The sequence below is a fragment of the Atractosteus spatula genome, chromosome 11, assembly GCF_055471065.1.
Source record: "Atractosteus spatula isolate fAtrSpa1 chromosome 11, fAtrSpa1.hap1, whole genome shotgun sequence".
Classification (NCBI taxonomy): Eukaryota; Metazoa; Chordata; class Actinopteri; order Semionotiformes; family Lepisosteidae; genus Atractosteus; species Atractosteus spatula.
In genome coordinates this window covers 28466114-28538202 of record NC_142716.1, presented here as the reverse complement: position 1 = coordinate 28538202, position 72089 = coordinate 28466114, and the positions used below count along the sequence as shown (strand labels likewise).

At 40.5% G+C, this 72089-nt stretch overlaps 2 protein-coding genes across 2 annotated transcripts; one reads left to right on the top strand and one right to left on the bottom strand.

The window, feature by feature from the left end:
• Window positions 1-23518: 23518 nt before the first annotated feature.
• LOC148823798 (deoxyribonuclease-2-alpha-like) lies at window positions 23519-33998 on the bottom strand. Its single transcript, XM_088928151.1, has 6 exons — window positions 33967-33998; window positions 33171-33336; window positions 32917-33001; window positions 26508-26672; window positions 25756-25947; window positions 23519-23856 (listed from the first exon to the last, which is right to left on the bottom strand). The coding sequence occupies exons 1-6, from the start codon at window positions 33996-33998 to the stop codon at window positions 23519-23521; spliced, it is 978 nt and encodes a 325-aa protein (XP_088784277.1).
• LOC148823797 (deoxyribonuclease-2-beta-like) lies at window positions 33997-41932 on the top strand. The gene is made up of 4 exons (XM_088928150.1): window positions 33997-34024; window positions 38934-39095; window positions 39279-39476; window positions 41580-41932. Exons 1-4 carry the CDS (start codon window positions 33997-33999, stop codon window positions 41930-41932), a joined length of 741 nt encoding a protein of 246 aa, XP_088784276.1.
• Window positions 41933-72089: the final 30157 nt, after the last annotated feature.

Sequence of the window (72089 nt, the reverse complement as noted above, 5' to 3'; positions counted from 1 at the left end):
TAAACAGGCGCCATCCTTCGGATGAAACGTAAAACTGAGGTCCTGACTCTCTGTGGTCATTAAAAATCCCAGGGCATTTCTCGAAAAGAGTAGGGGTGTAACCCCGGTGTCCTGGCCAAATTTCCCATTGGCCCTTACCAATCATGGCCTCCTAATAACCCCCATCTATGAATTGGCTTCATTACTCTGCTCTCCTCCCCACTGATAGCTGGTGTGTGGTGAGTGTTCTGGCGCACTATGGCTGCTGTCGCATCATCCAGGTGGGGCTGCACATTGGTGGTGCTGGAGGGGAGTCCCCATTACCTGTAAAGCGCTTTGAGTGGAGTGTCCAGAAGAGCGCTATATAAGTGTAAGCAATTATTATTATTATTATTTTAATACCCTGAATGTATGAAATGAGCACATGCTTGTTTTTAGCCTAGTCTTACTGACAATCACATTGCTGGTCTGATCACCTGCAGGATACGAGAACTCCGTTTCTATAATATTTTGTCTTTGAAGAACTGGCATCTGATTCATTTCCAGTAGTCTCTCTCATTACTTGACTGTCTGTTGGGAACTGTTAGTCCTGCTTGTGTTTATTCTGCAGTCTGGTGAACAACAGGTCATGAAATTAAGATCTATTTGATTAATTGTCTTTTATCCACCCTTTATCAGAAGGCTACTTATTCCTGTTTAAGGGTTTGCTGACCAGGAGTCTATCCCAGAATATCAGAGGTGTAACTCGGCATTAGTAGTATACTTGTCCCCTTGTAGGGTACATACACAAACACACAGGGCGATGTAGACATTCCAGTGAACCGAACAAGCATGTGTTGAAGATGGAAGATGGAGGGAATCACCCAAAGGAAGATTATGTGAAAGCAGGGAGAAGACGCAAACCCCCTACATAAGGTGCACACGTCTGGAATCAAATTCAATGACCCCCAAACATGTTCACCAATTTTATTTCTAAAAAGATAACTTTCTGCATTATGATAAATGATGAATGCACCCTCGTGTTTATTAAAATTTAATTCTAAATGATTTTAAAAAATTGTGTTATTTTTATGTAAGAACTATTTCAATCAAACGCACTAGAAAAAGAAAAACAATATTTTAGGAAATGCAAGATGGTTGAAAAGCCTGGAATGCAAGTGTAATCCTCACTTAAGGGGAGCCGGGTTTTAGAACTGGCTATAGTTGCTCACGGACGTCGCGTTGTCTTTATGAACTACAACTCCCATAACGCACTGCTCAAGTTTACGTCACAGTCCCTATTCTGCCTGGCTGTGGTGACCTCTAGCGGGGCCCTCTCAGTTCTGGCAGCTTTACCGTTGATCGTGTGCACTCACCGGCGCGCGCAAGAGGAACTCACACACGGCTCCCTTTTTTAAAGTTTATTTTCTAAAAAAATAGAAAAAAACACGGGAGGGTTTCCAGAGATATGTACAAGTCAGGTTTACAGCAGGCTGGAAGCGAGAGTCTGACTCCTACCCTCATACATGTTGTTTTCCCCTGTTTAAGACGTTTACTATAACACCATTTAAACGCGACACAACATAACAACTCAACTCACAACACACAGACAGTTTTCATCTAGCGACTTCACACAGTTAGCTAACGAAGTTCAATTTCGTCTCTGATAACCCGCAGAGCCCGAATACACTTTTGATACTCTTAAAACAAATATAAACGCGTAAACCTTAAACCGAAACTATGACATCAGTAAACATAAATTTACTTTTAAAAAAACCTTATTACTTCAGATCTTACCTAAAAAATTAGAAAGAGCCATGGGAGAGTTTCCAGAGATACGTACAAGTCAGGCGTACAGCAGGCTGGTAGCGAGGGTCTACCAGCCTGCACGAGGCGCTGTTCCCGATTCCCGGGCCCAGCTGCTCATCACCTGGTTGCACAAGCTTTGACTTTTCATTTTCATTACTATATTTTCACGTTGTGTTTTTCATACCACTACCGAAAAAAAAAACATATTTTAGAGGAAGATGTCAGCTTGATTAAAAAAATATTACTCCTTAAGCCTAGTTCCTTACTGTGCTAATTCTGCCACCTACTGGACAAGGTAATAAATAAAACAAGGAGAAAATCATAGAATATAACACCCACATTACAGGCCAGCCAAGTAAAGGGTGTAAGATGACCAGGGGAAGGGTCATTCATAACAGGTATTTTCGGAATAACCTACTTAAAATACTAGATATGGACCTCAGTAAAATGGCTGCCAAAAAGAACCAGCTGACCCGTATATGGAAAGGGTCTACCCTGAGAAACAATGAGACACAGCTGAGCCGCATCAGGAACCGAAATATAAGTGGCCCGGAGGCAGTGGACAAGGCGGAAGTCGATCAGGTGAATGCGGTTTGGAGGAAGAGAGAAGAGAGAAGAGAGAAGAGAGAAGAGAGAAGAGAGAAGAGAGAAGAGAGAAGAGAGAAGAGAGAAGAGAGAAGAGAGAAGAGAGAAGAGAGAAGAGAGAAGAGAGAAGAGAGAAGAGAGAAGAGAGGTTTATGTTAAAGATCGGACTAAGGAATAACGGACTACTGAAAGGAGAAAAGGTTTATGGTTTTTGGATCGCGGATTGGCTTTATTACGGACTTTTGTAACTCGGATCGGAACAGGATTAAGAGAGCGGATTACGGACTGGATTTGGAAGATAATTGGAGGAAGAAACGCCACGAAACTCAGGAAAGAAAAGTGTGGTGTGAGTACTTCTCTCATTTACATAAACTTTCCCCCGGAGGCACCACAAGGGATATCTGAAGGACTGAAAAGAAGTGCACTGATTGTCACATTATCTAAGGTTGTCTTTAAAATGTACTTGTATTCCATTAACAGCATCTATTGCATTGCCTGAGAAAATCAGAAATTACTGTATGTAATTTGTTCGAATTGGGTTTCTATGAAAAAGACTTGTGAAGAAACCCAGCTGGGACTCAAAACCCTTGGTATCTTCTCAGAAGAAGAGAATGCAATGTGCCCCAAAGCAGTATGATTTTCAAAACACAGATTTAGTACCAGAAACAAATAATTTGTAGCTATTTTATAAGAACCTTTCATCTCGTGTTTTAATTGTAATACAGTGTATTAAAATGCACAATGGTTTGGTTTTGGGAGAGAGAAGGAATAGGAGGGAGAGAGGTAAGAAGGGAAAGCAAATGAAAGAAAAGTCCAGAATAGGCTGTAGGCTGTAGAAAAAATGTGAATAGAATATGACATATTCCAAGGAGAAGTCGAAACAAAATAAGACCTTAAAAAGAAATCAGCCTATCACTGTTTGCTGGGAGAATGGATGAATCCTGTCTAATGCTCAGCTGACACCCTGTTAAAAGCAATAAAAGACAATGTTAGTCCTCCGTGGTTAACAACATTTATGCTGTTGCTTTAAAACAGATAACAATGGAAGAACTGAATGACATGGCGGAGAATATAGTGGCGTGGGTGGCAGTGTCCATTATCGGAGTGCTGCTCCCAGCCATCTCCCTGTACAATGAAAAGAGGAGCCGGAGAAGAGTCTCTTAATCACCTGCTGCAGATCTAATAACCTTGCCTCTGAATTGTGGATGGTGTTCTTGAATGTGTCAACTCTCCCTTGTCAGCAAATACGAAAGAATTCCCACCCCAAAGACTGTGCGTCTTAATCAATCTGCAGACTCGGAGACTGACAGTGAGATTTTACAGGTTGTCTCTAAAAGCTTGAACCACTTTCACTGTATGTATTGAGTCAGTGTCAGTCTACGGTCTCCATATTAAATGAGATGTAAAGTCTCAAATTGCACTTAATGAGCATGTTTTCTTTAGTGTTTCAATGAGACTTTTGGGCAGCAGAATGTACTGTATGTGGTGTTTTTTGCAATGGAATGCACAGCAGCACTGTTTCAGAAGGATATACAGTACAAAAGGTAAAATGTAATATTGTGGTAAAATAGTTGATAGCTGAATGGATATGATTTAAAATTACAGTGGTTTCCAGTAGTAAAATTAGTGTTAAAAGGAAAGAATTCTCTAAAGGTTATGAAGGTTTTAATCCATCCATTTTCTAACTGCTTTATCCAACACAGGGGAGCCAGAAGCAGGATTCACTCACACCAGGGACAATTTTCACAAAAGCCAATTAGCTGAAGACAACCCAAGCAAACACATGTAGAACATACAAACCCCAGGTCTGAGGACGAACTCATGGCCCCAGTGCTCTGAGCCATACACATACCAATAGAAAGTCTTATACTACTGTTTCTGCAACAGTACATGAGTATAGTTATTAATTTATTTAGATACGTGAATCCATATTATATTCCCTATTAATCAAATTCTGAAAGTATGCTTTTGTTTACTCCGATAGCGAGCGTATTCGCAGAAAAGGTTAAAATATCACTTTTCTCACAAAGTATATAAACAATATGGTCAGAAGGAGCACGTAAAAACGTTTCCGAAATAACCACATGTAAGACTTTGATGCTTAAAATGTTTAGGGAGAAATGGAATACTGGTGTGTATTTTTTCTTTAAACTACCAGTACCAGCAATATACACTTTACATAATGTTTATGTTACTAAATTAATATCTTTTATGACCTATAACCAGATGCATTATGCTCCTATTTTTTTTATGCTCAGCTACTAAAATTTCCCTTTAGTGGTTAAATTCCATATAAATATTCAATACTAAGCGGATTAAAACGTGCACAGTAAAGAGATGAAATGATTACATTTTTTCACTACCGATCAATGCCCCACGAGTGCCCCTGTTGGGCATTTTGGCCAGCCAATCACGTACCGCGCTACGGCGCGGGGGCTTGTGCATAGTTGCGTGCGGTATGGGGTTTGTACCGTGAACTTTGAATGGCTGCATCTGTATTCAATTAGTTTTTCATTTTGAAATGTAAAATTGTTACTTTGAAATTAAGACTGTCTCCGATTGATTTATTCTGATTTTCCAGCCTCACGATGACCCACTTTAATGGCATTAACACTTCTTTGGTCCTCATGTTGAGAGACAGCAGCAACAGACTCGATGCAAATGCTACATCTAGAACCAGCTCTAGACGTTTTGTTAGCTCTCTTGCGCATGAACTAATGATGCAAATACACACAGCTGGCCAAGAAACAACTGAGCAGCCAAATGTCCAAATACTTTTGGTCCCCTAAAATGGGAGGACTATGTATAAAAAGGGCTGTGATTCCTATATGGTTCACCCAATATAGACGTAAATATCCTCGAATTAAAGCTGACATCCTGCACTTTAACCTCATATCCATTGTTTCATTTCAAACCCAATGTGCTGGAGTACAGAGCCAAAACAAGAAAAATTGTCACTGTCCAAATACTTACGGACTGTATTATATATAAAATAAATGTACAGTGCGTTATCTAAATTAAGCAGGTAGATAACTGTGTGAATAAAAGATGACTTAGTTCTATTGGTCTAGAATCTGGGCCATCTAAATCAACATCCAGATGGAAGGAAGTGAAATTCACTGTTCAAGGGGTGGTCATGACAATCAATGATTATATTGGCCTTTAGCGCTATTTGCTTGATGTAGTTGTCTGAAAGCTGTAGTTGTACACCAATAATTTTGTTAGCTAGCTTCACAATCCTGCTCAGTTTGGTTTTATTACACCTGTATGAATGAATGTTAAGACGGATTCAAAGAAAGTTCTAAAGAACAAAGTCATTGTTGTAGTACACGCATTAAAAGAGCAGATTTTTCTTAGGAGGAACTATCACTGTTGTTTTTTTTTACATATGGAATCTGTGTTTTCCTCAAAGGTTAGTTTGTAATTAACAACAGTGCCAAGATATTTGTAACTGTTGACAACTTCAATTTCTTGCTCTTCAATAACTGTTGGTTTTGCAGCTGGTGGTTGCTTTCTCTAATTGATGATCATGTCTTTGGTTTTTGACACACTATGCTGAAGGAAGGAGCTGTTACACCAATCAACAAAATAACCCACGACAGGCCAATGATCAGTGTCTGTGTCTTGGAGGAGACTGAAATTGACAAGTCATCAGCAAACCTAATGATGTGCCTGTCCACTAAAGGGCTTCTACAGCTGTCTGTATACAGAAAGTTCAGGATAGGGGACAGCACACAGCCCTGAGGAGACCCCGTGGAAGAACAAAGCTGCCCTGATACAAGACCACTTACCCTCACTCTTTGTGATCTGTTGGTCAAAAAGTCTAAGATCCAGACTACAATATTAAAGTCCAGATTAAAATTTGAGAGTAATCGCTCCACTAACAAGCATGGTTGAATGGTGCTAAAGGCTGATCCGAAATCTACTGTATAAATCAATCTCTGGCATGTGTCTTGGGACCTTTCAAATGTGAATTAATTCATAAGAGATTCAGTAATGTTAGGGTAGCATCTTTGACCAGCAGGTGCTCTAAGTGGTGGGGAACATGCCTTTTTACAATTTACTCAAATCATTTTATAACTAAAAAGGACAATGCCACTGCTCTGAAATCATTTAATCTTGGGGCATTTGTGTTTTGCAAGTGGCATGACTGTTACCTGTTTCCCCAATTCTGGGTAATTTCTGCTGATTCATACACATATTGAAAACATAATGAAATACAGTACAGAACTGCTCAGCATGTAACCTCAGTACCTCAAGTTCAAGTTCAAGTTTATTGTCATTATACTCATATACAGGTATATGGTATAACGAAATGCTATTTAGCTAGCTCTCAGACATAAGTAGTACAAAGAAAAAACAACAACAACAACAACAATACAATTGTATAACAAAAGAAAGACAGAGACAACAGGCAGTGTGCAAAAAAACAACAACAGGCAATGTGCAAAACAGCAAAAAGGTAACCGGTTATGTGCAAAAACATGCATCAACAGAATGAAATAAAGGGATAGAAATTATGGGGAGTGAGCTTTTGAGATGTATGGTAGAGGTAGATTTTCAATGTGTGTTTGTGGTTTTTGGTAAGAAAGAAAGAAGGCACTGTGAGGTTCAGATCATGGGTGAGAGGTAAGGTGAGAGTGAGAGAGGCTGGGAGTTTAATAGTTTGATAGTGCGGGAGTAAAAACTGTCTCTGGTAGTCCGGGCCCGAATGCTCCAGTACCGTTTTCCAGATGGTAGCAGATCATAAAGTCTGTAGCTGGGGTGTGTGGGGTCTTTGATGATGCTTAGAGCTTTCCTCAAGCACGGTCTCTCATAAATGTCCTGTATAGATGGGAGGGCAGCCCCAGTGATGGACTGGGCAGTTCTCACCACCCGCTGTAGGGCTTTGCGGTCAGCAGCACTGCAGTTGCCATACCACACTGTGATGCAGCCTGTCAGTGTGCTTTCTGTAGTGCATCTGTAAAAGTTAGTGAGGATCTGGGGACATATCTTAGCTTTCTTCAACCGTCTTAGGAAGTACAGGCGCTGTTGCGCTTTCTTGATCAGGCAGGTGGCATTGAGAGACCATGTGAGGTCCTCGGTGATATGGACGCCAAGGAATTTCAAGTTACTGACCCTTTCCACTTCAGTCCCGTTGATGTGGATAGGGGCATGTCCGGTTTGCAGTTTCCTGAAATCAACGATCAGCTCCTTGGTTTTGCTGACGTTGAGGGTGAGGTTGTTGTCATCACACCACGTTGTAAGGAGATTGACCTCCTCCCTGTAGGCCCTCTCATCATTGTCTGTGATCAGACCTACAACTGTGGCGTCATCGGCAAACTTGATGATGGAGTTGGTGTTGTGTTTGGCCTTACAGTCGTGGGTGTAGAGGGAGTAGAGCAATGGACTAAGCACACACCCCTGGGGGACCCCAGTGTTCAGAGTTAGTGTGCCGGAGGTGTGGTTTCCAAGCCTGACAGCCTGAGGTCTGCCTGTCAGAAAGTCCCGAATCCAGTTGGAGAGGGTGGTGTTGAGACCCAGTGCACTGAGTTTCTTGACTAGTTTCTCTGGGATGATAGTGTAAAAAGCTGAACTGAAGTCGATGAATAGTAGTCTTGTGTATGAGTTCTTCTTGTCCAGATGGGATAGGGCACCTGCTCACTGAGGTTATGAGGTCTGAGACTTTTCCTGACTTTTCTTGAAAATGTCTCGTTGAGTATCACCTTGAGTTACATTGAGTATCAAATTCAACCTTGGTGTTGGCAGCGAGCTTCTCTTTAATACTAAAGCAATGTTTGTCAAATGTATGTTAAAAATGCAAGAGGCAGAACAGACAAATCTTAACAGCATAGAACTTAAAAGTCACCACTACATTTGTTTCACATTATAAGCATTAAAAGATGCTACCATGGGACATGTAAAAGTCAAACTGAAGAGACAATGGCAATAAAGCTCTAGCAAGTAAACATACGGTATAGTAATTACCTTCTGGAGAAGGATCAAGTCACCCTTGATAAGAGTATCTCCTAAGCTTCAAATTACAGTGTTCTGGAGAAGTTATAATACAGAGAACTTCATAACAATATCAGCTCTAATATCCATATGGCTGTCACTTAATCTTTTCTTGCTCTGCATTAATTAATTACTATTACTGCAATTATTACTTGATAAATAATGTCTTTGTTAGTGCTTTTCATCCAAGAGATCCCAAAATGGTTTACATACAGAAAGGGCTGCTCTTCATCTGCCACCTAGGTCCCCCCTAGGTTTTAAAATAAAATAAAGGTTTTATTTACTTATAGGAATGTTACTTAGAAACGTGGACGTTTCTTTTTCCACGGTGGGTCTAATGTGAGACATATTTGGTTTAACATGTTCAGTGTTCAGTGTGTGGTAGTTTGTTTGGTGCGAGTGAAGTCTTATTTAATCTCTGACCCAGGGAAAAGTGTGGTGTGGACGGCTGAGGACAGAATGCAGGCTCGCGCTGTGTCCGTTATTTTGATTCTCTTTGTCTTCTTGCTTGATCGGCTAGTTTACTTTTTTTGTTTTACCAATAAAGTTTGATAATCGGCCAGTAAAAGCTCTGTTGTCCTTCACCTGAATGCCCGAAACATTTTACCGAACCCAGGATTTTACATATTTGGTGGCAGCGGCGGGTTTATTTTATTTGTGTGTGTGTGGTCTTCACGGACAAAAACTTCAGCACCGTGCCTTGCCGTTTGGACATGATTGGATGATTCGCTGTTCGCAAAAGGACTACACGTGAGTTTACTACACTGCTTTGGCATTTCATGGATTCAGTAGGATGAGCATCATTATCTGACTGATTATTTTAATGACTTTAGGATATATGTTTTTATCAATATTACCTTGAAACGAAACGTACTGCAATTCGTTACTTGTTCGCCTCAAGTAAAATCTTCAAGTTAAGAACTTTTAACTTTAATACTGCCATCTCCGATCGCATTTTGGATATTTTTTTTGGCTTTGTGTTATTCTGTACTTTGCATACGGATTTGTTGGTTTTTTTTTTCGTCCGGCCAAAATCACTATAATATTTCTGAAGATTCTTTGAGTGAATCCGTTAGGAGAAAGTCACAGTTTTGAAACTGAGGATGTCTACAGACATGTCTGACGATGACACATTCACTGCTGTGGTGCACTTCAAAGCCGTTTTGCCGGCGGGTTTCACTGGTGAAGGAACCGAAAGTTTTTCACAGTGGGTTAGACGTTTTCAAGTGTGCTGTGAGACTTCAGGTATGGATAAAACACAAATAGCTCAAATTCTTCCATCGAAATTGGCGGGTGCTGCATTTAGTTATTGGGACAATCTCCCAGATAGGTGAAATGTGATTATGATAACACTTGCAAGCACATGCAATCCGTTTTCGGACAAAAACAGGAACTCAGGACATTTCAAACATATCTGAATGCACGGCCGCGTCAGCCTAATGAACCTTTGGAGGTGTATGCAGCAGAGTTGTGTCGCCTTGTACTGCAAGCTTTCTCAGATTATGGGCAAACTGCCATTACAGGAGAAATCCTGAGGCGTTTCATTGCTGGACTTGACCTTGAGTTACAAGCAAAATTGTACGAGTTTGGCGTTACCACTCTTGATGAAGCTCTTAAGGTAGCTGGCCAGTGTGAGAGAGCGTGTTCCACATTCCATGGCATCTTCCCAGCAGCAGTGTCAATGACTACTCCACCGCCTGCTCTCTCCACCCCAGTCCATAGCTTGACTAATACCAGTGCTGACAAGCTAGCAGCCCAGCTAGACAAACTTACACTTCAAGTGGACAGATTGCAGTCAGCTGTAACATCACTGACTCGCACCCAGGCATGTACCCATTCTCATTTCCCGGAGGTCCAGTCTTCATCTGCTGCACGTAGGAGACCACAGTCCCCAGACCACAGCAGAGGCAGATCTCCTTCACACAGCTGCATCAGTCAAAGCCGACCTTTTCGCAAGCCCCAGTCCTGGTGCCAGGTCATACCAACAACACCACGGTTATCATGAGCCTTTACACTGGGACCGGCAGGTGTCAGGCCATCATCAGACACATGAAGCTTGGGACACGTTGCTGAGATCCATTCAGTTTGCCTACAATACAAGTGTACATGCTAGCACTGGGTATACACCATTCTATCTGGTGCATGGTCGTGAGGCTCGGTTGCCAGTTCATCTGTTATTTTTGCCTAAGGCTGAACTATCATCTGCATCTCCAGGAACACCAGCTGAATATGCTGCATTTGTTTGTCGTAAACTCCAGCATGCTTATCAGTCCAGCCAGGAACATTGTGAAGCTGCACATCTACAACAAAAGACCCAGTATGACAAAAAAGTAAAGTACTCACCTTACCACAAGGGAGACTTAGTTTGGTTGAACGATCCAGCTCATTTACGGTGTAAACTGGCGCCACGTTGGAAAGGGCCATACTGTATCATACAGTTAATACGTCCTGCTGATGGAGATGGGGTGCTGTATGTCATTAGACAGAAAGACTCCCCTGATGGACCTACCCAAGTTGTTCATCACAACCGTCTGAAAGCTTATTTGACACCTGGTTTTCCACAGACAGAATGTCTCCCTCCAACTGCACCTGTCGAGCTTCAGCAGACTCAAAGGGTGCCACCCCAGGACAACCCAGATGTACAGGTACCTAGTGCTACCCCTGAGTTGCCTTCCATCATTTTCTCTGGTGTGAAGCAGTGCCACCATCCTGCCAGACATACAATTAATGAACAGTCAACTGCACAACGCGTCCAACACCTGAGGCTGAAGACTCAGCTGTTGAAAAGTAGAGCTTTGAGAGCTCTTTAACCAAAGATACAATAATGGCATTGGACACTTCCTGATTTTTGGACATTACTGCTTTGTATAATGCAATAAGGGAGCCATTTTCTTGCAGCAAGTCATTGTACACTTTTTCAATCATTTGGTCTGCATCCGAAGGCTGAAGAAAGATGCATCTGTCATGCTCAGCTGTGCCTATATTAATTCCTGGGACAGCTGATAACTGCATGATCACAGATTCAGTAATATAACCATTTCACTCAAGGTTTGCAGAGGTCTCTTCAGATCTTCAGTACTGGACTCAGGGCTGGAACAGTTTAGCTGAATTTTCTTTAGCAGATTATCTGTGACTCCATGTACTATTTCAGAAGAAACAAGAGAAACTTCAGAAGACTGAGCACTGGGTATTGCCTCTTTGTTGTGCTCACTAGTGATTCTAATATCACTCATCAGCTCATCAACCTTCACATCATGCGAAGAGGACTCCAGAGGTTGTGTTTTCATACAGTCTGGCCTCAAGGAGCTCTTCTTAGTCTTCTTTACTGTCTTCTCTGAAGCCTTACACTGCTGTACTCCTTCTACATCCTGAACTCTTTGAACCAGATAATCTCCAGGCTTGTCTGGGGTCTCAGAAGCTAAGCAATCTTTTTTCTTATTAGAACAAGGTATCACACCAACAGCTTCTCCTAGGGAACGTGATGAGCAGGGCTTATCCATAGTGTCTTCTGGCTGGAAACTGTTTTCAAAACCACTTGGGACTGTTGGAGAAAAGCCTTTTGGAGACTTTGTCATAGAAGACTGCAGTTTTTTACTTCTGACTGTTCGACCAATAACAGGTGAAGGTTCTAACTGGTCCGTTTTGGTGCACATGAGCTGCTCAGTGCTCCAGGTTTCCATATCAATGGCAACTTGAGGAGTACTGGACTCAGGGCTGGAACAGTTTAGCTGAATTTCCTTTAGCAGATTATCTGTGACTCCATGTACTATTTCAGAAGAAACAAGAGAAACTTCAGAAGACTGAGCACTGGGTGTTGCCTCTTTGTTGTGTTCACTAGTTATTTTAATATCACCCATCACCTCATCAACGATCTCACTTGCTTCTCTACTAATACTGGTCTCTGGTGAAAGGGATGAACATCGGGAAGCTGAATGTGTCAGCTTGGAAATGTTGGTCACCATAGAACTGATTATGGTTTTGACCACTGTCTCATTTCTGGAGGCTACAGCTTTCTGTAGAACCTGTTGGGATCCAGTTTGACAGCAATTCATTGTGAACAGAGCTGGCAACCTGCTGAATCTTGTGTGGTTCATGAAACACATCATTATCCTGTTTCACAACTGTTATCTCCTGGTTTTCGGACAAGTCCTGCAACACACTGTCAAAGAGGTCCACAGCTAGCTGACTCAGCAAAGACACAGACATCTTCCCTGGGATTTCTGTAGAAGTTTCCTCTTTTATCAAAGTAGGGTATATCTGCAATAGCAGCTGTGTTATGATGTTTTCCACAGTCTCAGTACACACTAAAGTCATATTAAGTGATTCTGTTGATTTAGCCATAGAACTTTCCTGGAGCCCAACTGAGGAAACCAGTTCAATATTCAACGGTTCTACAGGGACACTGAGTGGTTTGATTTCAGAACTGTTTTCAAGGTGGGAGTCTCTTTTCAGTTCTTCAGAAGAACTCTTCTCAATTTCTGATGTCATCCTGGCTGCTGGTATATTACCTATGGTAACAAAGAGCTTTTCATTTAATGATAGTAAAACAAAATATCAGAAAGTATGTACAATTGAAACAAAAACTAAATTATATTGAGAAGTAACGAATGACAGGCATCACAAAATATTTGAGTATAAAGCTTCATGTTCCTGTAAAACTATTACATCTTGGAGCTCAGGTAACTACATACAAAGAAGCAGCCATATTCACAGATATTGTATATATGGCTACTGAATATATGGCTATATTCACTCATTCTCTCATTCATAGTCATGGCCTACACTATCTTGGTCTAAATACATCAAAAACATTTAAAAGATACAACAGATAGAAAATAAAGGTACTGTATATTTATTACAGTCACTACATTTTTTAAATTGTACTTCATAACAACTAAAAGGTTAATACACTATTAAATGATTTGATTTGATTTCCTTCTTACCTTGATTTTCACTGTCTTCAGGCTCCATTGATAAATCACATGCAGCAGACAAAACATCCATGACAGACTTTACAAGCAAGCTGGAAAGCTGATTAATTGCATCATGGTAGATCTGTGAACTGGGCACTGATGGTTCAGTACTTTTCTGTGGTCTGTGATCCTTGGCAGTCAGAGACACTTTCTCTGAAATCCTTTGGGAAGACTTAAATTCCGTATTTGTATCACAATCTTGAAAAAGTGAAACATTCTCATTTTCGTCAAAAGTTGGAGAATCAGGAAAACTGAGGCACTGCTTCAACAGCTTTTTTCTCAGTACATGAATACAACAACTGCATAGAAAGCTCTGAGGACTTTGGATGGGATAAATCCTGAACTACTAGAGGGCTCTTTAAAGTTGGATCTGAATTAGATTTGTGAGCTGTGCCCAATTGTACTGCAATTCCTGATTTCAAAATTAAATGGAAAACATTTTAAAAAATTGGAAATGCTTTATTCTCAGTGACGAGACCAGCAGCACACTCTGATTTCTTTTGGCTTGCTCTAGACTTGCTTTTTGTATCTGAGGCCTCCGTTACATCAAGTTCGCCCATAATAATGTCAACAATACCCATGGCAACAATTTCAATGTCAGACACTGCAGACTCTGCACATGCTATGTGTTCTGCTGAGAAGTCAATCTTTGGTGAAATGAGAGGGCTTCGCTGGTCTCCTTCCTCAACATTGTCAAGTGTTGTTTTCTCTAAACCTCTCTTTTGTTCTGCAGCATTTAAGCTGTTTTGATCTGTAAATGAATATTCTATCACATTGCTTCTGCAAGGAAGTTCCATGAACTCTTGTTCACCCAGTCCCATGTCATTTGAAGTAGAGGGTTTCTTCCAAACCCAGGACCGGGGAACTCGATTGCTTTTACATGTCAATTCATTTTCTTGTTCTGCTGTTGGAGTAGGTTGATCCTGAAGTTTTGATGAAGCATCAGCCAGGGCTCTATAGGGAGTGTCCTGACTCATGACTTCTGTGTCATCTGTATAAGAATCAATCACCATCCCAGGCACATTTATGGGTGGGAAACGTTGAACAGAATATTCTCTGCGGTTACTTTTAGTGTACTTTTTAGTGTACTCGTCTTGGTGGCCATGGACTATTTTATGAAGTGGCCAGAGGCCTACGCCCTCCCGGACCAGAGTGCCCCCACGGTGGCCGATGCACTACTGGAGGGGATGTTTGCCAGGCTGGGGGTGCCGGAGGAGTTACACAGTGACCAGGGGTGTAACTTCGAGTCCCAGGTCTTCGCCAGAGTGTGCCAGCGCCTGGGGATCACTAAGACACGGACCACCCCGCTGCATCCCCAGAGCGACGGGTTGGTGGAGCGGTTTAATCGGACGCTCGCCACCCAGCTGGCCACCCTGGTGTCCCGGAACCAACGGGACTGGGACCGCCACCTCCCCCTTGCGGTCTGGGCGTATCGGACCGCGGTCCAGGAATACACCGGGTGCACCCCGGCCTCGCTCATGCTGGGCCGGGAAATGCAAACCTCAGTGGACCTGGTCTTTGGCCCGCCGCCAGGAGACGGGTCGGCACCGCGGGCTGGACTGGACTACGAGTGGGGCCTGCGGCAGCGGATGCGGCGGGTGCACAGCTTTGCACAGACCCACCTGACTCAGATGGGGTCCGGCAGAAGCGGCACTACGACCTGCGCTGCAGGGGGCCTGCCTTCCAGCCCGGGGACTCAGCCCTAAGCTGGCGCCGTCGTGGGAGGGGCCCGCTGAGGTACTCGGGGTGGTGGGCGAGGTCTGCTACCGTGTCCGGTTGCGAAGAGTGGTGGGAGAGTGGTGGTCCTGCACCGAGGCTGCCTGGCCCCCTACCGGGCCCGGGAGGAGGAGCCGTGTGGGGAGGCTCCAGACTTATAAATGTATAGCGTGTTGTTAACTAATTACCACCCTAAAGATGTGTACGTGTTCCGTCAGTCTCCTCATGTGCATGTATATCCTGTGTTTGGTTTTGTGGTTGTTAATGAATAAAGCTATCGCTTGGTTTGTTAATCGCGTCTCCACTGGTCCTTTGTTCTGAGAAGAACCTGTAAACGCTACAGTATATTGTATATACAGTAGGTTTTATAGTCTTATAAAACACTTTTTTTCGAAGCGTTTTATAATGCTAATCTTGCACTCTGCTGTCTCCTAGTTCCTTTCAGTTGGGCTTCACTGGTGAAATAAGGATGAAAACATCCTCTCTCTGCCCAGTCTTGCTTTTTGGCGGTTGATGTGTCTGTATGTGTCTTTTCTAGATATGTCTAAAACGGCACCTAATATGCAGGATGAAGCTGTTAAATTGGTAAACTGGTATCTGTAGCTGGGTAGCTGCAGAAAGGGATTAAAAACGCACAGACAAACTTTTTAAAAACAAATCTGGGTGCGACGGTAGGATGACGTCAGAACGGAACGGCCATTTCACGAGGTTCCTAATTCCTCAGCCTCGAGATGTGTTCTGGTTGTTTTCGGTTTGGCTGAAGGTATTTGTACCGTAGCAATGCCGTGCTTTAAATTTCATACTTGGTTATTTAAGATCCCTGTTTATAAGAATAGGTGTGTTAACCCCTCTGTATTCTGGCTAGATTTCACTCTGGAATTCTTAATCTGGCCTTCTAAAGTTTTTCCGTAAAACAATTGGTGAAGAAATTTCTCACTTTTCAACCACTTTTCATCTGTAGCTCCGAGGAACTGCTGGTATAGTGGTGGACAATGCGTGACGGACTTTGGGATCCTTTGGGATGGAAAAGAAGTGTAGAAATGCAATTTTAATTATGGTCAATTATGGTATTGCAGCCATTTATAGTTATACAGGTCTTGTCCTCAATATTCTCAGTCACAGCAGCATGACACATGGAATATTATCCATCCATTGTCTAATCACTTGATCCAATTCAATGCTGTGGAGAAGGGCTCTGCAATTACCAGAGGTCAGTTTCTTCATTTCTGTTGCAGTGTGAGAGCAAAGAAAATTACAGTCATCAACAATTATACTGCTTATCTGTTTAGTTGCAAGAGGATTATCCTTTCTTTTGGACAGAATATGCATTCGGATTTGTGACCAAGATTACATAATACAAATGCCAAAGCTTGGAACGTCTGAAAAAGACTCAGTGGATGACAGAGGGATCAAATTTGCTGACAAAATGTGTGTTCACTGATTGATCTGCAGAGCCACACGGTCAGGCTGGGTGCAATAAGATGTGGATACAGTCCTTCAAATTCAAATCCCTAGTAAAAAAAGAGAATACAATCCATTTTATCCAGCAGCCATATCACTCTGCAACTCACAACTGGCAACCCACTGAAGCTCAGCAGGTGTGAGCCTGGTCAGTACCTGGTTGTGAGACCTCCTGGCAAAAACTAAGGTTGCTGCTGGAAGAGGTGTTAGTGGGGCCAGCAGGGGGCGCTCACCCTGCGGTCCATGTGGGCCCTAATGCCCCAGTATAGTGACGGGGACACTTTACTGTAAACAGGCGCCGTCCTTCGGATGAGACATAAAACCGAGGTCCTGACTCTCTGTTGTCATTAAAAATCCCAGGGCGTTTCTTGAAAAGAGTAGGGGTGTAGGATTTCCAGGTGGATGCTGCACATTGGTGGTGGTGGAGGGGAGTCCCCATTACCTGTAAAGCGCTTTGAATGGAGTGTCCAGAAAAGCGCTATATAAGTGTAAGCAATTATTATTATTATTATTATTATTTTATTATTTTAATACCCTGAATGTATGAAATGAGCACATGCTTGTTTTTAGCCTAGTCTTGCTGACAATCACATTGCTGGTCTGATCACCTGCAGGATACGAGAACTCCGTTTCTATAATATTTTGTCTTTGAAGAACTGGCATCTGATTCATTTCCAGTAGTCTCTGTCATTACTTGACTGTCTGTTGGGAACTGTTAGTCCTGCTTGTGTTTATTCTGCAGTCTGGTGAACAACAGGTCGTGAAATTAAGATCTATTTGATTAATTGTCTTTTATCCACCCTTTATCAGAAGGCTACTTATTCCTGTTTAAGGGTTTGCTGACCAGGAGTCTATCCCAGAATCCCAGAGGTGTAACTCGGCATTAGTAGTATACTTGTCCCCTTGTAGGGTACATACACAAACACACAGGGCGATGTAGACATTCCAGTGAACCGAACAAGCATGTGTTGAAGATGGAAGATGGAGGGAATCACCCAAAGGAAGATTATGTGAAAGCTGGAATCAAATTAAATGACCCCCAAACACGTTCACCAATTTTGTTTCTAAAAAGATAACTTTCTACATTATGCTAAATGATGAATGCACCTTCGTGTTTATTAAAATATTATTCTAAATGATTTTTAAAAATGCTGTTATTTTTATGTAAGAACTGTTTCAATCAAATGCACAAGAAAAAATCAATATTTTAGGAAATGTTGGAAAAGGAAAAGATGATTGAAAAGTATGGAAGCCCGTTTCCGCCAGGGAGTAAAAAAAAAACGCGCTATGGTATCTCAGAATTCCGATTTATTATCTCAGAATTCCGACTTAGTAACTCAGAATTCCGACTAAGTATCTCAGAATTCCGACTTTATATCTCACATTTGCGACTTCGAAATAGCCCATATTTCATTGTCTGTCCTTTTGTTATTGTAACGGATTCGGGTTCTAGGGCTTGTGCCCTCGCCGCTCCCACCCTAGTTTGTGCCTCACTGCATTGGCTCGAACCCAGGTCCTGCAAACTGAGGTACTTTCTGAGTTGCTAAGTCGCAATTCTGAGTTGCTAAGTCGGAATTCTGAAATACCATAGCGCGATTTTTTTACTCCCTGGCGGCAACGGGCTTCCATAGAAAAGCCTGGAATGCAAGTGTAATCCTCACTTAAGGGGAGCCGGGATTTAGAACTGGCTATAGTTGCTCACGGACATAGCGTTGGCTTTATGAACTACAACTCCCATAACGCACTGCTCAAGTTTACGTCACAGTCCCTATTCTGCCTGGCTGTGGTGACCTCTAGCGGGGCCCTCTCAGTTCTGGCAGCTTTACCGTTGATCGTGTGCACTCACCGGCGCGCGCAAGAGGAACTCACACACGGTTTCCTTTTTTAAAGTTTATTTTCTACAAAAATAGAAAAAAAACATGGGAGGGTTTCCAGAGATATGTACAAGTCAGGTTTACAGCAGGCTGGTAGCGAGAGTCTGACTCCTACCCTCGTACATGTTGTTTTCCCCTGTTGAAGACGTTTACTAAAACACCATTTAAACGCGACACAACATAACAACTCAACTAAGAACTTAACTCACAACACACAGACAGTTTTCATCTAGCGACTTAACACAGTTAGTTAACGAAGTTCAATTTCGTCTCTGATAACCCGCAGAGCCCGAATACACTTTTGATACTCTTAAAACAAATATAAACGCGTAAACCTTAAACCGAAACTATGACATCAGTAAACATAAATTTACAGACCTTTTAAAAAAGCCTCATTACTTCAGATCTTACCTAAAAAATTAGAAAGAGCCATGGGAGAGTTTCCAGAGATACGTACAAGTCAGGCGTACAGCAGGCTGGTAGCGAGGGTCTACCAGCCTGCACGAGGCGCTGTTCCCGATTCCCGGGCCCAGCTGCTCATCACCTGGTTGCACAAGCTTTGTCTTTTCATTTTCATTACTATATTTTCAGGTTGTGTTTTTCATACCACTACCGAAAAAAAAACATATTTTAGAGGAAGATGTCAGCTTGATTAAAAAAATATTGCTCCTTAAGCCTAGTTCCTTACTGTGCTAATTCTGCCACCTACTGGATAAGGTAATAAATAAAACAAGGAGAAAATCATAGAATATAACACCCACATTACAGGCCAGCGAAGTAAAGGGTGTAAGATGACCAGGGGAAGGGTCATTCATAACAGGTATTTTCGGAATTACCTACTTAAAATACTAGATATGGACCTAAGCAAAATGGCTGCCAAAAAGAATCAGCTGACCGGTATATGGAAAGGGTCTACCCTGAGAAACAATGAGACACAGCTGAGCCGCATCAGGAACAGAAATATAAGTGCTCCGGAGGCAGTGAACAGGGCGGAAGCTGATAAGGTGTATGCAGTTTGGAGGATGAGAGAGGAAAGAGGTTGATGTTAAAGATCGGACTAAGGAGTAACGGACTACTGAAAGGAGAAAAGGTTTATGGTTTTTGGATTGCGGATAGTGGATAAGGATACATCGCGGATTGGCTTTATTACAGACTTTTGGAACTCGGATCGGAACAGGATTAAGAGAGCGGATTACGGACTGGATTTGGAAGATAATTGGAGGAAGAAACGCCACGAAACTCAGGAAAGAAAAGTGTGGTGTGAGTACTTCTCTCATTTACATAAACTTTCCCCCGGAGGCACCACAAGGGATATCTGAAGGACTGGAAAGAAGTGCACTGATTGTCACATTACCTAAGGTTGTCTTTTAAAATGTACTTGTATTCCATTAACAGCATCTATTGCATTGCCTGAGAAAACCAGAAATTACTGTTTGTAATTTGTTCGAATTGGGTTCCTATGAAAAAGACTTGTGAAGAAACCCAGCTGGGACTCAAAACCCTTGGTATCTTGTCAGAAGAAGAGAATGCAATGTGCCCCAAGCAGTATGATTTTCAAAACACAGATTTAGTACCAGAAACAAATAATTTGTAGCTATTTTATAAGAACCTTTCATCTTGTGTTTTAATTGTAATACAGTGTAGTAAAATGCACAATGGTTTGGTTTTGGGAGAGAGAAGGAATAGGAGGGAGAGAGGTAAGAAGGGAAAGGAAATGAAAGAAAAGTCCAGAATAGGCTGTAGGCTGTAGAAAAAATGTGAATAGAATATGATATATTCCAAGGAGAAGTCGAAACAAAATAAGACGTTAAAAAGAAATCAGCCTATCACTGTTTGCTGGGAGAATGGATGAATCCTGTCTAATGCTCAGCTGACACCCTGTTAAAAGCAATAAAAGACAATGTTAGTCCTCCGTGGTTAACAACATTTATGCTGTTGCTTTAAAACAGATAACAACGGAAGAACTGAATGACATGGCGGAGAATATAGTGGCGTGGGTGGCAGTGTCCATTATCAGAGTGCTGCTCCCAGCCATCTCCCTGTACAATGAAAAGAGGAGCCGGAGAAGAGTCTCTTAATCACCTGCTGCAGATCTAATAACCTTGCCTCTGAATTGTGGATGGTGTTCTTGAATGTGTCAACTCTCCCTTGTCAGCAAATAAGCCAATAAGAAAGAATTCCAACCCCAAAGACTGTGCGTCTTAATCAATCTGCAGATTCAGAGACTGACAGTGAGATTTTACAGGTTGTCTCTAAAAGCTTGAACCACTTTAACTGTATGTACTGAGTCAGTGTCAGTCTACAGTCTCCATATTAAATGAGATGTAAAATCTCAAATTGCACTTAATGAGTATGCTTTCTTTAGTGTTTTAATGAGACTTTCTGGTAGCAGAATATATGTAGCGTTTTTTTGTAACGGAATGCACAGCAGCACTGTTTCAGAAGGATATACAAAAGGTAAAATGTACTGTAATATTGTGGTAAAATAGTTGATAGCTGAATGGATATGATTTAAAATTACAGTGGTTTCCAATAGTAAAATAATGTTAAAAGGAAAGAATTCTATAAAGGTTATGAAGGTTTTAATCCATCCATTTTCTAATCCATTTCCAAAGGCATGATATACCCTGAACCGGACACCTGTCCATCACAGCGCACACTCACACCAGGGACAATTTTCGCAAAAGCCAATTACCTGAAGACAACCCAAGCAAACACATGTAGAACATACAAACCCCAGGTCTGAGGATGAACTCATGGCCCCAGTGCTCTGAGACAGCACCACTGCTTTTTTATGCTACTATATTCCAGTTAAATACCAGTCCTTACTGTTGCTTATTTTAGCCTGGAAGAGATACATTATCATCATTTGATACTGGCAAATATTCTTGTAGCACAAGGAAAGCGGTACAAACATTATATTTCCACTAGGGGGAACAGTAGGTTTTTGGACTAAACTGTCCTGCTTTGGCAACACTGTATATTTATGGTATATAAATTAGTTATTTCTGGATAATCACTTCAGGAACTCACTTTATCCCCTGAACAGTAGTCACTGTAAATATAATTTGTCTTTTATTTCCCAAAACAATTCAATATTTCCCACTGTACTGCATATAGTATTTAGCCTCTAGAATTTAATTTGCTCAATGGTAGTCTTGAAGCATGTAGTTAGTACTGTATAGGTACTATCATTTAACAGCATTCATGAGATACATTCAAACAGAATATTAATTCCATATATTCAATTGACTCTTTCAAAGAGAACAACCCTTTCCCTGTGAAATAAGGCTTTTCTCTGTCACTTCTCAGGTGGCTCTGATCAGCTGCCGTTAAATTGTGGCTGTGGGCATCTGTTTCAATGGAGTTTCAACTCCCTCTTTAAGTGTGATATTAGAAATACATCTTTTTTTGCTCAAAAACTGCTTTTTACATATTAAAGATACGGCTATAAATTAATATGACGTTTTGGCTGTGAAGCCTTCTTAAGGTGTGTGGAGACACACCTGAAGAAGGCTTCACAGCCGAAACGTTGTGTTTTCTCTCTTCTCTTTTCAGCATGGAATAAACCCATTGTTCCTTTACAGACTACGCATGCTGACGCAGCTACCCACCTGCACTACTATAAACGAATATAGCATACAATGGCATCTAATTATAACAACTTATACTTGGGATTTTTTAAAGAATCTTTTGTTTTTAATCCACAGCATAATATTACATTATGAAAGACAGTTTTGTGCAGAAAAAAAGCACCTTTACATTTTCCTTTATTTATTTAAAAACTAAGAGCTTTTTTTTAAGTGGTAAGAATGGTAAATTGTGCCATGTGAAGTTCATTTTTCAGTTTCCACTGTCTACATTCCCGGGCACGGTTTATATGTGGGTTAATATTTACCTATCGCATTAGCAAAGGTTAAAATAACACAATTGAAACAGGATGAGGAAATGTGCACACACTCCTCTGACATACTCATGAGAGAGAGTCTTTCCCCGCTTGACATGCTTTGAGCTTATAAAAGAGAGATCACCCACTGGAGAAGAACACGACTGTGAGTGACATCACTGTGAGGTCATAGGCATTGAGCAGGTCAGAAAATCAAGACTGCAAGGGGAGACTCAATCCTACCCAACATTAGAGACATGCCTGCTTTTGCAAGTGCCAGCTTGATAATGGTTTAAGTTCCTCAGATATTTTTTAACTTCAGCTAGGCGTATGGCCTTTGACTTAAAGATCAGTAAATCATTAAGGAATGCTGGAAGGTTTAATTGACTTAAGATATTCTTACCAGATCGAAACACCAGCACGGCACTGTAACCTTATTCTTTATAAAAATGTGAACATAAACTCTCTCTTTTAAAGTGTACAGGCCTATTACAAAGCCAGTCGAAGTGGACAGCTCCACAGAGTAAACAGTCATATAATCCAATGCTTCAAGTTGATCAATAATGTAGTAACTGTACTGTATATGAAGATGTGGTGATTGTTTTTATTTAACCTTATCCATCTGTTCTGAAAAGCATAGGTTGTCTTGTGTTTTGCAATACGTAGTCTGTGGTGTTATTGATTTAGCTAGTAAAAATATATATATATTATTCATCCATTGTGTGGTTTCTGTGTAAAGTGTTGTCAGCATTACACTATTAATGTATTACAAAACTGCTGTGAAAACAAACTTAATGATTATGTTTAAAAGACACTGGAGATCACTTGCATTTGCAATATTTTGAGAAAAGTGTAGCGTTGAAAGCTAATACACACGTATATTCCCCCAGATATATTCAGTACTTCATTCAAAAAATGTTTTTTTAGATGCATGACTTCCTCATGATACATATCCTTTCTAAATAAATTTTACTTTTGCTATTAAGGTCAGTACTGAATAGTTTAGGAACATGTAAAGGTTTATTCCATGCTGAAAAGAGAAGAAAAGAAACAATATTTCAGCTGTAGAGTCTTCTTCAGGTGTCAGTTCCCGTTTCTTTTCTTCTCTTTTGCAGCCTACGCGTGTTGACGCACTACCTACTTGAGCTACTGCAGAGTTTTCTTACATATTACTTACCACCATTTGCTTTGACTTGGAAAAACTATGCAGTATCTTTTGAAAAGCAGCCCTTTCTTGTTTGTCTATTTCTGCCAGCCACGTGTTACTGGCAGTCCTCAAATGTGTCAACTACTGTGAGGAAGGCCTTCCACACTCCAGGCCTGCTTGTGCACACAGCCCCGCCTCCTCTTCTCGTTTGACTGATCTCTCGGTTCGTGTCCGCGATGCAGGTCCAGTGCGGACCCCCACCCTTCATCACACACCACTTTGAGTGGTCCACCATGATGCCGAAAGGCCTGGCCTCTGGCAGCTGCATCGTCGTCACGTTGTACACCTTGTGCGCCACGGAGCAATTCAACGGCAGAGGCCGATGAAGCTTCCCCCAACTTTTGGCAAAGAAGTCGTCTCCTAAATAGTTAACCAGCAAACCCGAGTAGAGATCTGAAACGGAACAGAGTCACAGGTTCCATGTTAGAATCTGTCCCAGGCACACTTTCTACCCAAGAACAAGTGAATGTGTATTTCTCCCCCCCCTCTCTGAATGCTGTACTGTACTGGCTGCTACCCAGAACGTTCTTTTTTAAATCAACACCACCAATATACAGTAGATCAAGTGTGAAGTGTGACATATTGCTTTTGAAGGGCGGTGTTTAAAACTTACTGGATTGTTCCTTTTCTACATAACATTTTTTTAAATGTATTTAAATAAAATATGACAACCGTTTCCAATAACCTTTAAAGTAACAGCAGAATGAGATCCTTGGATCAATTAATCAATTTCTTTTCAAAACTAGTTGAGTTTAATGGAACAAACTGCACGTGTTATTTAAGTCCTGGTTCCTTTCAAGAAACAGCAGGATGAGATCCCTGAATGAACTACTAAGAAATTAGCTAAATGGGCCAAATGTAACCTCTCCTGTTCTTAGGTATTAAATGGTATCTAAAGAAGCTACACAAGTTATATTTTTATCTTTTCTTATGTTTAAATCAACATACCAAGAAAAAAACATTTGTTTTAGATTGTTGTATGAATAAAAGATTGAAATATTCTATTAATCAATTTGCTCAAGAATTGGGCTTTACAGAATGTTAATAAAGCACCTACAAACTTCCTCAGACACAAATCCTAAACCTAAATTACTACTGAATATAAATGAATGCTTTACTAACATCCCATAAAATCTCTGTTGAAAGAAAGCGATGCTATGAAACCTTAAATCTAAAGTGTAACCGCAGAAACATGTAGGAAAGTTCAGTTGCCAGGTGGCAGATTGAGAAAGTTTCACCAAAACGAAGTCTGCTTTTTTATATAAATACATCTTCAATTGGGAAAGGCTTTGACTAAAAATAAACTGGATATTGTTCCAACAAAATCTTTGTGAGAAAGTGGGTCTTGCTGGCTAGAAACGGCCAACATACAATAGAGTTAGACTTTGTAAAAATAAAATAAATTCAGATTCTGAGAGGCTCAATAAGTGCTTGTTCAGAGTAAATCAGACATTGTTGTCCGAGTTTCAGCAGTGATACATAATTCACTGAATACCAACACCAACACAACAAGGCTGGGCACTTTGGGATATCCAAGTGATCTCAAACGCGTCCGATAACTGCAACCTCTATGACCAGCTGGGCACCAGTGCTCTTGTAGTGTTGTCAGTGAAAGAAACATCATTGGTACAACTTATGCCAACTCCAACACTTAGCATCACTGTGGGGCTGTTATAGCACATATTTTGAAGGAATAAGTACATTTCGTCATCTCTTCCAAGCTGGTACTGGTCTGGAACTGTGATAATTCATAAGGCATGCAAAAAATTAACTATTGATTCCAAATATCTAAAATGAGAAAAATAGCTGATGTGACATTTTCACTTCTCCAGGAACAAACTGCAATAATGAAGCACAGAGATTGTTTATGGATCATGGCAACTGTGTTGTTCACTACTGTTTCTGTATTTCGAATTGGAGAAAAGTTTCTAAAGAAGCGATCAGTTGGGAAAAAAACGTGATCCATAGACTTTACTGATTTTTTTTTTGTAGATTCTAGCTCTGCCTTGGCTTTCTTTTTCTGAACACTGACAGGTTTTGTGCCTTCGCAATGTTGTTTTACCCCATCTCACACATTGTTTGAGCAGCTTTTGAAAAGAAATGCGAATGAAGGGGGATGTCTGAAGTAAGTTGTAGAACAGAAAAATACGTTTTGTTTAATCTTAAAACCAATATCTGGCATTGGTATGGGTGGTAGTGCCATTTGCATAAGGGAAATTTCAAATCGACTTGCATTTATCAGAAACTTCATGAAAAGGAATTGAGATTCGAGAGGGAAGAAGTGGTGCTCACCGTCGTTAAATCTAGAGTATTTTGCAAAGCTGGTAAAAGTTTCCCCTGCTAAAGATGTCAGGGGCAGCTGCTTAAACCAAGGCTCTTTCCTGGGATAGCATGTTCTCTGAGCCACACACTGAAGGTCTCTGTGGAAGGTTTGGGGGATGTGATAGTCAAAAGAGTATACATGGATATACTGGAGTTGCACAGCTGTAGAGACAAGAATGAAAAATAACCAACAGTAAGCATGGCATTTTCATACATCCAGGTCAAATGCCCCCTTTCTTTTTCCATTAGTTTGGAGAGTTTCCTTTATTTATTTTCATTTGTTTAACTATCCTCCAAGTTCTAAAATGTTGACATACATTTTCAGCAGCCACAATACACATCATTTAGATTTAATTAGAAAGTCTAAGGCTATTTCGGTATTTATTTTCATCTGTATACACAATGAGGTGTAAGTCTATTAGTGTCTACCTATTCTCAGGGTTATATTAAGCATGCATATGAAATTGAACCACTGCAACAGAAAATAGCAGAATAGACTAGTTTTTGCCCCACAGGTAAATTTAAAATAGGAAAAGAACAGGTGCACCAAACCAGAACAAAAACTGCCAATACTTGAATCTTAAAATCTGGAAAAATTGTACCAAAGGCTTTCAGAAAGTGATAGACAGCTGCAATGTCAATGCCATGGACATACTAAAGCTCAGCAATCAAAGTTGTTCAAGAAAAGCTTCACACAGCTGTATGTACATGTGAACGCCTACCTATATCCTTGAAGGTGCTGTATGTGTAAGTCCTGCAGAAGAAGGTCTGTGCATTTTCATGCCAACTGGAGGGCCAGAATGATGTAGAATGATTTTTCACATCTGGAAGCTCCGGGGTGCTGTGAACCAGCCACACTCCTGTCTGTCTGTCTAACATCACAATCCCTGAAAAAGGTCACACAAGATGCATTCAAATCTCAAAATTTGATCGTTTTTGATCCGTCTGGTTTTTCAGTTTCAATGTTTTTAAAGGACAAGTCTGCTCTTTTTGAACAGAGTCCATTATCAAGCCTGCTTCCAGCTGACGAAGTCAATTAATCAATTCAGTTCAAGAATCAAACAAGAACTGTATAATTAATCAAACTAAACAAAAAAACTTCTATTTTGGGCTAGTTTTCAATTCTCTTAATCTGACTTTTGGCTTTTTTGTCCAACCGAATTTAACTGAACATACTTCATGGCCAAAAGTCAGATTAAGAGAATTGAAAACCATAGTCCAAAATAGGACTATTCTTAATCCTATTAATTATTTTCAGTTCTCTGGAACTGACAATTGGCCATGAAGTATGTAGATTTATTTCTTAATCTCAACAATTTAATTTACTCGTTTAGAAATGGGCTACTGTAAATTCAATTCAATAGAAACCTAGAGCCCAAAACAAGCATCTTTAGTTTTGTTTTACCCAGCAGATGAATCTTTTATTATTAACATCAGTATTATATTGACTTACAGAGGTGTTTTTAAACTCAGTGATTTTCACCAGGAGAAAAAGCTTTGAAGGCAACAGATTTGTTCTTAGCTTATGAGATGCCTCAGTCAAAGAAATGTAAATTGGAAAAAAAACAAATGAACAAAAACAAGATAGAAATATATACTTTAAAGCTTTATGATTCAAGTTTTAAAACCAGAAAACACAGAAAGCTGGTGTTAGTATTCTTCAGACACAGTATATACTTCGGACGTGCCATCATGTCTTGACCATACACAGTAATCATAAAATAGAGGTTTTCTACTGAATCAATGATTTGGACAAAATCTGCAGAATCACACATGTAAATGTTCTACCCTGAAATACTGTAAATTTTAAAATATTTTATTTTAGATATATATAAAATGAACAATTCACATCCTGCATATGTAGCAAACATTGCACTTGTCACGCCCCACACTCTCCCTCGCAAACGACGTTACATTCCCGGAACCTCTGCTTCCCAATCTCATCCCTGATTGAACCCAGCACATTCTCACATGCATCAGATTCCTCAAATTCTCACTCCCTAACCAATCATCCAATCACACCCCTTTCCTTCAGTATTTAAACCCCCTTCGCACACCTTCCCACGCTCACTATTGAGAAGCCTTTCTTAGTATTCTCCAGTGTGCGTTTCCAAACCTTTTGACTGATCTCCCGTTACGAATCTTCTGCTTCTGCCTCTTGACCTCGCCTTCTGGATTTTGCCTTTGTATTGTTTTGAATATCTCTCGTTACCGAACTCTCTGCCTCCCTTATCGACCCAGCCTTTGGATTTTGTCTTTTGGATTGTCCCTTTGCTACTCTGTGCCCCGTGGGATTCCGGTCACGCATAAGGATCCTCCTATTCCACGTATAGGTTCCGTGACAGAATAGTGAGCCATATTAAAATGGATCCAGCGGACCAGAGTCAACTTTCTATTCTCCTTGAACACTCCCGGAACCTGGACCTGCTAACTACGGCAGTCCAGCAACTAGCTGACCACTTTGCACTTCCACCGTCTCCCCCACCTGCAGCTCCTGCTCCCGCACCCCCGCTTCAAACACGAACTAATCTTCTACCCCCTCCCCTCCCGGAAAAATTTGATGGCGACTCCTCCAGTTGTCAGGGCTTTCTGACTCAATGTCAGATGGCTTTCCACATCCGCCCAGACTGCTTCCCCACCGATGGAGAAAGAATTGCTTTTATGTTATCTTGCCTCTCTGGACGAGCTCTGGAATGGGCTGGACATCTCCTCTCTCGAAACGCTCCTGAGACTGCCAACTTCCACCTTTTTCAGACAGCTCTACAGTCTACCTTTGGGCAGTTGCACTCTCACCACCTCATTGTTGCACGCCTCACTTCCCTTACTCAAGGATCTCGCTCTTTTCAGGACTACTCTTCCGAATTCCGTTTTCTGGCTGCTCAACTCGCTTGGGATCACAATGCCCTGATTCACTACTTCCGCCTCGGATTATCTGATGAACTCAAGGATCACATTGTGCACCTGCCCCTGGACTTCCCATCACTGGACTCCTTCATTTCTCGAGTCTTTGAACTAGAGCTCAGGCTTCAACAGCGAAGGTCGGACAATCGAACCCCTCCCACACCCTCCCAACTGCCTTCCTTCCATAGACTGACCTCTGAGGAGAGAGATTGCCGACTTCGTGAGGGGCGATGCCTTTACTGCGGCTCCCCTGATCACCTCCGAGCCGCCTGCCCCGGTCGCCATCCTCGCTCCTATCCACCCGCTGTTATGGCCAGTGTCACTTCTTCCTCTCCCAGATCTGGACTCTTTCTCCCAGCCACCCTGTCATGGACTACTGGACGGACCTCTCTCTCTGCTTTTGTTGATTCGGGCTCCGAAGAGAACTTCCTAGACTCTGGACTCGCTTCGTCCTGGAATATTCCCCGGTTGCCAGTCACCCAACCCATTCGGCTCCTCACTCTTGATGGCTCCCCCCTCTCCCCTGGTCTGGTGAAGTGGCAGACCCCTCCCCTCACTCTTCGCATCGGCGCCACCCACCAGGAAGTCATTCGATTCTTTCTCATTCAATCCCCTTCTCACCCATTGGTTCTTGGTTTCCCTTGGTTACAGATTCACAACCCACACATCTCCTGGTCACAAAGGGAACTCACAGCCTGGGGTTCCCATTGCCTTTCGCATTGTTGTCAGCTTCCTCAGAAAGTTTCCGTCTCCTGCATATCTCAAGATAACCTCCCCAATATCCCTTCCCAGTACTCGGATCTACACCTAGCCTTCAGTAAACAGAAGGCCCTATCCCTCCCTCCTCATCGCCCATCTGACTGTCCTATAGACCTAATTCCAGGGGTTCTACCCCCTAAGGGCCATGTCTATTCACTCTCCAACGAGGAGACTCAGGCTATGGAAGATTATATCCAGGAGTCCTTGGAATCTGGTTTCATCCGCCCCTCTTCCTCACCTGCCTGCGCCGGTTTCTTCTTTGTTAAAAAGAAAGACGGCTCTCTCAGACCCTGCATTGATTATCGCGGTCTGAATAACATAACTATCAAGAACAGTTATCCCCTTCCTCTGATTTCATCGGCTTTGGAATCACTCCGGGGCGCCACTATTTTTTCTAAACTGGATCTCCGCGGTGCTTATAATTTGATCCGCATTCGGGAGGGTGACGAATGGAAGACGGCATTCATTACTACCCACGGTCATTATGAATACCAAGTAATGCCGTTTGGACTGGTTAATGCTCCTGCTGTCTTTCAGGGGTTCATGAATGACATCTTTAGGGATATCTTGCACAAATATGCCCTGGTATACCTGGATGATATTTTAATCTTTTCCCGAAGTCCCCAGGAGCATGTCTCTCATGTGCGCGAGGTCCTTCATCGTTTGATTCAGAACAAACTCTACGCCAAATTGGAAAAGTGTACTTTCCATGTTACCAGAATCCACTTCCTTGGTTACATCCTCTCACCCCTGGGCATTGAAATTGACCCTGCCAAGACTGAATCCATACAGAACTGGCCAACTCCCCAGAATTTAAAACAAATTCAACGCTTCCTGGGTTTTTCCAATTTTTACCGCCGTTTTATTAGGAATTTCAGCTCTGTCGTCTCCCCCATTACAGCCCTGACCCGAAAAGGTCCTGATCAAGGGAAATGGACTCCTGAGGCAGACCAAGCTTTCCTTCATCTCAAGAGACTGTTCACCACAGCACCCCTCCTCCGTCACCCAGACCCCAACCTTCCATTCATTCTCGAGGTGGATGCCTCAGCCAACGGAGTCGGTGCCATATTATCTCAACGTCATGGAGAGAAGGGTATCCTCCACCCCTGCGCCTTTTTCTCCAAAAAGTTGTCCCGTGCCGAGACTAATTATGATGTTGGAGACCGAGAACTACTGGCTATCAAGCTCGCCCTGGAGGAGTGGAGACACTGGTTGGAGGGGGCCCTACACCCTTTTACTATTCTTACGGATCATAAAAATCTCTCTTACCTACAAACTGCCAAACGTTTGAATCCACGCCAGGCCCGCTGGTCACTTTTCTTTTCTAGGTTCCATTTTTTCATTACTTATACACCGGGATCCAAGAACATAAAGGCTGACGCCCTATCTCGCTTCCATGATCCTCCTGGCTTTTTGGACCCTCCTGAACCTATTATACCCCCTGAGAGAATTGTGGCTGCTATTAGATGGGACCTGGAGAACCAAATCAAACGTGCACTTCACAACCAAACCGTCCCCTCCCAATGTCCTCCAGACAGACTCTTTGTTCCTGATACCATACGCTCCACTGTTCTTCGCTGGGGTCATGACTCACTATTTGCAGGTCACCCCGGTGTCAAACGTACCTTGGAATTCATCTCTAGACATTTCTGGTGGCCTTCTATGAGGACTGATGTTACTGGGTACGTGCAGGCCTGTCCCATCTGTGCCATGTCCAAATCCTCCCGTCTTAAGAAGCCCGGTTTACTCCAACCACTCCCAACCCCTAGAAGACCTTGGTCCCACATCTCAGTGGACTTTCTTACGGATCTTCCTGAGAGTCAAGGCAAAACTACCATTATGGTCGTGGTAGATAGGTTCTCGAAGTCGGCTCATTTCATTCCTCTTCCTGCCCTTCCATCTGCTCAAGACATGGCTGACCTCTTCATTCTTCATGTCTTCAGACTTCACGGCATTCCTGAGGATATCGTATCAGATCGAGGACCTCAGTTCATTTCAAGATTCTGGAGAACTTTTTGCAAATCTCTTGGGACTTCCACATCTCTCACGTCTGGCTATCATCCTGAATCCAATGGACTGACGGAAAGAACCAACCAGGACCTTCTTACTTACCTTCGATCTTACGTCTCTGCTTCTCAAGATGACTGGGTCTCTCTCCTCCCCTGGGCTGAGTATGCCCATAACTCTCTCTCTTCCGCCACCACTGGGATGTCTCCCTTCTATTGCTCTCTAGGATACCAACCCTCTCTTCTCCCGGACTCTATCCCTGATTCGGATATTCCCTGCCTCCAGACGCGCCTCACTTTCCTCAAGAGGATTTGGAGACAAGCCAGATCCGCCCTCCTAAAGACCTCCTTGCGGCAGAAGACCAACGCTGACCGTCATCGACGACCTGTGCCCAGACTACGACGAGGACAGTTTGTCTGGCTGTCTACTAGAAACTTACCCCTTAGACAGCCTTCACATAAGTTGGGGCCCCGTTTTATTGGACCTTTTCGCATCCTCTCCCAGCTAACCCCTGTAACCTATCGTCTTGCTCTTCCTCCAACTCTCAGGGTGCACCCCTCCTTCCATGTCTCTCTCCTGAAACCCTACCACAGATCCCCCCTCTCCCGGCCTCGGCCACCTCCACCCCCACCACGACTCATTGACGGTCTACCTTCCTACACGGTCAATAAGATCTTGGATGCCCGCTGGCTCCGAGGTCGCCGACAATTTCTAGTCGACTGGGAGGGCTATGGTCCTGAGGAACGTTCCTGGGTCTGCGAGAAAGATATTTTGGATCACAGCCTCATTGATGACTTCGTTCGTACTCGCTCTCTGGGGTCGTCAGGAGCCGACCCTAGAGGGGGGGGTACTGTCACGCCCCACACTCTCCCTCGCAAACGACGTTACATTCCCGGAACCTCTGCTTCCCAATCTCATCCCTGATTGAACCCAGCACATTCTCACATGCATCAGATTCCTCAAATTCTCACTCCCTAACCAATCATCCAATCACACCCCTTTCCTTCAGTATTTAAACCCCCTTCGCACACCTTCCCACGCTCACTATTGAGAAGCCTTTCTTAGTATTCTCCAGTGTGCGTTTCCAAACCTTTTGACTGATCTCCCGTTACGAATCTTCTGCTTCTGCCTCTTGACCTCGCCTTCTGGATTTTGCCTTTGTATTGTTTTGAATATCTCTCGTTACCGAACTCTCTGCCTCCCTTATCGACCCAGCCTTTGGATTTTGTCTTTTGGATTGTCCCTTTGCTACTCTGTGCCCCGTGGGATTCCGGTCACGCATAAGGATCCTCCTATTCCACGTATAGGTTCCGTGACAGCACTTGGCTTTAATCATAGCAATAAGCAAGCAAACCCAGCAAGTATTACAGATACAATTAAATTGTTTGTTGTGCTGTCTATGATGTATTTTTCCCCCCCATTTTCTGTGTCCTTCTGTCTTGTACATTATAAAATGTTACTTACCTTTGCTGTGTCCAAAAGATGAAGGAGCAGGTTTAAATGACTTTGGAGGTTGATCATTGTATAGAAGATACCCAAAGTCCACAGTCTTTTAGGAAGGAATATAAAAAATATCAATACAAAATTTGTATTTGTATTGCACAAAAGGCTTTTGAATTATAAGAGAAACCTGTGAAAATAAACAGATCGAAAAGACAATGTATATCCTGACCTCACTTTCTGGGAGATGACACAGATTATAAATAAAGGTTTCTTACCTTTTTATGAATGTAGGACAAAAAAGGCTGCAAAGTCTGCCCCACTGCACTCTTGGAGTCATTCACCAATTTCTTCCCATATACCCAGCCATTGGTATGGTCATCCATGTAGAGGTATCGCAGACCTCTTCCTTCATCGTGGTCTGGCAGCTTATACAGAATAAACCTGTATGATTCCAAAAACACATAAAAGAGTATTACATACTGTATACTGCTCTAGAACTGTGACACTGTACAATGTGTCCTGGGTGTTGGACAGACAGTGTTAACTGTTGTGATCACTAGAAAATAAAAAGGGCACTTAAACAATACTAGTGTCTGTTGCCAGTCTGTGGGTGCACTGGTGCTTCTGGGAGATGAACAGAACCTGTGGCAAGAGAAGAAGGGTCAAGCAGCCTTGATCATTTCTAGGTGATGTAGTGGCCTACAAAGCGAAAATAGCTCTTGTTTTTAGGGGTCGCCCATGTTTGACATGAGCATTGTGGAAAAACTGGAATAATCTTATGCGATTAGAGCTCATTTTCTGCATTTTAAACCAGCAGAGCTCTGTAGAACTGAACTGCAGCAGTTGACAAAGAGTCAACAGTTGACTAAAAGAAGCGAGGCAAGGCAAGCATCTCACAAACATTACTCTCCTCAAGAATACATTCTGGTGAATCGTTTCAAAACGAACTATTGAAAGGAAAAAAAAACTTTAAAATCCAATAGTAATTTCTTTATGACAACAAAAAATCATAGACACTGTACCCTGGATTTACAGATGCAGCCATTCAAAGTGCGCGGCACAGGCACGTACCGGGGGTAATTGGCTACGTCATCGCGCATCATGACGCCAGATGACGCAGAATACCGCGGTACGTGATTGGTTGACCGACAGGGGCACTTGTGGTGCGTTGGTCGGTCGTAGAAAGATTTAAATGTCTTTACTGTGCCCGTTTAAGTATTGAATATTTATATGGAATTTTACCACTGAAGGGAAATCTTAGTAGCTGAGCATAAAAAGAATAGGAGCATACTGTAACGCGTGTGAAGGCCATAAACGATATTAATTTTGGAACATAAACATACAGTACATGGCTGGTCTCGGTACTTTAAAGAAAAAATACACACCAGTATTCCATTTCTCCCTAAACATTTTAAGCATCGAAGTCTTTAACTAACGTGATACCAGAGTCAACAAGCATACTTTTAGAATTTGATTAAAAGGGAATATAATATGGAATCGCATATCTAAAGAAATTAATAACGATATAATTATATTCATGTACCGCAACACAAGAATAGTACACGCTGTACGATGTCTGTTGATAATGTTTCTGTAGGGCTTTTTCAACAGTCCTCATGCGACCTTGCCAGTGGAGCTGTGGGTTAGGTTCCTGACTCACACATCACACGTTGGGTGTTCGAATCCAGCCAGAGCCATTACTTTTTTTTTTAACAAACATTTCTTTGAAAAAATAAAATAGAGTTAGTGTTAGGGTTACTGTCAAACTAAATCAACAATTGATTTAAGGACGATCTGTCAAAGTGCAATGAAATACAATATTGTTGTTGTTGTTATTGTTGTTTTTATCCTGTAAAGCGTTTTGAGAAGCCACCTTTAAAGGCGCTATATAAAAGCGCTGATTCTTATGGAATGTGTTTTCTTTCTTCTTTTTTTCAGCATGGAATAAACCTATTACTTGATTCTTACGGATTCCCGGTTCCACCGGGGATTAAAAAAAAAAAACCCATGGAATCTTGTACAGTATCTAAGGAAATAGCAGTATAACCTTATTCATGCACAAACAGTGGCATGTTACATTATTAATTTGGGTGTCTCCTCTTGTCAGAAAGCTATAAATTGCATTTTGAGTGCGGTTTTTGACTTTTTTTAAATTAGAACCCATAAATAAAGCTGATACTGTTTAGACTTTTAATTATTTAAAACTGTATTACAGCAGCACAATGCACAATGCAACGTAAATCGCTCTTTGTCTTCTGCGTAATAATGTTCACCTCTCTGTCCAGCAAATTAACAATAGTAATAATAATGAACTTTATTGTATATGGCGCCTTTAAAGGTGGCTCCTCAAAGCGCTTTACAGGATAAAAACAATAACAACAATACTGTTAGGCTGGGCAAACGATTTTTATTTTTTTTAAAAAAGAAATACAAAATGAGATATAATGATGTGTTCCGGCTTATTATGTAAACTGTATGTTGCTGTTATTGGTATTTTAAAGAAAAAATACTGTAAAATCCTGGGTTAGGTACAATGTTTCAGGCATTCATGTGAAGGACAACAGAGCTTTCACTGGCCGATTATCAAACTTTATTGATAAATCAAAAACAAAAACGATCTGACCAAACCAGAAAAAGAAAAAAAGAATAACGGACACAGCGCGAGCCTGCATTCTCTCCTCAGCCGTCCACACCACACTTTTCCCTGGGTCAGAGATTAAATAAGACTTCACTCGCACCAAACAAATTACCACACACTGAACACTGAACATGTTAACCCAAATATGTCTCACAATACTTTTATGGTACATTACTTTGCTAAAATGTATTTAAAAATAAAAACAATTACAAACGCCAGCAGAGAGAGAGACACACACACAGTTCTTCATTGTCAAAAAGTAATTATTTTTTACTTTGTCAGCACCCAGACAAACGCAAACGCGTTATTAATGAAATGCTTTTATTCATTCTTAATCGAACTCACAAGTTGTCATCTGCTGTTGAAGCTCTGTGACACTAGACTCACACATGGCTAGACTTGACTATTTAACCATGAGATTATGTTTATGTTTATTAATCTTCCTTGTTATGCACTGAGAATGATAAGCACCCCAAACACGAGGGCGGCGTAGCGGTCGGCTCTGGCTTTCCCATCTTTACCGATGCACTGCAAGTACAACCCCCCCTCCTTCTCTTGAGTGATGGGCAACAGTTGGATATCTGGGAGAATTGTTCGTTCCACTGGCGTCTGTGAATTCCGCTGTGTAAACGGTGCTTCCTGAGGGGAGACAGACGGCGGGGACAGCGTCAGCCAGGTCCTGGGTGGTGGTGAGCAGAGAAGCCAGATGGAGTGTCCTGAGGCGGTGTGTGCTCTGGGGGGGGCAGAGCTTCCGCCAGGCATTGCAACCTGCGCAGTGGGGGGAGCCACTCACCGGGAGACAGCTGCTCAAGCGTTTGACTGCCGGTACACACTGTCTCCGGCTTCTGCATCTTCACGAGTGTCTCTAACCTCCCAATCCTCCCCTGTAATGCGTCGTACTGCTCCCGCTGCTGCCGAAAAGTCTCCATACCGGTGCTGCCTCTACAGGCTGGCACCCTTGAAAGCTGCACGTATGCGACTTCAATTAACACCAGTATTAAATGTATTACACTGTATTAATCAAGCCTTGTTTCCTTGATAATAGTTGATCTGCTCTTGCATATTGACATAGAACTTGAACCTTATTGCATGTACATGTACTGGTACAATGGAATCCTTACTTACAGAAAGTTAGGATAGTTATGATCGGGTGTGAATGAGGAATGTTGAATGGTATTGAATAGTTTGACTTTTGTGAAGGCAAATCCATGAGAATATTTTGTGCTCTAATCCTGCATTTAACATGATAAATCAAGTTAAAATAAGTTCCCAGATGCTTCCCTAGTTAATCTACTGTTCTTATCATAGTTTACTACAGTAAGCAACACTAGATCATAACCTTGTCGTGTGGTTTGGTAAGCCTTCAAACTAATTTTCTTGAAACACATAATTACAATACACTGAATAATAGCAGAATAACATCTTTTAACTGGATTTGATTGCTTTCAGAGTTCTTTTATAAGGATTGTGCCTTTGTTTCTAGGTTAACACTGTCCTTTCATTACAGAAGTATCATGAGGTCCAAGCAAATAAACACACATGCACATATAAGTGACAAGTAATAGGTTTATTCCATGATGAAAAGAGAAGAGAGAAAACACAACGTTTCAGCTGTGAAGCCTTCTTCAGGTGTGCAGGTGTGCCTTCTTCTTTAGCACACCTGAAGAAGGCTTCACAGCCGAAACGTGTTTCTCTCTTCTCTTTTCAGCATGGAATAAACCTATTACTTGTTCCTTTGAAGACTACACATGCTGACGCAGCTATCCACCTGAACTACTTGCACATATAAGTGTTTGCAAGCCTGTATCTATATATTCCTGGTAATATACTTCTATTTATGTAGTAAGAAAGCAATCAGAAGAACTATTTATAAAGTATTCTTGGTAAAACTCATCAAATCATCTCACTTTTAAATAACTTAAAAAAGTTGCCTGATCACTTTCTTCTTGCCCCTCTTTTGATAAAGAGGTATTGTTGTTTTTTTTAGGATAATGAAATCATTGTGAGAAAGATGTTTTAAAGAATTCTACAGTATATTTTAGCAAGTTAGCGAGATAACACTAGTAAGGACCCTGATAATTAGATACTAGTTATTTTTGTTTGGAAGTGTATCTTAGCATTTCATAGAACAGCTCAGCATGGTATAGAAAGTGATGCATTTGTATCACTATATTACGAATATTCTTTCAAAAACATCATCAATTTTTCTATATTAAAAATTCTATAATAAAATCAGTATAAAATTAACACGGATTTATTGTTTATTAGATTTAATGTCTGCTAAAGACTTATAATTATTCATTATAAAAGACCGTGTTATGGCAATTAGAATTTCGAAAGTAGTGGAGTATAAGTGGCTCAGCACTGGGAATACACGTTCTTTGATGGGCTGGAAAAGTCCTGTACATTACTGTGTAGGGTCAATAGGTGTATGACTGTGTAAGAGAGGTTGGACAAACCTGGGGTCAAAGGTCATGGGCGTGAGAAGAAATGTACAGATAAAATCGCCAATTCTAATTTGGGTGGGTATAAAATTGCCACTACTACTAGTACTACTACTAACCAGGCAGCACAGACGTATAGTGGTTAGCATTGCTACCTTACAGCACTGGGGCCCTGGGCTTGATTTTGGACTCAGGATGCCATCTGTGAAGAAATTGTCTTTTCTCCCAGGGTTTCCTCTGGGTGCTCCGGTTTCCTCCCCCGGTCCAAAACTATACTGGTTGGCTGATTGGCTTCTGAGAAAAGATTAGCTCTAGTGTGCGCTTCAGTGTCTGTATCTGCCCTGCGATTAATTGGCTTCTTGTCCAGGGTGTCACCTTCCTTGTGCCCATTGCTTCCAGGGATAGAAACATCAGAATCATCTTTATCATTGTATAGTGACGGGGACACTATACTTTAAAAAGGCACTGTCCTTCGGATGGGACATAAAACCGAGGTCCTGACTCTCTGTGGTCATTGAAAATCCCAGGGCGTTTCTCGAAAAGAGTATAGGTGTTACCCCAGCATCCTGGCCAAATTTCCCATTGGCCCTTACCAGTCATGGCCTCCTAAGAATCCCCATCTTTGAATTGGCTTCATTACTCCGCTCTCCTCCCCACTAAATAGCTGGTGTGTGGTGAGTGTTCTGTGTACACTTTGGCTTCACATTGGTGGTGGTGGACGAGAGTCCCCAATACCTGGAAAGAGCTTTGAGTGGAGTGTCCAGAAAAGCACTATAAAAGTGTAAGGAATTATTATTATTGACCTTTTCAAAGTACTGTGTTAACGGTAATAACTTGCAATCCATCATCTACTGACTCTTCATAAATCGATAACTGCTGTTCATTGTAAGTATGAATGAATAGAATGTGATCTGTTATCTCGGTGTGTTGTAATATCTCTTTGTGTGTCCACACAGGAGTCCTACACTTTGACCAGACTCAGGGTTTCTGGCTCAGTCACAGTGTCCCCCACTTCCCTCCATTCCCAGAAAGGGGGTACAGCTGTCCGTCCTCGGGGAAACTGAACGGCCGGACCGCGCTCTGTATCACTTACAAATCTACACAATTCCCTCAGATAGGTGCGCAACATAGGGAAGCTAGCATAGAAAAACAAAACCGAAGCCCTCCAGCACCTCTGTGGGCTGTGGGTGTTCCGGCCCGGGTATAATGGTTACTGTTGTAACAACATAAGGTGTTTGCATTGCAAGTGAGAGGATGCGATTTAGCCAACAATAAAGTTGTTTTCCTTTCTTTTTCCTCAGCCGAGCAGCTGTTGTATTATAACCCCCGCGTGTACAACTGCTCCTTGCCTGAAGTCTTTCGCCACGAACTGCCCAGAATGAGCTGCATTTGCGAGGGCTCTGTAAAGCCCTGGGTGCAGGGAAGGAGGATGGGGAAACTGCTGTCAGCTCAGGGAGAAACCTTCCTCAGCCTTGCCAAGTCTCGCTTCTTTGTGGATGGTGAGAGTGGTTTTCTTTTAAGACCATGCAGACTGTACAAAAAGATCTGTGATGAAACACCCACTACAATCTGACATATCAGCTGTCCTTATCAAAGGTTCTGTATCAGGATATGCATTTGGAATCTTTTTCCTGGAATTGAGCATTTGTTTGGTCACGTAGGTTTCCCATTGATTCTGGAGCTGGTTAAAGTTCAGAAACCTTCCTGGACAACACTGATTTTCATTCTGCACTGAGGAGAAGAGTCGGATAAAAACAGTCGACTCCGACTCTTGAAACGTCCAGAAATACATTCACATTTAAAGATGTTGAAATACTCCATGGTAGTTATGCTTACGTTCCAGTGATTTGCAATTCACCAGTGTGGACAAGTGGCCCCTTTGAACTTACTCAGATTTAATGTGTTGTCTTAGCGATGTATTACAGTCTTCTGTCCTTGCAGTCGTCTGTTGCCAGGCCACTGCCAAATGCATATTCATTTTTAGCACGTATTCTCTTCTTTATGGAAGTGTGGAGGCAACCCAAGTAAATGCACTTTTAAGTCCTAAAAACAAGCTAGCTAAATTCCCTTTGAATTCCTGTGCTCTCACATTAAAAGTGTGGCTTGGTTGTCTTGAGAAGCATGGCAGAGACTTCCATCACCTTTCACAGGCCACAAAATTGCCCAGATTTTGGTCCTATTAAAAACATAGCTCAGTCCTGCACACCTTACTGTCATCACAACCTCTGCTGCAATTGTTATTGTAAAGATTGCAAATCCTGTAAAGCAATGCGACTGCAAGATGCTACAGATATTTCAGAACCAGTGAGATACTGTACATGCAACTTCCTGGTCATAGTTTTTACTCTTTACAGCATGATGACGGGCTTTGCTTATATTTTGGCCAGTGGTTGCATGTACAGGTTTGCAAAAGGCCGCACATTGTTCAGAGCCAAACATGAAAATGACAAAAGAAGAACGAGACAAATTACATGTTTTCATCCCAGACAAACATTAAAAATAAAATGCGGACAGCGAAAAGGGAAAACAATTTGGTCTTGACTTTATTCAAAGCTATCCATTACATGTTACAATGAGTTTATATAATGGTATATTAGCCACCAATATAATACATAAACTGAAACAAACTTTTCAGATTTGGCAAAAAACAATCTTAGTTTGATCATTTTTAACTAAGCTTAGTTAAAAATCAATTTCAGATTAGATGCAATAATAATATCAGAATGGAAAAATATTGAAACCATACAGTATATGTGTCTGTTTTCATAATCTTGCAATAACATAAAACATCATATTCAATAGTATATCACCAGCAATAAACTGCAAAGTGTGTAATATTGCTAGAAGCAGAATACATCCCAAGAAAACAAGACCTAGGTCCAAAATAATCATTTAACAGAGTTCGCATAGTTTTGAGATGAAAAACCCACTCCACCTACAGTGAATCATCCATCAGTCTTCTAACCACTTTATCCACTATAAAGTCACTGGGGAGCCAGAGCCTATCCCAGCAAGCAAAGGGGAAAAGGCAGGATACACACTGGACAGGATGCCAGGACATCACAGTGCATACAGAGACAAAAACACACAGCACTTACCCAAGAGTCCATTTTCCCAAAAGCCAAATAACCCAACTAGTCTGTTGTTTCTGGACTGTGGGACCAAAAGCCGGAGCACCCAGAGGAAACCCCTGCAAACACGGGGAGAACATACAAACTGCACATTTGTAGTTCACATCTGTAGGGCAGAAACACATGTTGCGCTTCTAAAACTGTCTTGCTACAATGGCTTTCCAATCACTACCAGTAGCTCTTTTATGTTGTTCTGTTGTGATTGTTATTAAAACATAAAAAGTTCTGAAAGAACTTAATTGGAAAACAAAGCACTGAAAACCATTTAGTAAGGGGAAATGTTTCATTATACAATGTGAAAATGGCAGTAAAATTAAATTCCAGACCGGTAAGAGCTTTTTTTTTACTTTTCACAGAGTGTTTCCTTTCTCTTTAAGCCAAGAAAGAGCCCTGTCTGGAGAGCCATTGTAGATGCTGTTAAATGCCTTATATTTCTACTTTGTTGACATACTTGAGGGTTGTCTTTTACAGACATCTACACTGGCTGGGCTGCTCAAGTTTTAAAGACTACTCTGTTGACGGAAACCTGGCAACGAAAAGAGCATGAACTGCCTTCGAACTGCTCCCTTCCTGAACACGTTTTAAATATCAGAAGAATTAAACTGCCGGGACCTGTGGAGTTCTGGTCTCACTTTGATCATGCCAAGTGGTGTGTATCCCAGGAGTATGGAGACCAGTGGATCTGCACTGGAGATCTAAACAGAGAGGACTGCCAGCAGTGGAAAAGTGGAGGACTTATTTGCTCACAAAACCCTGTTATCTACCACGCTTTCAGGGGGGCTGTGTCCTGGTTTGTTAGGTGCAGAGACATGTTTAAACTGTAAGAGGGGGAATGTTTGACCCTGTTGTTGCAATTCAGTTACGCTGACTCTTTCTGTATCTATTTGTTGCAGATGCAGAGCAGTGTTAATTGCGCTCAGGTTTAGCAAATGCTGTTTGATATTTTGAAGCTAATGTTTGCTGAAAAGCAAGAAAAAAAGTTGCTCAAATGCAAATGTGCTTCTTTCCAGAACAACTAAAATGTATAGGTTTAAACATGGGTTGATGGCTAACACAAAAGAAGAAACACCCAACGACTGCAATTATCAATCCATTCATCTATTATCAGAAAGTAGCTTTTTTTCCTGTGAAGTGTAGTGGCAAAGCTCTTCATTTAAAATAAGAGGACACTGGTTGTAAATGTCAATCATAATTACGTTGCACAAATGTTTTTTCTTTATAGGTTTGGTTGGGTTCCCACCAGCAGTTCTGTGAAATCTTTCCTCATTTTGTGCTTTTGTCTTCTGTTGTGCGAATCCCATCTACAGCCAATAAATGATGGTGCTCGCAGCTCTGAATATATTAAGATTAGTGGAATTCCTGGTCTACCAGCACTCTTTTGTTGTGTGCATCTAATCTATAATCAATAAGTTAAGATAACAGCATATTATTTGCTGAGGTACGCAGATATTCCTGACTTCCATTGTTGGTGGAGCTGGGTCATATTTGCCTGGGAAAAAATGTGCACAACATGATTTCGTCTAAAAAAACGTTTCTACTAGCATCTTGTGCTGTGTTCCTCAAATGTCTTATTTTCCTGTTGGCACTGTTTTTCTTCCCGTTTTCTTCTACCACCTTACAATGCGCTCACAAATTATTGTCACCCTTAATGAAGAACAAAAAAACCCATATAAAATAAACAGCACAGATAATGACTTATATTTTATATACCCCAAAACTGGGTAAACTAGTGAAAAACATTGATTTTGTTTTCTCTCAAACATTTCTTAGTTGATTTTTAAATGGTGTGTTGAGGATCATTGTCATGCTGGGAGGTCCACCAGAGACCAAATCATGCTGTAGCTTTCTGGCATAGGCAGCCAGATTTTTGCCCAGAATATCCTGATATTTAGTAGATATCATGATACCTTTGTCCTTAACAAGGGCCCCAGTGGCATCACAACCACCCCACAACATCAATGTTCCACCCCCATATTTCACAGTGAATATACGTTTTTTTGTGTGAGTATGCATCCCTCTCCAACGCCAAAAGTACTGGTGGTGTGAGTGGCCACACACTTCAATTTTGGTCTCACCTGACCATAGCACCGGGTTCTAGTCAAAGTCCCAATGGCATTTGGCAAACTCCAGACACTTCAGTTTGTTTCTTGTTATCAGTTCCTTCTGGCAACCCTTCCAAATAGCTTTTTGGCATGGATGTACAATCTAATTATTGATTTGGAGACTCAAGGACTCCAAGATGCAACCAGACTCTGCAGTTCTCCAGCTGTGACCCTTGGATTCTTTACCATTTGTGAAGATCAATACTAATTTGTCTCTTAATTTGTCACTTCTTTGCCTTTCCCCATGGTGGTGGATGGCCAAAGTTTTTATTATGTGTGTTTACCTCTTTTTATACCCTGGTGAAACAGCAAGTCCAGAAAATGTTCCTTTTGACTGAGTTATATTTAAAAAAGCAGAACTTCATTTCAGATTTTATTTTGTTCAGTTTTCTTAAAGAAAAGTGGGGGATCTAATAATTTTGACATTAACGTTTCTGGAAAAAACATGTATTACTCATTTTCAACATTTGTTTTGAAATAATTCCCATTGTCTGGGCATAAGATAGACTCATTATCTGTGCTGTGTATTTTATACAGCTTGTTTTGTTCAACTTTATCAAGGGTGCCAATAATTCTTGAGCCCACTGTACCTGCTTAGATAAATAGAATCACTATTACACACCAAGAAAAACACTCAAAACACTAACTTCTGTTCTTGGAACTATAGTGTTCAGTCCAATTTTAATGCATCACTGATATTTGAAGAAAGTGAAAACCGCTTTGCACTGTTTGGAGATGATTGCTAAGATCATCCAGGTGGATGCTGCACATTGGTGGTGGCGGAGGGGAGTCCCCATTACCTGTAGTGCAATATAAGTGCAATATAAGTGTAAGCAATTAATTATTGAGCTTAATTTTGTGGGTCTGTATAAACAAAATTGCAAGTAGGATCACATTTCAAATATTGGTCTGACAAAGTGTAAACCCAGAAAAAACTCCCCTTATGCAAAACTGGGCGAAGGGACTTATACCTTGATCACAGCTGCTTCCTCAATGTGCGGTTTTAAACTTCCAATTTTGATAAAGTTCTAGCCCAGGAATGTTAAAAGGTTACAAGTGAGAGAAAGATATTCTGCACATCTTTTCTGTTTGGTTGATAGTAACTATTGATAAAAGATTCTTTGTAACACTCCTGTGATTTGGATTGCACAGCATGTCTTTTCCATCACAGACTTCAATTTCATTCTCTCCCCCCATGTTGAATGTGAAGTACTGTAGCTGCCCGAGTCCAAATTCTCAGTTCTTTTCAGGATTTTGAATACTCAAGTCTCCACATCTTCAATCCTCCAGCCAAAAGTGATAAAGTTGTTTTAACCTCTCAGTTTACAACACAATACTGTACCTTTCAATGTGGGAGTTATTCTGGTTTCTCTTCCTTAGACTGTTTCCAATGTCAATTATTGTAATGCTCTTTTAATATAAGGACTCCTACATTTTATCTTTAGCTTTCCAATATGCCCATTTCTAATATACAATGAAGTCATTGTTCTCTGTATTAAAAAACAATATGAATACAAGCTAATAAAAGGAAGACTGAAATAGCGGTTTGAGACAAGCCAGCCTCTTCAGACCTCATTAGGCCCCAGCATATGGACAAGCCACAACAGAAAGGAAATACTGCAGAAAAAATTTAAGTCACAAGCTGCCCCACCACCAACAACAACAACAAAATCCTCCCATAGAACTATTTATAAACTGTACCAAACCTAGGCTAATTGACACCATGTGAGAATGTGCCTCTCACCCTTAACTAATTTGCTAATTCACCCCCACGTGGGTCTACAGATGCAGCCATTCAAAATGCGTGAGGTATTTCGCGGCATACCCCGGTGGGCGTGTCACAGTATCACGCGGTATGACGCAGTTAACGTGGTGTCACGTGGTTAACTATCCGGCGTCGCCTTGTAAAACCGCCAGGGGGAGCTTAACCTCTCATGTACAGCATTTGAGCCTTTAATTTTGAACTGTGTATTACAGCATGTTAATCATCAGTCATTAAAATGTTGGTATATTTTATGAAAGCAAGATTGCTCAGTTGGACAAAAGTACACAACCTACCTTTATCAGAAATATCAAAGCCTTTACTGAAGATATTACTAATAGTATTAATAATGGATGACTTTGCACAAGCTGTATACTCAAAGTATAATTTCTTTAGCACATTTGTACAAGCACTTGGAATCTGTCCAAGCCATACTTTGTCAGGCATTTTGTTTTACTTCAACGGGCATAAAAACTTCCTTGCTTTTAACAGGGCGTTTCATAATTTCTAGCTACGAAAATGATTTAAAATGCGACACCTATCATTCAACTAGAGCTTAAAATATCACAAGGAAAAATACACACCGGTATTCCATTTCTCCCTAAACATTGTAAGCTTCGAAGTCTTTAACTAACGTGATACCGGAGTCAACAAGCATACTTTTAGAATTTGATTAAAAGGGAATATAATATGGAATCGCGTATCTCAAGAAATTAATAACGGTATGATTATATCCGTGTACTGCGGCAGGGCTGTGTAGGGCTGTTTCGCCTGCTTGTTCATGGGAGCTGTCTTGTAGCCTACTGGTCTACGTGCGTGACTACCAACTGGCAGGTTGTGTGTTCAAATCCAGCTGGTGCTGGACCTTCCAGTTTTATTTATTTATTTTTTAATCACGTAACATAAACATATTACCGTATGCAAACTGTACTGTATACAATATGTATATGTATATTTAATGTCTTAACTGTGCCCGTTTAAGTATTGAATATTCATATCTAATTTTACTACTGAAGGGAAATCTTAACATAAACATACAGTATATGGCTGGTCTCGGTACTTTAAAGAAAAAAATACACACCAGTATTCCATTTCTCCCTAAACATTGTAAGCTTCGAAGTCTTTAACTAACGTGATACCGGAGTCAACAAGCATACTTTTAGAATTTGATTAAAAGGGAATATAATATGGAATCGCGTATCTCAAGAAATTAATAACGATATAATTATATTCATGTTGCAAAAGAACTGCAACGGACATAAAAACTCCCTTGCTTTTAACAGAGCGTTCCATAATTTCTAACTACGAAAATGCCAGGTGAAAGGATTTGTAAACATATTTTGTTAAAGCAAGTCAGTTTTTTCTGCAACACATAAAATACATTTTTCCAAGAAAGTTTAGCCTTTGTCACTAATGAAACCACTAAATAAAGACATAAATATAGAAATCTTAAGATTTGTTTTATTTAATGTTGGTAGCAGGATGAACTGTCAGAGTGTATATTTTGTCGCAAAGTTGCTGCAAGATGTTAACAGTGAAAAAGGTATTTAGAAATGAGTTATTTCAAGATGAAAAAGAAAACATACACGAAACATGGTTTCATTACGACCAGAATCGGTCTTGAGATATTTTTAACTTGATTTACAGTATTTGAGAGGTATGTCTTAACACCGATACTACAGTGCTTAAGTACTGCTCACGTATATGTTTCTAGGTTTATATTATGCATTTCATACGGTCAAATTACTTTTGAGCAACTAATAAGAAGCGCGAAACGGTATGCGTTTTACTTTCGTTTTGTGCTGGGAGCCATGGATTGATTAGAGATATCAAGTACATACAAGTCATTTTTTAAATGTTGTAGTTCGTCTTGAAAAAATGTTACGAGTACATCATCTATCAACAATCACACAGGTTTTGTTTCCATATTGCGGATTTTGGTTAGGTATTATCAAATCCAGTGGCGCTGTTAGTTTACTGAGTCCCATGTCACATGGTCTGTGATTGAAACCGGAAAAACCGGTTTAATTCGTCACAGCCAGCACTCTTCAGGTGTGAGGGTCTTCTGCTCAGAATGAAACGCTAAAATGTTTGTGTATATTCTAATGGTAGTGGGGGCAGGGTGTGTGGGAACAGGTTTGGTTGAAATTGCATTGGAGATCTATGTTCTTCACACCTGAAACATTTTCTCTGAAAGCATTTTCTTCGCAGTTTAACCGATCTTGTTACAGCATGTTACAGTTTACTATTATTAACCATATTAATTTTAAGTGCTTAATGTAAAATCTTGTAAAAATATATTTTCATTGTTCAAATATACATTAAGTCTGACTATCATATAATAAGTTAAATACAAAACTAAAGAAAAAATAGGGTTAAATATAATTCAAAATATTTTGCTAACAATGTTAACTGTTTATGAATAATAAAATGTATTAACTAAGGAGTAGGATGGCACAGTTGTTAGTATGTTTTTTGTTTTGTTTCTTTTTCATAAATACAACAGTAGTACCTGATGTCTCAGTGGCTTTCAAAATTAAATTATTTCTCCCTAAACATTTTAAGCATCGAAGTCTTTAACTAACGCGATACCGGAGTCAACAAGCATACTTTTAGAATTTGATTAAAAGGGAATATAATATGGAATCGCGTATCTCCAGAATTTAAAGACCAGACAATCGCAAACTCGTTTTCAATAAAATTATTTTATTCATTCAGCAGTTTGTGAGAGGGACATCCAGCAGGGAGAGACACACACACCGGTTTTCATTGACAACATTGTTTTTTTTTCAATTCCTCTTGTCTAACAGGAATGTTTTGTTTGTGGACAGACTGTTAGACAAGAGGAAATTTGTCTAACAAATTAAAAAACTCCATCCCGGCCTCTCAGTTCACCACCGCGCAGGACTCTGTTGATGCTGTCCCCGCCGGCTATCTCCCCCCAGGAAGCACAGCGGAATTCACAGATGCCAGTGGGACGAATAATTCTCCCAGATGTCCAACTGCTACCCATCACCCAGGAGATGGAGGGGGGGTTGTACTTGCAGTGCATCGGCATAGACGGGAAAGCAAGAGCCGACCGCTACGCCGCCCTCGTGTTTCGAAATCTTGTGACTTTTGAAATTTACTGGGGGTGGACCACGTCTGTAAATTTCGATGGGTCCAGAGGCAAAAGTGCCTTGCCTTGCAATCTCCGGGAAACCATTAGTACGATGGTGAATCGGAGATTCTCAACCCTTGCTGCGTACGACTGGAAAAGAATTCGTGATCGGATCAACGAAATGCTTCGTAGGAGGAGGCGGTCTTTTCCTCTTGTCTAACAGTCTGTCCACAAACAAAACATTCCTGTTAGACAAGAGGAATTGAAAAAAAAACAATGTTGTCAATGAAAACCGGTGTGTGTGTCTCTCCCTGCTGGATGTCCCTCTCACAAACTGCTGAATGAATAAAATAATTTTATTGAAAACGAGTTTGCGATTGTCTGGTCTTTAAATTCTGGAGATACGCGATTCCATATTATATTCCCTTTTAATCAAATTCTAAAAGTATGCTTGTTGACTCCGGTATCGCGTTAGTTAAAGACTTCGATGCTTAAAATGTTTAGGGAGAAATGGAATACTGGTGTGTATGTTTTCTTTAAAGTACCGAGACCAGCCATATACTGTATGTTTAAGTTCCAAAATTAATATCGTTTATGGGCTTCACACGCGTTGCAGTATGCTCAGGCACTAAGTAAAAGGAGATGCTTCGTATTGCTTGACTAATTTTAAAAACTAAGTTATAAATGCAGGCGCTGCTCTGGTGCGTCGGCTCCTACACAGTGCCTGTCTGCTGTAAGCGTTACAATATACATACCCAACACTGCTTGTACCCATCTGTCATGCAAATAAAACACCTTGAATTGAATTGAACTGAGGGGAGAAGGGGGGGATACTAAAGCCAATACTGGCTCAATGGGCTTTGACGTGCTAATGCGTTGGTTTAACAGTCCGGGTGTGGCAGGCTTCCAGTGTCAACTCGACTCGATTGGAAGACAATGAACGTATTTTAGCCCTAAATGAATTAATAGCAAACATGGTTTACATAAAATACATTTTTCCAAGAAAGTTTATAATAATACGATCTATAGTTGAAATCTGAGCCTACTTTAAAAATAAAGGAAAAGCATTTTCAGAGAGCAATCACGCTGTGTTTATGTAGAAAAAGCGATTAGGTTTATGAGCAATCTAATTACCTAATCGCTTAAAACGCTATATAAAATAAAGTTTATTTAGAGATGAATGATCAGTGTGGTAGTTTAAACAATGTGAGTCAGGAAACTAACACAGCGCCACCGGATTTAATAACGCAATAAAAACGCTATAAAATAATGTGACACAGTACAGCACAGTACAATAATACTGACCATGACTTTAGAAGCATAAATTACCTTACACTCAATTTAAACACAAGCTGTCTTTCTGTATGAACCTCTAAGCTGGTTCATACAGAAAATGTAGAAATGCATTAGCCTGATTATGATTAAAAACACATAATTAAACACGCGTTTACGATTTAAATCAGAACACGATTTAAATCAATATAAATGTTTATATTGTAACGCATACTGTCCAGCCTCCATTTCTCTATAAAAATTTACTGTTGCACACACACACACAATAGAAGCAGGAACCGCTGTCAGAAGGGAAGATATGTTCAAAATATCGCAAATATCGATCATGTTGCGATATTTTGAAATATAAAAGTCAACTGATTGTCCATAATATCGCTTACCTATTTTTTCGAAGAAATGTTTGTTAAAATAAAAGTCCAGCACCAGCTGGATTCGAACACACAACCTGCCAGTTGGTAGTCACGCACCTAGACCAGTAGGCTACAAGAGAGCTCGCATGCCCAGGCAGGCGAAACAGCCCTACACAGCCCTGCCGCAGTACACGGATATAATCATACCGTTATTAAATTCTTGAGATACGCGATTCCATATTATATTCCCTTTTAATCAAATTCTAAAAGTATGCTTGTTGACTCCGGTATCACGTTAGTTAAAGACTTCGAAGCTTACAATGTTTAGGGAGAAATGGAATACCGGTGTGTATTTTTTTCTTTAAAGTACCAAGACCAGCTATATACTGTATGTTTACGTTCCAAAATTAATATCGTTTATGGCCTTCACACGCGTTACAGTATGCTCCTATTCTTTTTATGCTCAGCTACTAAGATTTCCCTTCAGTGGTAAAATTCAATATCTACAACGGGCACAGTAAAGACGTTTACAATAAGTCTTTCTACGACAGACCAACGGACCACGAGTGCCCCTGTCGGTCAACCAATCACGCACCGCGGTATCCCGTGTCATCATACCTGCGGTATCTGTACCGCGGTGTCTGTACCGCGCACTTTGAATGGCTGCATCTGTATGTACACATGATTGAGGCCTGAACCCCCTCAGCTGAAACTAGTGCATCAACACTGCTGACCCACCACACTGTTGTATTTGAGAGCTTCCTTAAATAGAGGTGAAATGTGCTCTCACTGTCCTATTCAAATTCTTTGGTTCCTGAAATGAATAGTAGCACAGATGTAAAGAAAGAACAACTGGATACAGCAATCGCTCAGCAGGTCTTTTTAAGCCTATGTGAGTTGCATTGATCGGGCAAAATCACTGTCCATGCTCATATGTCCTCGCATGTTGGGAGTTAGGACACAGAATTTTTTTTTTATTGAATTAAAACCCTGTTGTGGTGAAAGAACATCAAGACTGTTATAAAATGAACACTCATTGGAATGTTATTTTGTTTCACAAATGTAGCAATAGCATTTGTGATGATATTATTTTAAACTGCTTTAATGATGTCAAAATAATCAAAGTACCTAACTGAGAAATTCTGCTCTAGATCATAGTCTGATTTACAGTGTCCTTTCACGTATCTAATACTGGATATACCGGAAAATCAGAACTGCAAATAGTTCCTTGTCTTTCAAGGTCAATTGCAAAATGCCTTTTTTGGCATTCTGTGCATTCTTTTAGGCAAGTTTTGGTCTGGCAACACTTTCGGGTTTCGTGGCCTGAATTGGAGAAGTGAGAAAACTGAAGTAGCTGCCTGTATTGTCTCTCCTTAGTCTTGAAAGACTAAAACCTGCTTCAAGGCCACACTCATGGTAAGTGTCTGTTTTTCTTTCATTAGTTTTGAAAATTGAATTAGAATGTTCCGTGATTGAATTTAGTCACACAAGAAGTATCGTTCACAAGCCGTGTTCACTCACCCTCAGCAGTACGAGTTGAGGATTGTCTTGCTTAAGTTGGCATCTGGGCTCCTAACTTTAGCCTTTAGTTATGTAGCCTTTGAGTCCCTTATTACTCCATCATTATTGCATTGTTATTTTTGCAGCTATTAACATCAAGCCTACATTTCATTTTCTACCATTGTGGTAGTTCTGGACTTAAAAACTAGAAAATGACTATGGGATGGCTTTATTGGAAATCTCTCAAGAATTCACATACACTTTTACCTTTGTTTGTTGGGAATGAAAGCATAATAGAAAATGCTGAATGTCCATTTAATGACTGATCGCATAGCACTACATCCATATTGCACTACAATAAATGACACATTAATCCAAGAAAGAACTGCACTGTAACTTATAGACCATAAATAGACTTAAATAGACCATAAATGCTGTGTATGAAGTGAAGTGTGAACTGAAATGTCTTTCTTCACCAAATATTACTTTGTTTTGTGTGCCAGCCTTAAGCATGAGATACAGTACAAGCTGGAAAGGTTTGACTCAACATGAATACATTTGTTACTACATGCAAATTTGTGTGATCAGCTAAAAGGCAGGCGGAATGCAGCTCGAGGCTTCTAGAGGAAGTCTTACCCCCTAAGGGCTCTGAATGGCTGAAAATACAATGAATGACAGCTGTTTTTACCAATCAGATCGCCTTATTTCTAGCGGTCGTTCTTCAAACATTTACTATGAAGTCAATAACGTTCAAGAGTCTATAGGTCTGGAGATAAACTAGTCTGGGTTATTTTGGATATATATCATGCTTCAGAATAAGGTAAAAACATGGGATATATATATATATTTGCTGGTTTTTGCTTTTGCGGTTTTGTTGGTAAAAATGTATGATAATGACATGCTGTGCTGGCCGGGTATTTTTATTGGGATTCTGCTAGTTCATTAACTTATTGGTTTATTGCATAACAGTGTCATATCTGTGGAAACAAACTTTATGGTTTTCTTGTGATGATATTGGAGAATACGTGGAGAATTACACCAGCAGCCATATCACCCTGCAACTCACAACTGGCAGCCCATTGAAGCTAAGCAGGTGTGAGCCTGGTCAGTACCTGGATGGGAGACCTCCTGGGAAAAACTAAGGTTGCTGCTGGAAGAGGTGTTAGTGGGGTCAGCAGGGGGCGCTCACCCTGCGGTCTATGTGGGTCCTAATGCCCCAGTATAGCGATGGGGACACTATGCTGTAAACAGGCGCCGTCCTTCGGATGAGATGTAAAACGGAGGTCCTGACTCTCTGTGGTCATTAAAAATCCCAGGGCATTTCTCGAAAAGAGTAGGGGTGTAACCCCAGTGTCCTGGCCAAATTTCCCATTGGCCTTTACCAGTCATGGCCTCCTAATAATCCCATCTATGAATTGGCTTCATTACTCTGCTCTCCTCCCCACTGATAGCTGGTGTGTGGTGAGCGTTCTGGCGCACTATGGCTGCCGTTGCATCATCCAGGTGGGGCTGCACATTGGTGGAGGGGAGTCCCCATTGAGTGGAGTGTCCAGAAAAGCGCTATATAAGTGTAAGCAATTATTATAATTAATTATTAATTATTACGTGCATGTGAGAAAATTTGTGGAGCGGTTTAAAAAAAACGTTCTTTATCTTGCGTTTATCTTAAAAATAAAAATAAAAAGTGTCATCTGGGGGGACAGCCGTGGTCACCAGTGACCACCGGGCAAACAGGTTTTTCCAATTTTTTTATTGATATCACATTACGTTATAAATTATAGAGCTTAACTTGCTGTATGCATCATATGAAAAAAAATGACAGAAAACCTCTATAATATGTTCATTGACATAACGATGTACTATTCAGTACTGGAATTTATTTTTTTGTTTAGATATTTTTTCTATTTATAGAACACTGCATTAATAATTATTTAACTTAATTTTCTATGTGTGCTTCATATGAAAGAAACTGACCGAAATAACATCATATGTTCACTGACATATTGATGTACTGTATACATGTATGCATAGCCCGTGGGGTGTGATTAATGGGCATTTCGACTTATGTAAATTCCTAGTTACGTAAGGGTTTCTGGAACGGAACTATTATGTAACTCGAGGTTTGTCTGTACATTTTTGTCTCTATCCTTAAGCTCTAGAATGTTACTGTGAAATTAAGACATTAGGGTCTTCAATTCATAGACTGAAACAGACACCTGTTGCAAAAAAAACTGACCTTGGACCTCAAGCACTTAACTACCACTGTGCTCAAGTTGCCTTTTCTCACAAAAACTCTGAAATGGACAATGCGACTCAATTCTAATTGCGTCTTGTATCTAATGAGCTCTTTGAACCTCTTCAGTTGGAGTTTGGATACACAGTACAGAAACTACCATTGTTAAGTCAGTTAATGATTTTCCATATAGATACAACCGAACATTTCTGAAAGCAAACCGTGACAAGACTGATATTAGCTCAACAGCTGAAAAATTAATACTATAATATTGATATGTGCCATTATTTTTTTGTGTATTATGTGTACTACTGTAAGGAGCTTTGAGGGTTATTTAAAAACACTCATAAATTAACATTATACTATTATTATTGTCCTTCAATGCATAGTCACGAGAATTGTGAAGAGAGAAAATCTTGCAATACTGCACTCACCACTCTGGGCAAGATGGCAAATTTGCCAAGCATGAACTGCAACTAATAGCACCAATGATCATAAGAGACGCTGACACATCGAGGCCACTCTGCGTGGCCTCTATGAACTGGGCTGTTAAATCTACACAAGAGCTAATGCTGAATTCAAACAATTCTAATTCCTTAATGCCATATCCTCTTCATTAAAGTCCAGCCACTACTGTTTTGTAAATCCTTTAGTCACCTCAAAATTGATACCCAAAATATAAACAAATAATTGTTCCACATAGACATGGAATACTTGTTTATTCTGAAATATAACTGTTCTATCTACATACTCTTCACACTTTAAACTATAAATCCCACCATTTTCTAACTGCTTTTTCCAATACAGGGTTGCAGGGGAGCTGCAGCTTATCCTGGCATGCAGTGAGCGCAAGGTGGTACAGTATACACGCTGGAGGGGACAGCAGTCTATCACAGGACACACACAGATAGACACACACAACCTCACACCAAGGCCAACTGTCCCAGAAGCCAATTAAACTACCAGCGTGTCTTTGGACTGTGGGGGGAAACCCACGCAAACATGGGGAGAACATACAAACTCCACGCAGACAGCACCCCAGGTCTGGAATTGAACCCAGGGCCCCAGTGCTACATGGCAGAAGCGCTATCCATTCCACAGCCATGCTGGCCCTTTATATAGATTTTAATTTCTTTTGATTGTGTTCCAGAGTACTTATTCTCAGTAGTCATAAAGGTAAGACAATGCATACTGAAAAATTATTTTATTTTCTTAAATGTAGCACAAAAGGGACAACAGTGAACACTAAATCCCTGATCCACCCCTCTTCATATTATACTCACTGGATATATATGACATACAGTATATTTGGGGAAACAGCCAAGTCCTGTCAGCTGCAAATGGGCAGGGATGTTTCTGGTAACATTTGGTAGAAAACAGACCTTTTGACTTTGAGTAAGCAAAACATGCTGCTATCTGGAACCCGATTCTCTGATTTTTTTAAGGAGCATATTTGTGATTTTTGAAGTGGGCCTAAGTTTCTTATCATTAATATTCACGTTTGTTTTAGGTAAGATGATTGTCACTATTGTTGTTGCTGTGTTGAGAGAGGTTAATGTTACAAATTACCGCCAGAATTACTTCAGTATACAAACTACCAAGAACAGAAAAACGGAAGAGAGGTTACAGACACAAGTGGGCTGCTCAAGTGACCGTATTCATTAGGTTGCTAGTAGCTAGTAGTTTACTGATGAATCATGTGAAACTGTCTCTTGTACTGTAGGAATCCCAGGAACAGGTTTATCTCTAGAACAAATCTGACAGCTTGTCCCAGAGACAGTTCACCCTCTCAATGCATGACATAATCCTGGCGCCCAAAAGCTGACACCAAACAAATAGCAGGTTTAAGTGATATTGAGTCAGAAGTCCCTACCTTCTGGCCTCCTTCTGGGTCCAGCGAATGCACACACGCTACATACTCCTGCATGGCCTGTTCTTTGCTCATGTCCCCGAGCTGCTTCCAGGCCTGCCTGTAACATCACAGCACAATGTGTAACCCATCAGCAGCCTTACAGAGCCCAGCTGGTAGAAAACACACTCTTAACCGCTTTTCAGTAGGGCAAGTGTTTTGTTTTCTATTTTTGATACAGTTCGGCAAGGAGACTGTCAATGCTAGAACTCATCTTCTCGGGTACGTAATCTAGTCGCAGTCTATCCCATAAGTTGACTGACAGATGTTACTTGCCTAGGATGTTATTTAGCCTTTAACAACTGAAATCCTGCTTACAGTCCCTGGTCTGTTGGGTTTCTTACAATCACTGTAAAAGTTCGCACATTTACCTTTCTTTTTTTCTGGACAACACTGAAACCTATATTTAGTGTGGGTTTTGTGGACTCGCACAGATTTGTCTCTTGCCTCGTGTAACTTAAAATGAGTTTGTGCACAATACTTTAGCTATCGCTTACTAAAAGGAATACATATTCAACAACTGAAAAGGTATCAATGAGAAGAAGCAAACTTTAAGAATATGATTAGCTAGTCATCATGTGAACACAGGATAACAATGGCTGTTTCAAACAGCAAATCCACTGGAATATAACTGTATTCCTATTTTAAATCCACAGTGGCAATATGCTCACTGTGTGGAAAATGATTCAATTTATTTTTTTAAATTGCTCGATATGAAATTGATCATTTTATTACCCTGTTCATTTATGCCGACTGCTTATTTCTAAATTTTGTATATACATAATGTATGTAACTCAGTATACGTGGACAGTAGGTTTGTCAGTAATACAAAATGTTTGGGGACTACCAGGAGAAATAATGTCACAGGTGCAATGTAGTACTACAAGGAGGTACTGTAGATGGATTATGCTTATAATCACAATGTAGTTATACAAACAATTATCTAAGAAGACAGTTTCCAATTAAAGCAGTTTAACTGTAGTTCATTCTAACTTACCATTTCCTTTGTCCTTCAAAGTCAAAGAAGCCTGGTTTTGCTGTGTTACATGTTCCAACTTTGACCTGAAAAGTCAAACCAGACAGAATTTGAAATCTGAAAAAAAGTTTTATCACATACAATTAATTTACAGTTTCTATTGTAGAAAGCATCATCATAAAGTGCTTAACATATTTTAGTCCAAGCGGCAAACATTGTACTGTATCAAGATTATGAAAACAATGTTTGAGGTCATTCTGCAGGAAATACAGGACTGAATTTAAAAATGGCAGTAAGAAGGTGAAAACTTTTTTAAAAAATCTTATTTTAAGCACTTTCTACAAATTTCAGGAATTAAGAGAAAGAAAAAATAAGCATTGAAGTGAACAAATATAACAATAATTATTCAAGACAAAACTGGTTAAAGAATTTATTAAGCGATGTCGATCTCATGAAGCAGAGCAAGTCCTGAACTTCTATTCTCCTGTACGTCACAAGAGCTTGCTGCCATCAGCAGCACGGAAACAGAACATTTTGAGATTATGCTCAAAATGAGAATGTGTCCTTGGAAACACAAACAGTGTGTGATGTCATTGCCTTTATCGTTGCTAATTTATTCAATTTAAATAGGTCAGCATGTCTCAGATAGGCGAATTTGGCTCAAATAAGGATTAACGTTCAAATATGAATTTGCATTTACAGACTGGATTCACATCTTGTTACTGCTACTTCCAAATTCTCCAGACCAGAGCTGCTTTCCCATCTGATTCATACACATTTAGTAGCTTACAATCATAGTACTTATCCCTGTGTCACATGTTTTTATCATGCCAGTGAAAACTCTATTATTGGTGTCCACACAAGTATCTTTTAAAATGGCTGTGTAAAGTATTTATTTCTGCACTTTTCTATATCTGATGTCACGCGAGACTTTGTTTTCATTAACGATTTTTAAAGCACTTTCATATTCCTTACATTAAAATTGCGAATTTAAACAGGTATCATCCGAGTCTTCTGCCGATCAAATCTTGGTCCTAATAAGTCTTTGACTGACGACTTCAAGATGTCATGAGGAAATTGCTTCTTGCCAGTTGTTGTCTTGAAGATGTAAAGTGGGAACTTTCCCCCGTCACAGACTTCAAGAAAAGCAACAACAAGCCAACCCGTTGTTGCGCACAAATCGCGACTTCAGAAAAGTCGTTTTGTACACTTCTATTCAACGTTCGTCAGTTAAAACGATCCCTTGGGAAACTAGAAAATATTGCTAGTGGTTTCTACATCCAAACATACTCAGTACTTTATAAACACGAAGGTTATCCCTCATTGTCACCAACTACATGACAGCAACTGATTATGCACATGCTGAGTGCACATTTGTAAGGTTTCAAACTAATTGATCCTGAGCCCGAAAACACATCAAACACGCCTTTGCTGCAGTTTATTAAAGAGTTGCCAAAGGTTTGGGGTTACTTTACCTGTTTATACCTGGCGTACAGGTAAAGCAGCTGTTCTCTGCTCGCTGTCTGCACCAGTCCACGGAGCCGCTCAGCTGCCGCTTCAAACTCGGCTTCGAGCTCTGTCTCTTCCAGGCGATACCCCAGGTCACCAGCACCGCAACCTTCCTCCCCGAGACCCGTCTGAGTCCGAATCTGAACCACCGAGCGGCTCTCCTGTGTCCGGCCGAGCCGGGTCGGTACCTGAACCCGTAGCAGAGTCGGGGGAAGACGATGGAGAGCGAGACGCCATATTTGGAGTATGTGCTATAAATATAAATGTTATGATCGTAGTTTGTATTTCTCGAATAATCTAAATCGATCTCCAGGAACACAAATTATATTAAAATTACTCTGTCATGCAGACAGTACCAAGATGCTGGCTAATCGTTTCAGGACTTGTTGCTCACCGCGGGGAGGTCGGCAAGATGGCTGAAGAACTACTGAAAAAAAAAATCCGTTATTTTAGGATGGATTCGATCTCTGAAAAAAGCACATTAAAGACACAGTGATCAATATCTGTGGGGCTGTGGTTCCTGAGCTCAAGGAGCGATTTAAGACAGAGGTAGACATTGTCCACAGGCTGGGGCGGAAGGAGCAGGGCAAAAACCCGAGAACCACGATTATTCAGTTCATCAGCAGATCTACGCGCGATGTGCTGTGGAGGCGAGCGAAGACCTGCGAGTTTCTCCGGTCGGAGCGGCTGCGGCTCGCGGAGGACCTGAGCGCGCTGGACGCGGCGGCGCGCAGGCTGCTGTGGCCCCGGGTGAGAGACGGGAGAAATTGCTATAAAAAGAAGTAATGAAGCTGTCCGCTCTAATAAAATAAAGGAAGAGGAAGTTATTAAGGCAATTTGTGATCTTACTGATGACAGCAATACTGATCAAACAGATGTTTGTAAATTAATTGGACTGCAAGCTGAACTGGATGAACTATACATAGAAATAGCAAAGGGAGGTTTTGTTAGATCCAGGAGATGATGGTTGGAGGAAGGTGAAAAAAACTCAAAATACTTCTATAATTTGGAAAAAAAGAATGGAGATTATACATCTCTTAGTAAACTTAACATAGATGGCTGTGAAACTCAAAATCCTGTAGAAATGTATCAGATTTGTATGGTAAGTTATATACTCGTAAGGCATGTTCTACAGATAAAATGTGTGATTTTCTGAACTCATTAAAAGAAGACTTTAAAACTATAGACGAAGGGTTTAAAGCCATCTGTGATAAAGAGATATCCATCTTTGAAATTAAGAAAGTTATTAATAAGCTCAAGGTTAACAAATCTCCTGGTAATGATGGCCTTACCACTGGATTTTATAAGACCTTTCGAGATGATTTGGCTGAATTTCTTCTTCTGGTGTTTAAGGAGTCAATTGACAAGGGAGTCTTACCAACCTCGATGACTCAGGGCTTAATAACCATAACTTCAAAACCAGATAAAGATCATTTGTTGATAGATAATTGGCGGCCTATCACTTTGATAAATAATGATGGAAAGATTCCTGCTTCTGTTTTTGCAGAGAGACTGAAAACAGGCCTTGACTCAATTATTGATGAGTCACAGTCGGGTTTCATGAAAGGAAGACATAATATGAACTATGAACTCTTTTAAGGAGTTGTAATAGTAGTCCTTTGGAAACACTGGAAGAATTTACAGCTCATATTAGAAGGAAAGGATATTGTGAGTGTAATAACCAATTTGTGACAATAGCCCTGAAACTATTCAGCATTTGTTTTGGTTATGTCCCAGGGTAAAAATGTTCTGGACTAAGTTGCAGAATTATATTAAAAAAGAGACCAATATTGATATTTGTTTTGTTGAAAAAGATATTATGTTAAGTTTCAGCCCCAGTGAAAACAATATAAAAATTTTGTTTGTAATAAATTTAATTATTATACTGGCACGTTATCACATACATAAAATGAAGTGGTCTGGGAGGTACCCTGTGTTTGAGTATTTTAAAATGGAAGTAAAGGGGTATTTGCAGACTATTTCGAAATGCAAAAATATGAAAGCGGTGCGGACATTATTTTTATTTAATTTGTTTAATCTTTTTTCATAACTTGAATTGATGTAGTAGTATGTACCCCTGATGATATTTTTGTTTTGAATTCTTATATGTACTCTTGTTTGTATTGTAATGTTTGTTCTTTTGTTAAGCATAAATAAAAATTAAAAAAGATTTTAAAAAAAGCAAAAAAAACTTGTTGCTCACCGCGGTCCGTTTACCGTTTGCTCCCCTAAGCGGTCCGAAGGGAAACCAAAAACACAGAGTACATAAGTTCCTAGTTCTACAGTATATATACAGTATAGATGGAAAAAAGAAACGCAACATTTTCTGGAATGAGAATACTATAGTTATAGCTTATGTACTTTCACAAAAAGTTGTCAATTTGTTTTAAGCCCTCTGACCAGCAATACAGCTTGTGCAGTGAGGCATTGCAACTTGCCAATCACACAAAAGTTCATTAGGTGCACTTGTTGTTGCACAGTAGAACGTTGATAGTTCATCTGGCTTGCTTGGTTTTTCAGTAGCTAATTCAGTGGCTAAGTCATTCATGTAACTCATCTAACCCTTTCTTCAAGGACATCAGGATATCGGCGTCCACATCATAGTTAGGTAGTTTGTTCCAGGCCCCAAACCCTTTGAATAAAAATATGCATTTCCCTGTTTGGTAGATTATTTAAACCTCTTATATTTAAATAAAATTCAAATAGTTTCCCCTAGTTCGTGTTTCACTACTCAATCTTATGAAGTGCACTACTGTAGGTCAGTAACTTTGAGGATTTTGAATAGTTTGAATAGTTACTTGCTATAACTATGAATAGAATTATGAAGGCTCAGACTGTTTTATTTTTTTAATGGTGTAGTACACCAATAAGATATTTACAGACAACATTAAAACTAACAAACCATTTTGTGATTTAGTTGAAAAGTGTCTGGTCATGGATGTGGTAGTGTGCTCACCTATTTGAATAACACAACATTATACAAAAACATGAATGCAATTATTTTATTTCAGAAACAGTAGATCAGCTAGGCAAATGAGGTTCCCATCATTAGAACTCCTTTTTTGATTCTTACAGGAAGGCTCTGGATAAAGCGGTCGACATCTTCGACAGCAAAGATGTTTTTTTTTGGCATCTTCCTGGAGTTTGGAATTACAGGGATCCCTGGAAACACAGAGTGGTTTGACATGTCACTGTTCGAGTTTCTTTATTCCATGGCAGCGGGTCAGATAGACTTTGGATACAGTTCTTCCCAGCGGCATCTTAATGTCAGGTTTATTCAGTAAGAAGCTATTTGATTAAAGGTGTGTGGTAATTTGGCTATTAGACAACTGTTTTTCAGTCATTTCAATCACATTCATAACTCTAATTCCTCTCATCTTCTATTGGACTATTCACCCCTGATCTGTACTATTACCTGTCCCTTAACCAGTTCAATACATGAATTTCCCTAAATGCCTATTGCCTTTAATTTAAGAAGAACATTATCAAAAGCATCTTTAAAATCTAATCATATCATTTTGTACGTTCTGTGTGTTTACTGCTGTGACTTGTTTGAAGAATTTTAACAAGTTGGTAAAGGAAGAATGACCTTTTCTAAAACCATATTGACTACTGCTAGGGTCTTATTTTCATATGAGCGATCCTGTTGTTTAGTTCTAAAGTGGTTTTCATAACTTTACTTGTAAAAGAAGTAAGACATATTAGCTTATATCTTGTCATATAAGTCACATTTAGTCATATTTACTATACCGAGAGATACTGTAGAAGGGAATGAGGGAGGGCACTGAAAATGGAGAAAACAGAGTACTGTTGAAGAGGACTGCCAAAGATCGATGCACTGGACAATGGACTATTTAGAAGAAGAGAGATCAGGTAAGAGTAGAGGTGCACAGTTAACCACTTCATCAGAGTGGAGTTTAGAGTTCTGCCTCACCATTCCCATGGAGGTAGCAGTGTCAATAAAAAGTGACGTTTGCAGAAGACTAAGGCCAATTTGTGTAAAAATCAGTTTGTTTTTTAAAGGATTCTAAATTTAGGATGAATTCCCCCATTCTACATAAATTCCATCCAATGTCTAATTCTGAACCACACTGGTCACTAATGTGCTACACAAAATAAAATCACAGTCACAAACTAAATACTCACCATCTGGAGTGTTCTGAGGCTTGTTCCTACTGAATCTGTCCAAACTAAAAACTTCTTTTTTGAAGAACTATGAGCACACAAAGAAAACAATTTAGGAATATTTCTTCCACAGGTATTATAATTGAACTGTTACGTACTGTATTGATCTTGATAAATTTGTAGTCATTATTCATACAGAATATTCAGCATTGGCCACCATAGCAGTTGCTATTCTTGTTGATTGCAATTAATAGAAATGTCTTCTAGAATATTATTTGATGTACAAATGAGCATTCTATTCAGATAATTTCTGTAGTGCTAATATTAAAAATACAATAATGGCCAAATTAATTAATAATTAAAGTTTGGGTAACTAATCCATACCTTGTGTTTTTGAGGCTTGTTGTACTCATCAGGCACTTTAAAAGGTCCAAAGCTTTCACAGCTCCCGCGTCCACTGGATGTTCCCTGGGCTCTTAAGTTTTCCAAAGATGGATTTGTTTCATTCTGAATTCTGAAGTCTTTTGACCTATTACCCATGATCTTATGCTTTATCATGGAGCCAAACTTTTTCAAAGGATGTTTCTTGACTTTCTGGCTCACATTCACATCTTCATCCGGCGTATTAACTGCAAAGGGGATGTTGCTGAGCGAGAGAAGCCCTTCGCTCTCAGACGTTTTGGTCAGTTGCATTGGGGTCATGTAATGTTTTGCTATGTCAATGCGCAGACCACTCTTGCTTTGGGCTGGACTGACATTTTTGTCCTTATTAAGGCTGGGATTGTACACATACCAAGATGAGTGTCCAGGCAACTCCTGTCACAAAAAAACAAAAAGTTACAGTTCAGTGATTGTTGTTTCAGTTTTAGAAGTAAATCAAAACAAGTAACACTTCTCTTACGAAAAAAAAGATAAGGATTATGGGGTGTGTACAGTATATGATTTTAGCACTGACGTTAACACTAGAATAAAGGCAAACAATGAAATATAAAATAATAAAGCAATGTGAATGTTTACAATTGCATTTATAGAAAATAATGCATCTCAATTTTTTTTATGATGCAGACATCAGTTTGGAAATGTAGACAATACTGTGAGCAAGTCTCTCTATAGTAGCAATAACTCACCTGATTGCTTTTGTACTAATTTAATAAGAAAGTGATGAAGCTGAAATCCACAGACAGGTGAGTTTGGTACTGTACGTACGCTATGGACTGACAATAGGGATATTTCTGAGATGTTATACAATATTAGGGAAAACAAATCTGGATTTGTAGTTTTATTGCATTGTAAAGGAAAATGCACAGCATAACTATAATCATATTTACAAAATCAGAGTTCCATCTTCCAGTACTTTCTACACAAATGTCTGTTAATTAGGTACAGAACAGGTCCATCCTACTTTGATAAGAGAAATTTTTACAGGTTTGGAACTGTTGGTCATACCTCATCAACCACATCATGCGAAGAGGACTCCAGAAGTCGTGTTTTCATACTGTCTGGCCTCGAGGAGCTCTTCCTAGTCTTCTTAACTTTGTTCCCTGAAGCCTTACACTGCTGTACTACTTCTTGATCCTGGACTCTTTGAGCCAAATAATCCCTAGGCTTCTCTGGGGTCTCAGAAGCAGAGCAACCTTTTTTCTTATTAGAACAAGGTGTCACACCAACAGCTTCTCCTAGGGAACGCGATGAGCAGGGCTTATCCATAGTGTCTTCTGGCTGGAAACTGTTTTCAAAAACACTTTGGACTGTTGGAGAAAAGCCCTTTGGAGACTTTTTCATAGAAGACTGTACTTTTTTACTTCTGACTGTAGTTACATTTGTGTCCACAATTTTGTCCTGTGTGGACTCACTGGTTTTCTGAGAAATGAGAGATTGTGAAGATGGAATTGAACACCCGCTTCGTAAACCATGAATTGCAATAGTTTCTTTAGCCACACAACAGGCCATTTCCTTGATCATTTCTGGATTCTGTGAGGCAATTCCTACTTGTAATACTTTCTTGCTGCCAATGGATTCCATCAGTTTGCTGTAAACAGAGCTAACAGTTTTCTTGATGGCTTGTTGTAATGGAAGATGTTCTTCAGCCTTTGGTTCACTGATGGTTAGAGTGGAAACCTTTGACAATTCCTTCAGCGCATCTTTGGTGAGTTTCAGTGCCAGGTCCCTGACCTGAGACTCGGACAGCTCTTCCACTTCCCCTGAATAATTTTCTGGGTTGGGGAAACCAGGGCGAATTTTCAAAAGCAGTTTTGCCATGATATCTTTCACTGCATCTGTTCGACACATAACAGGTGAAGGTTCTAACTGGTCCATTTTGGTGCACATGAGCTGCTCAGTGCTCTGGGTTTCCATATCAATGGCAGCTTGAGGAGCATCTGAAGACTTGATATCTGAATGTTGGAACTTCATAATTTCTCTCACAAGAGAATTAACTATCTTTTTGGCCTCACTCTTGGCTGCTTCTGCTTGTTGTAAGTTGTCTTTGGAACCAGCACTCTGCAGCAGTTCTCTGTAAATACAGCTGGCCACTTGTTTGACAGAAACCAGCTCACATTGGATATTGCTTCCCATTGTTGGATTACATTCTGAGGTATCTGGGGCTGTAAATAGTTTCGTCAGCACATTGTCAATAATGCCCACAGCAAATTCACTGAGCTCCCAACAAGATAAACTTTCCATAATCTGTTCTTGTTTCTCCTCCCGCTTTGGAGAAATAGGATGAATTCTTAAGAGCAGCTTAGTTACAATTTTTTTCACAATATCTGAATATGGTGGGTGAATATCAGAAGGGGGCTCTGAAGCTGACATTCCCTTTTTTTGGCAACCAAGGTTCAAGGTGTCATTTTCACTGCTGTTCACATCATTAGTGGCTTCATTTGTAATGGAGGAAGGAGAAGGACCTGAGGCTGAAGACTCAGCTGTTGAAAAGTAGAGCTTTGAGAGCTCTTTAACCAAAGATACAATAATGGCATTGGACACTTCCTGATTTTTGGACATTACTGCTTTGTATAATGCAATAAGGGAGCCACTTTCCTGCAGCAAGTCATTGTACACTTTTTCAATCATTTGGTCTGCATCCGAAGGCTGAAGAAAGATGCATCTCTCATGCTCAGCTGTGCCTATAATAATTCCTGGAACAGCTGATAACTGCATGATCACAGATTCAGTAATACTTATAACCATTTCACTCAAGGTTTGCAGAGGTCTCTTCAGATCTTCAGTACTGGACTCGGGGCTGGAACAGTTTAGCTGAATTTTCTTTAGCAGATTATCTGTGACTCCATGTACTATTTCAGAAGAAACAAGAGAAACTTCAGAAGACTGAGCACTGGGTGTTGCCTCTTTGTTGTGCTCACTAGTGATTCTAATATCACTCATCAGCTCATCAACCTTCACATCATGCGAAGAGGACTCCAGAGGTTGTGTTTTTATACAGTCTGGCCTCGAGGAGCTCTTCTTAGTCTTCTTAATTGTCTTCCCTGATGCCTTACACTGCTGTACTCCTTCTAGATCCTGGACTCTTTGAACCAGATAATCTCTAGGCTTCTCTGAGGTCTCAGAAGCTAAGCAATCTTTTTTCTTATTAGAACAAGGTGTCACACCAACAGCTTCTCCTAGGGAACGTGATGAGCAGGGCTTATCCATAGTGTCTTCTGGCTGGAAACTGTTTTCAAAACCACTTGGGACTGTTGGAGAAAAGCCTTTTGGAGACTTTGTCATAGAAGACTGCAGTTTTTTACTTCTGACTGTTCGACCAATAACAGGTGAAGGTTCTAACTGGTCCGTTTTGGTGCACATGAGCTGCTCAGTGCTCTGGGTTTCCATATCAATGGCAGCTTGAGGAGTACTGGACTCAGGGCTGGAACAGTTTAGCTGAATTTCCTTTAGCAGATTATCTGTGACTCCATGTACTATTTCAGAAGAAACAAGAGAAACTTCAGAAGACTGAGCACTGGGTGTTGCCTCTTTGTTGTGCTCACTAGTGATTCTAATATCACCCATCACCTCATCAACGATCTCACTTGCTTCTCTGCTAATACTGGTCTCTGGTGAAAGGGATGAACATCGGGAAGCTGAATGTGTCAGCTTGGAAATGTTGGTCACCATAGAGCTGATTATGGTTTTGACCACTGTCTCATTTCTGGAGGCTACAGCTTTCTGTAGAACTTGTTGGGATCCAGTTTGACACAGAAATTCATTGTGAACAGAGCTGGCAACCTGCTGAATCTTGTGTGGTTCATGAAACACATCATTATCCTGTTTCACAACTGTTATCTCCTGGTTTTCGGACAAGTCCTGCAACACACTGTCAAAGAGGTCCACAGCTAGCTGACTCAGCAAAGACACAGACATCTTCCCTGGGATTTCTGTAGAAGTTTCCTCTTTTATCAAAGTAGGGTATATCTGCAATAGCAGCTGTGTTATGATGTTTTCCACAGTCTCAGTACACACTAAAGTCATATTAAGTGATTCTGTTGATTTAGCCAAAGAAATTTCCTGGAGCCCAACTGAGGAATCCGGTTCAATATTCAACGGTTCTACAGGGACACTGAGTGGTTTGATTTCAGAACTGTTTTCAAGGTGGGAGTCTCTTTTCAGTTCCTCAGAAGAACTCTTCTCAATTTCTGATGTCACCCTGGCTGCTGGTATATTACCTATGGTAACAAAGAGCTTTTCATTTAATGATAGTAAAACAAAATATCAGAAAGTATGTAGAATTGAAACAAAAACTAAATTATATTGAGAAGTAACGAATGACAGGCATCACAAAATATTTGAGTAAAAAAGCTTCATGTTCCTGTAAAACTATTACATCTTGGAGCTCAGGTAACTACATACAAAGAAGCAGCCATATTCACAGATACTGTATAGATGGCTACTGAATATATGGCTATATTCACTCATTCTCTCATTCATAGGCATGGCCTACACTATCTTAGTCTAAATACATCAAAAACTTTTAAAAGATACAACAGATAGAAAATCAAGGTACTGTATATTTACAATACAACACAAGAATTACCCCCAACTTATATTGTGTTAACATCTTACAATATACTGTAGCAATCAATACATTTGTATTTTTTTCTATCGTTCATAGTTTCAGTTCTGTTTTCACATCTTTCTATGAGAAATTGCTCAATATTACACATATCTTTGAAATAACACATATAAAATATTGGGAGCTATATTTTAATAATCTTATGTGTATAAACACAATTTTTAAGTGTCCATTTCTGTAATTGTTCCAATTTACAGTATAGAAACGCAGTATATTCAAGAAACAAGTTAAAGTGCAGTCACTACATTTTTTAACTTGTACTTCATAGCAACTAAAAGGTTAATACACTACTAAATGATTTGATTTGATTTCCTTCTTACCTTGATTTTCACTGTCTTCAGGCTCCATTGATAAATCATACGAAGCAGACAAAACATCCATGACAGACTTTACAAGCAAGCTGGAAAGCTGATTAATTGCATCATGGTACATCTGTGAACTGGGCACTGATGGATTAGTACTTTTCTGTGGTCTGTGATCCTTGGCAGTCAGAGACACTTTCTCTGAAATCCTTTGGGAAGACTTAAATTCCGGATTTGTATCACAATCTTGAAAAAGTGAAACATCTTTCTCATTTTCGTCAAAAGTTGGAGAATCGGGAAAACCGAGGCACTGCTTCAACAGCTTTTTCACTGATTTCTCAGTAAATGAATACAACAACTGCATAGAAAGCTCTGAGGACTTTGAATGGGATAAATCCTGAACAACTAGACAGCTCTTTAAAGTTGTATCTGAATTAGATTTGTGAGCTGTGCCCAATTGTACTGCAATTCCCGATTTCAAAATTAAATGGAAAACATTTTTGACAAGTTCTTCTGAAAATACACGGAGAGATCCACTCGAGACAAGTTGTTCCACTTTCCTTTCAATAGGACTCATTGCAGAACTCTCTGTGGAGGTCCTGACTTGGTCCTTAGGCTCTTCTGAAACCCTTGTCTGCAGTGGGGGGAGATTGTGCTTTGCTGTGGCTCCTGGTACTTGAGATGCATAGGATGCCTCTTCAGCTGAAAGCTTTTCAATGTTCAAGTTAACATTATTGGAGTGGGTTTGAAATGCTATATTCTCAGTGACGAGACCAGCAGCACACTCTGATTTCTTTTGGCTTGCTCTAGACTTGCTTTTTGTATCTGAGGCCTCCGTTACACCAAGTTCGCCCTTAATAATGTCAACAATACTCATGGCAACAATTTCAATGTCAGACACTGCAGGCTCTGCACAGGCTATGTGTTCTGCTGAGAAGTCAAGCTTTGGTGAAATGAGAGGGCTTGGCTGGTCTCCTTCTTCAACATTGTCAAGTGTTGTTTTCTCTGAGCCTCTCTTTTGTTCTGCGGCATTTAAGCTGTTTTGATCTGCAAATGAATCTTCTATCACATTGCTTCTGCAAGGAAGTTCCATGAACTCTTGTTCACCCAGTCCCATGTCATTTGAAGTAGAGGGTTTCTTCCAAACCCGGGACCGGGGAACTCGATTGCTTTTACATGTCAATTCATTTTCTTGTTCTGCTGTAGGTGTAGGTTGATGCTGAAGCTTTGATGAAGCATCAGTCAGGGCTCTATAGGGACTGTCCTGACTCATGACTTCTGTGTTATCTGTATAAGAATCAATCACCATCCCAGGCACATTTACGGGTGGGAAACGTTGAGCAGAATATTCTCTACGGTTACTTTTAGTGTACTCTTTATGGACAGTGTCTTCTGCACTAGACATCCTGTCTTTCCCATATTGTTCACCAGAGAGGTGCATTGTTTCATAATCTGGCTTTAAGACCACATCTGAAACTTTAAGATTTTCAAATGTAGATAAAACAGAATCCACCAGTTCACTTGCTTGAAGGGTTTCTTCTGAGGGTTTTGCTCTTGCTCCTGAGCAACATCCTTTGTCATCACCCCTATTTATTTCACTCCTGATTGTTTGCAATATCTGACTGCCAACATCCTTGGCACAGATGATTAAATTTGCCTGATTTTCCTGATTAGTCCTGCTTTGCCTTGAGAAATCAACGTTCATTAACACACCTAAAGGTTCTGAATCTTCACTAAGATGCTTACGGGGTGCCGAGTTTGGTACTGACATGCTTTTCTTAGTCAAGTGTGGTTCACTAAAGCTCAGGTGTGAAACCTGGACTGAAGGAGGAAACATCTCAAGTGAATCTGCTGATCTCTGCTCTTTAGCAGATAAAACTTTCCTTGCTTTGAACAAAGACAGGCTCTTCTGATTCCAAAAGTGTTTCAGTTTGTTCTTTACAGTTTTGAAGAGTTCCTCAGTCATTGTCCTAAGGTGCTCAGCTGTTCTAGTATCAGTTTTAATTTCTGATGTTCCTGGTAACAGGGCTGTATCACAACTTTCGAATTTATCTTTGTAGTCTGTTGAGAAAGAAATCTTCTCAAAGCATGTAGCGTAATGTAGTTTTTCTAAAACATCAACAACAATATCCGAAGCCAGTTCAGTGGTTTGCACATGAGAAGAAGAGTCTGAGGACATTGCTTCTTGAGCATGTTTTGTTGCATCTGGTGTTTTACATACATCATCAGCTGTACTGTTTGGTTGCTCTGGGAGATGGGCAAGTCCAGAAGATATACATTTTGCAGCTGCTTTTTCAATAATTTCACTTATTATCCTTGTTGCTGTACTATGGAATACAGAGCTGGAGGTCCTCGGCATCTTCTCTGATCCTTCACTTTCTGCATCTGATATGATGCTCTCTCCAGAAGAGGAAACACTTAAATTGTCCTCAACCAAGTTCATATCCATTTGCCCAATTTGCTGTTTTGAAGAAATGTTCTCAGATGACACCACCTTTGGAGGATATCTACAAATCTCCATTGTAATTTGATTAGGGACTTGTCCTGTTGCCTTATCAATATCAGATAATATGATTTCTTCAACAGGAGATATCTGGGATTTTGATTGATCTGGATTACTCTCCTCTCTTATAAATGTAGAAGCATCTCTCTCCCAGTCTTTAGGATATGGTGAAGGGCTTTTAATGGTGTCTAAAATATATTGCTCTTCAAGGTACTCCAAAACTGAAGTAACAACCTCTCTAGCCAGAAGGCTTTCATCTGAAGCCTTCTTTGCCACTGTTGTGCAATAAATCTCCTGGTCTAACTCTTTTTTCATTGCTTCACAAATGGCTCCAGCAGTTTCTACTGTATAGGTGCACAAATCTGAAATATCTGACACAGAATCAGAAAACACTGAATATTTTGGTGAAGAGCTGACACTTGAGCTCTTTGCATTGCTTTGAGCGGGAGAACTGGAACTAGATACATCTTCTTCAGTCTGGGTGAGTAAAGATTTGAGCTTTCCAAATATAGTCCTTACAATGCCTTTTGCAACTGAACTAAAGTCAAAAGTATCATCAATGGATCCTGTTTCTGTGCTGCCTCTAGAAGTTTGAAGAGCAGCAGCAACATTTTTATTGGATTCTTGCAGATATTTATTTGTTTTAATACAATTCAGTGCAAACGAAACATTTTCAAAAACAGAATTTACAATGCCTTGGCAATAACAGTGACCCTATTGTTGGGAATCTGAGATTTTGGACTTATTTTTTCCAAAATGGAGATTTCTGCAGCTTCTGGGAGCAATAATGACTCTTTTGAGTTACTCTCATGTAAATTGTTACCCACAGGGGTGAAATCCCGCTTTGTTTTTTCAATGATCTGAGATCTGATCAGCAATTTCAATGATTTTGGCTTTAGAGATCCCAAAAGCAATATCACTGTTTGCCCTTTTCATTCCCACACTTGATTCCGAGGAGTGAGACTTTAATTTGAAAGATGGGGGCCTACTGCCATTTGTTCTTTTCTTAGTCACTTTTGCCTCATCTCTCTCATTCTGCTGGGCATCAGGACTCTGAAGAAGGTAGTTCTTCTCCACAGATAAGCTGGAGGAGGGTGAAATCGTTTCTAAATTTTTCAGAATTGCTGACACAAAGTCACTCATTGACTGGTTATCGCCTGAATATGTTTCCTTCACGTCACTCATCTCATTTTCAGTATTTGCTTTGCAGAATTCACTCTTGACTTCTTGTAAGACAGTACTGATTATTTCTGTTGCCGTAACCGCTAACTCCGCCTCATCATATTCTTCTGAGTGGAGTCTCTGGGATTGTCCTAAGGCATGTAGGTCACCACCATGGCCACCCAGGAGTCTACAGGTTGACCCTGACTCAACAGCGCTTGTGAAAAAAGGCTGGAGTCTTCCAGAGACAACTTGTATAATCTCACTGGCAACCTCTGAGGCTACAGATTCTGTCTGGGCTTCTAGATTAACACGCACAGTCTTTGGGGTGGGAATTCTTTGCTTATTTTCTGACAAGGCAGACTTGACACGTCCAATAACACCATCCACAAGTTCAGTGGCAAGGTTATTGGATCTGTAGTGGGTAATCAAGACACCTAACGCACAACACTGGGGTTCCATCAGCTGAGCAGGAAGCTGTGCTTCAATGAAGGCTCTGCTAAGGACATCCTGTACTATACGTTCTGCTTTTGTAATTATACTAGACTTAGTGATTCCAAAAAGGTCCTTCAAAGGTTCTGAGAGGGGCTTTCCAGCATCTTCTCCTCCATCAGCAACCACAATCTCCTTCGAGGATGTTCTGGATTTTAATCTGCAGGGTGTATTTTTCCCCGTTTCTTCTCCTGAACTACCCGAGGACGAGAGGGGTGAAGGGAAGGGAGTGGAGATCCTGCATCTCGTTGACATGAAGCTACTGCTCCTACTCTGGGACTGCCATGTGGACCCCGACTCAGTACCAAGTAGAGAATGAGAACTCAGGGTGGCCTGTAGTGTCTCCTCACTACTGCTGAAGTAAACCGGGGACTCAAAGGAGCAGTGAGACACGCTCCTGCTCCTCTCTTCGTTGTAAAGGGAGATGGCTGGGAGCAGCACTCTGATAATGGATGCTGCCACCCACACCACTATATTCTCCGCCATGCCATTAAGTTCTTCTGTTGTTATCTGTTTTAAAGCAATAGTACAAAAGTAACCACAGAGCACTAAAATGTTCAATATACAGTACACCTATCAATATAAGACCTACTTTTACT

Coding starts and splice junctions, on each gene's coding strand:
- LOC148823797 (XM_088928150.1), top strand. CDS start 33,997: ATGACGCCAGATGACGCAGAATACCGCG. Junction 34,025..38,933: donor AGATGACGCAGAATACCGCG/GTACGTGATTGG, acceptor GTGTCCACACAG/GAGTCCTACACTTTGACCAG. Junction 39,096..39,278: donor TACACAATTCCCTCAGATAG/GTGCGCAACATA, acceptor CTTTTTCCTCAG/CCGAGCAGCTGTTGTATTAT.
- LOC148823798 (XM_088928151.1), bottom strand. CDS start 33,998: ATGATGCGCGATGACGTAGCCAATTACCCCCG. Junction 33,337..33,966: donor GACGTAGCCAATTACCCCCG/GTACGTGCCTGT, acceptor GGAATCATACAG/GTTTATTCTGTATAAGCTGC. Junction 25,948..26,507: donor CAGCACCTTCAAGGATATAG/GTAGGCGTTCAC, acceptor TTGTCTCTACAG/CTGTGCAACTCCAGTATATC.